Below are 72089 nucleotides of genomic sequence, written 5' to 3'. Positions count from 1 at the left end.
GAGAAATAAATGTCTTTGTTTAAGCCATCCTGTCTATAGTACTTTTTTATAGCACCCCCAGTTATGAGTTTTCAGAGAGTTTCCTCTGGGAACTTATCCGTTGCAGTAAGGAGGTACAATGGAGGGATGTGTGATGCCTTGAAATTTTAAGACGAAAGTCAAAACACTCAGGAAAATACATTTTTCATGCAAATTAGATTGACTTTATATTTTTCCTCCTAAGGTCTTAAAAGACTTAATGTGTTTTCCTGGGGTTCTGACTACAAACTGGTAGAAAAATCAAAGGCAAGTGGCTCATTGGCACTGTCTGGGAGCTATCAGAGCAAAGGTTGCTTAAGTGTTTATAGGGACCAGATGGGGGCTACACAAGAGTGAACCCATGTGGAAACTGTCTTTAAATTCTACTCAATTGGACCAGCTGGAAGGAGGGAGAGCCTCAGAAAAGAGAAGTGTTGCCTAATTTTTAAAAATTATCCGAAATCGTTTCCATCAGCATTTGATGTAGATAGGAATAAAAATATGTAACTATTGTTATTCTGTTTCATTTGTATTGTATGAACCTCACGTAAGCATAATTAGATATAATCTGTTATACTTAGTTCACAGCACATTTATCAATACTGATCCAGGCCCAGCTGCATCTTTGTTTCTCTTTATCTCCAAACAGAGCTTTTCTACCTGTCTGCCCTCCCATACACATCCAGTGTAGTATATCTATGTTTTCCCCTTAAAAATGTGGTTTTGAAATGTTGATACCTGGAAATTTAGCTGTATTTAGATCTAATTCATCCCTTTTAAATTGTGTAGTATCTCATAACACGAATAGACAGTTTATTCATCCATTTCCACTTCTAATAATTTCAGTTGTTTCTAACATCATTATTTCAAAAATGCTACAGTGAGCATTTATATGCATACCTCTTCATACATCTGTGAAAAAATTTATCTGCCAGTGTGCCTAGTAGTAGAATTTCTGGGTCTTTAAGATGTGAACCTACTCAATTTCATTAAATACTTTCTCAATTTCTCCATTTTTTTTTTAAATTTTGCTCACTCACTAGCTGTTTATATGAGTTCTTATCTCCCCATATTATTGCCTCTAATTGGTATTATTTGCTTTTAAATTTTTGTTGCTTTAGTGGGTATAAGTTTCCATCTTACCATCTTTTGCTGGAGATATACAAATGTATCTTAAAAGCATTTATTATCAAATTTCCCAAACTAAAAAAAATGGAAACAATAGTAGCTACTATATGCCAGGCACTCTACAATGAACTTTTCATTTACATTATCTTACTTAAACTGTGAAATTCATTTTTAAAAATAATTGATTTTTATCTCTATTTTTAAGTTGAAACCGAACCTCAAATTGTTAAAGATATAAATAACATGAAAACAGAAATAGTGAAGCAGGATTCAATCTCACTTTGATTCCAAACCTCTTGTTTGTTTACAAAAGCATATTTTCTTCCTAAATGCCTCTACACATAAATATACACAAAGTACCAAAGAGGATGCCATGTACTTGTCTTTTCGTTTTGTTTATTCTTAGAGAAATGAAAGATCATTTATCACAACAAAATTTAAGCATTCCTCATGACATTGCTTTAGGACTAAACTCATGATACTTTAGAACATTAAACACTATAATCCCGGGTTAAATCAGTTCACCAACACCAAAGGTAAAAGCCAAGCAATAAAAAGGAATGATAAATCACCATGAAGTGTTAGTAACAATCTCAGGAAATAATGGTCCATTTTACCAGCAGCATAAGCAATCCATCCTTCAGTTGTTATTAGTAAAAGGACGGGTGTGATTTGCATGTTACGCAAACACGGGGTCTCTCACATGTTGAAAGGAACTGTAATTCCTGGCTCAGCCAGTAGTTATTCTATGCTACTAGAGTCCCAGGGGTCACTCGGTACCTATGCCAAGCAGTCCGATGAGTTTGGAGTTCTTTCGAAGAAAACTGGGGAAAACGATTCCCAGATACGCTTTTCCTGTATAATAAATTCCAGTTTGGATGTGTATGTGTTTGATCGCCTGTGTTCACGATTGTGACAGGTAGGAATATTACACTGTTGGGGCCTGAGAAGTTGGTTTAGTGTCTACATCACTCTCAACTCAGAGCCCCAGGAAAACACATTAACTCTTTTAAGATCTTAGAAGGGAAAATATAAAGTCAATCTCTTTAATTTACACCAAAAATTTATTTTCCTGAATGTTTTGAATTCTCTTTAATTTCTAGAAATACTGAGGGGAATGATTCTGCTTCTGAGTATAGGCAATATAGCATATGAGTAATAAAAATGGGACCTGGCATCACAGCCCTGTGTGCCCCTTGCTAACTGGTACTTAACTTCTCCTTATTGGTGAATTGGAGATAATAATAACACCTATCCCATACATTTGCCATGAAGATTTAATAATAGTATATGTATCAGTTTGCTGGAGCTACCAAAACAAAGTACAATAAATTTGGTCACTTAAACAACAGAAACTAACTGTCTCACAGTTCTGGAGTCCAGAAGTCCAAAATCAAGGTGTCAGGAGGGTTGGTTCCAGAGGGCTACGAAGGAACCATCTATTTCCAGCCTCTCTGCTTGGCTTATAGAGGGCCAGCTTCCCTCTACATGAGTCTCTTTCTTTACATGTGGCATTCCTTTTATAAGGACACCAATCATAGTGAGTTAGATGTCTACCCTACTCCTGTATGACCGCATCTTAACTAATTACATCTGTAATTATCCTGTTTTGAAATAAGATCATATTTTGAGGTATTGAGGATTAGAACTTCAACATGAATTTTGAGAAGATAAAATGCAACTCATAATAAACCACATAAAATGCCTGATTCAAAATAGGCCTCATTAAACATTGGGTATTAATATTTTTAGTATCCATCGAAAGCCAATAATTAGGCTTCTGCAAACAATGTGTTTTAAAGGATATCACCATGGGTAGAACCAGTGGTTTTCTCGTTATTTTTTTTTATTGAGGTATAATTGACACATAACATTATTTTAGTTTCAGGTGTACAATGTAATGATTAGATATTTGTACATATTGGAATGATCGCCACAATAACTCTAGTTAATGTTCGTCATCGTACATAGTTATATTTTTTTTATTATGATGAGTACTTTCAAGATATATTCTCTTAGCAACTTTTAAATATGCACTAACAGTATTATTAACAATAGTAAACATGCTGTTCATTAGATCCCCATGATTTATTTTATAACTGGAAATTTGTACCTTTTGACTCCCTTTACTCATTTACTCTAATCCATTTCTTCCATTCAGTAGGTTGCCTTTTCATGTTGCTGATGGTTTCCTTTGCTGTGCAGAAGAGTTTTACTTTGATGTAGTCCCATTTCTTTATTTTTGCTTTTGTTGCCTTTGTTTTTGGAATCAGATCCAAAAGATCATTGCCAAGACTGATGTCAAGAAACTTATTGCCTATATAGTCTTCTTGGAGTTTTATGGTTTTAAGTCTTACATTCAAGTTTAATCCATTTTGAGTTAATTTTTGTGTATTGTATACGACAGCAGTCTAGTTTTATTCTGTTGCATGTAGTTGTCCAGTTTTCCCCAAACCATTCTTCACTAGTGAATCCCATAATGCACTGTGATGATCAATGGGTATTTTAAGAGGTACACACCTACAAGATTGGGTTCATTTTATTAGTGATTAATGTACTTGATTATTCTGTAAAAAGTAAGCCTTCTGGAACCCTGGTATTTTTAAACCTTCTTTAAAACATAATAAGCATAGTCAATATCTCCAAAATATCAACCACATTGATTCCAGGAATACATTACTGAAGCATTCAAGAGATGAGTGGCCGTGATTTAAAATATTTAGCAAAAGATCTTCATAATGGGTTTTATTTAGCCAATTCTAGGACACAGGAGGGGAAATTCTCTATTTGCCAAAAGCTTTTAATAAAATCAATTGCTTTACAAACTAATAATAAAAAACTGTAAGAACAAAGCAAATCTTCTTGGAATATTACTTGCAGTATAAATAAGCTGCAGAGTAGAAGAAATAAGATACTTAGCCACACAATTCACTTTTTTTTTTCTTCCAGCAGCATGCATTATCTGAAAATTGAACCAAGATCAAAGACAAGCATTTTAGGAAAAAATGAAAGAGGAGACAAAGAAGGAAAAACATCCAGAAAGAACAATAAAGCATTTCTGTTTTTCTTCTAAACTAGGAGGGGGTGAGGAAAGCTGAGAGGGTGGAAGTCTGGAAATCGGTAACGGGCAGACCAAAGTCACTAGGGCAGGGCTTCTTACCACACTATTCATGCAGTTCAGGTTAGATAGGTCAGGCCAATAGATGCCGTCAGTCTCACTGCAGCCCAGCTTCAATCCAGGAATCACCCAAACCTGGAATTTTTCTCATCCTTTGTTTTTACCTCACTTGATAAATCCATCAATCCCTTTATTTCACTGGTTTTTCTAGTGTTTCTGGGAAGTATCTGATTTTTTCCCCCGAAAACTATGAATATCTTTTAAATTGTATATTTGATTTCTGTGAATTTATTTTTCAATAAATGAGTTTGTCCATATTACTTCTTTCTAGAAAAAGAAAAGGCCTACTATTTTCTTTATATTATTTAATCTCTTAAATCTATGTAAATATCTTTGTCTAGATACCTAGCGTCCTGCTATTAATATCTCTGCAGACACTAACTTTGTACTTCATGAAATACATGGTAATAAAGAAGCTGTAGACACAATATGATACAAAATCATATTTCCAGAAGAATCCTAAAATCTTAACTCAGAAACTTCATGCCACTGAGGACTGTCTTATGTTTTAGCCAAGGCACTCTGCCCCTTGCAAATTTACAAGATCAATAGCATCAATGCAAAATTACTGCTGTAATTTCACTGAACTCTACTAACTAGACAGGCATCTAGTTTAAAAGACATGCATCATTGTTTAAAATACTGGTTAAGGCTGTGTTTTAAAAGTTTCTGTGGTGACACAATAAATTCCCCATTCCCTTGGAACTTCTCTTTCATTCTTGTACTGAGAGTAGCAGTGTGAGGTAAGCTGTGAAGTTTTTGGTAGATGCACCACAGCACCAAAGAGACTGCCATTGTAGTCAAGTCACAAGGAAACCTACTCTGATAGATAATTGAGATTTCCTATACGGTAGGGGAAACTCTTCATTTTCAACAGTCACTAGAAAAGTGACCCACTTCTGATTAGAAATTTTCAGTCCTATGGGTTTACGCAACATTGTGATGATGGCATTGTATTCATTCCTTCTTTCTCTTTCTGCTTTAGCCTCATGAAGAAGAGTTTTTAAAGAGCAGCATCCATTTCTGGAAAATAGTGTAGAACTTTGTTCTTTCAAAAACCTCAAGTTGGGCCGGCCCAGTGGCTCTGGCGGTTAGAGCTCCATGCTCCTAACTCCGAAGGCTGCCGGTTCGATTCCCACATGGGCCAGGGGGCTTTCAACCACAAGGTTGCCAGTTCAGTTCCTCGACTCCCACAAGGAGTCCCACAGGGTGGGCTCCGCCCCCTGTAACAAAGATTGAACACGGCACCTTGAGCTGAGCTGCTGCTGAGCTCCCGGATGGCTCAGTTTGTTGGAGCATGTCCTCTCAAACACAAGGTTGCGGGTTCGACTCCCGCAAGGGATGGTGGGCTGTGCCCCTTGCAACTAGCAACGGCAACTGGACCTGGAGCTGAGCTGTGCCCTCCACAACTAAGATTGAAAATCAACAACTTGACTTGGGGAAAAAAAAAAAAAGTCCTGGAAGTACACACTGTAAAAAAAGAACACAAAAAAAAACAAAAACCTCAAGTTGTGTAATAGGCTGAAATTGGCCATTCTCTTTCTCCAAGTAATTGTCAATAATAACAAGGCACCATAACTACAATATTACAATCAAGATGGAGATTTTATTTTGGCTCGCCTAGATTATTTTCACATATGTCTGACATCCTGTAAGATTTAATCTGCAATATTTCCAGGGATTCCTATCCTAAAAAAAAAAAAAAGAAAGAAAGGAAAAGTCCCACAGGCATGTAGAGAAATGAACTAGTTAGCCTGAGAGAAACATATTGTACCCAAATTATTACACTTTCTCCATTTTCTTTGTTCTATTTTTTATTTTATTGGTAAAAGACACATTTGATACACTGTACCTTTTCACTGGGTTACCCTTGGTTATTACTAATCCAGGGAACCTGATTTCATGGGCTAATCCTACATATTTTCACTATTAATCAATGTTTGGATTTACTTAATTTGTTGTAGGAAAAGAAATTGGAAGAATTGGGGATGACCATGGACAGTGCAAATTTAGTATTAGATAAAAGTTTTCTTCAGGCCAGAAGAAATTTCTTAAATCCGTGTCAGAGAATGGCAAAATTTTCCTTCTCAGCTAGTTCCATTTAGCAGTTTTCACTTAATCTCAGACATTCAAGAATAAAACCACATCAAGTACTTCTTTGGAGCGTGAGCACAAAAAATGTATTTTGCTTAGGAAAAATAAGTAAACACTGGAAAATAAAGCAACAATTTAAGCATTACTTAATCTAGTCCCCAAAGTGACTTTATTTGAGCCTTTCTGGTTATCCTACTTTTTGATGAATATGAATGTTCAGGAGAGAGTAAGCCATCTTGATTTATTCTCTCAAAGACCAGGGATACATAATAGTATTGATGACTCTTGGAGTTTTTATTATTTTATGGATTTCACTGCTAGATTTTCCTTATATAATTAGTATATAAGATATTAGTACTCAGAAAAAAGTCACAAATTAAAGCTAAGAACAGCATGAAGTTATGTTGTCCTTATCAAGAACTGTGCTTCCTAAAATGGTGTTACAGGATTTCAGTATGTCATGCAAAACGGTTTTGCACCAGCTAAGACATTTTTCTTTCTTTTTTCTTTTTCTTTTAATTAAAGTTTGTTGGGGTGACAATTGTTAGTAAAGTTATATTTTTCAATTCATTAAACAAATTAAATAGGTTTTATTCTATTGTAGATTTTGACATGCCCTGAAAAAAGTTTAGAATGAGTTTCTCAAATGTATTTGACTAAGAAAAACTTTGTTTAAACAACGTCAACTAACAGTTAGTCTTTCATACATTACAGTTTTGAAGATGCTAGCATATGAATACAGAAATCTTGAAGGCACAAAATGCCAGTCAAGAAGAAAACATGAATATTTCACCAGAGCCTTCCCTCATGCACAAGAAAGTTTCCATATGTCTGGAGCTAAGTTACTCCTATCACTAAATCTTTTGCTGCCTGCCCCTAAGTGCTGACCTAATCAATTATTTGCAATTTTTTTTAAAGATAACCTTCCTCATCTACACCACTGAACAAAAGTGGTACAGATAACTTTAAAAACTGGGAATTTGAAACCTCATGGGGGGGTGGGGATAAGGGATAAGGTGAGGGGATTAGAAAGCACAATTGGTAACCACAAGATTGCCACACGGATACCAAAGTCAATCTGTAAAGATTTTGTAGGGTATCCAATGGACAGTTGCCTTATTAAGGAGACCACTTCAGGCATGATGTAGATGCCTGATCCCTGCACCGTACAGTACACCTGAAGCTGAAGCTGAACAACAATGCATGTCAACTATAATAATATATGTATTTGTGTGTGTGAGTGTGTGTGTGTGTGTGTGTGTGTGTGTGTGTGTGTGTTTACAAGAAGTGGAGTACAGCATTAGGAATAGAGACAGTGGAAATGTAACAGCTGTATGCGATGTCAGAGGGGTAGTAGATTGGGGGAGGAGGGTTATCACTTTGTGAGGGATATAAATGATAAATGTCTAACTATTACATTGTTTTGTACACCTGAAATTAATTAAAAAAAAAGAAAAGAAAACCTCAAGCATCATATTTGTATACCACACTTTGGTGATTCACAGAGTAAACTTATTTAACATTACCATGACAAAAATTAAACATAGATCTCACTGGAGAGATTAACTATCTTAGAATTTATTTTGTCCTGCCAACCAACACTTTTTCAGTGCACTTCTCCTAACGGTTTTTTAGGGGGGTTTGGGGGATTGGGGTTGCTAACATAACCCTCTACAACATTAGCATTTAATAATGCAGTTACAATGTGATAAATGCACAAGGCCTTTTTTTTATTTCAATGTCATTGTAAAATAATGATAATATTACATGTCTCATGTGGTTTCTTGAGAATTAAGAAATGTGTGTCACCAGAAATAAACCCACACATATGGTTAATTAATCTATGACAAAGGAGGCAAGTATATACATTTGGAAAAGGACAGCCTCTTCACTAAATGATTTGGGAAAATTGGACAGCTACATATAAAATAATAAAACTAGACCACTGTCCTACACAATACACAAAAATTAACTCAAAATAGATTAAAGACTTGAATGTAAGACCTGAAACCATAAAACTCCAAGAAGAATATATAGGCAATAAGATTCTTGACATTAGTCTTGGCAATGATCTTTTGGATCTGATTCCAAAAGCAAAGGCAACAAAAGCAAAAAAAAAAAAAAAAAAAAAACAAATGAGACTACATCAAAGTAAAAATTTTCTGCACAGCAAAGGAAACCATCAACAACATGAAAAGACAACCTACTGAGTGGAAGAAAATATTTGAAAATTGTATATCCAATAAGTGGTTAATATCTAAAATATATAAGAAATTCATACAACTCATACAATAGCAAAAAAAAAAAAAAAAGAATCTGATTAAAAAATGAGCAGAGGACTAAATAGACATTTTTCTAAAGAAGACATAGATGACCAACAGGCATCTGAAAAGATGATCAATGTCACTAATTTAAGGAAAATGCAAATTAAAACCACAATGAGCTATCACCTCACACTTGTTAGCATGACCATCACCAAAAAGACAAGAAATAACAAGTGTTAGTGAGGATGTAGAGAAAAGGGACTCTGGTGTACTATTGGTGGGACTGTAAACTGGTGCAGCCACTATGGAAAACAGTATGGAGTTTCCTCAACAAATTAAGGAATAATTCAGCAATTCCATTTCTAGGCATTTATCTGAAGGAAATGAACATACTAATTCAAACAGATACATGCACCCCCATGTTCACTGCAGCATTATTTACAATAGCCAAGATATGGAAACAACCTAAGTCCCCATCAATGGATGAATGGTTAAAGATGTAGAATACAATGGAATATCACTCAGCCATTAAAAAAAAGAAAAGAAAATGGTATCTTGGCATTTGTGACAACACAGATGGACCTTGAGGACATTATGTTAAGTGAAATAAGTCAGACAGAGAAAGACAAGTACAGTATGATTTCACTTATATGTAAAATACAAAATAAACAAATAAAAACAAACCCACACTAGTAGATACAGAGAACAGATTGTTGGTTGCCAGAAGTAGGGGAGAGTGAAATCAGTGAAGTCAAAAGGTACAAACCTACAGTTATAAAAAAAATAATAATAAGTCATGGAGATATAATGCCCAGCATGGCAGTTATAGTTAATAATACAGTACTATTATTTGAAAAATGGCATTTGAAAGTTGCTAAGAGAGTAAATCTTGAAAATTCTTATTATAAGAAGAATGTTTTGGTAACTGTATGGTAACAAACAGTAAATATATGTATTGTGGTAATCATTTCAGTTTATACAAGTATTGAATCATTATGTTGTACACATAGAACTAATATGTTATATGTCAATTATACATCTAATTAATTAAACATTAAGAATTAAATTAATTACCAATTATATATAGTAAGAAAGGATGGAGAGGAAGGGTACACCTTTATAAAATTATTTTTTTCAACCTCCACATTGTCCCCAGTGGATGTGAGTTAAATTTGAGACCATTAGTAATATAAAACTAAGAATACTTACCTCCACCACCTGCCCAAAAAAGAAATGTGCATCAAGCAAAATCACTGGAATAGAGTGTACTCAAACATGTATATTTCACCTTTCTGTCCTATACACATACATATTCCCCCTTTCCCAGCTGGCCCCTTGCAATTGGTACAGAAGTATATAAGCATTGGTAACATCAAGTGATTTTATTACCCCAAAATTGCTTAAAGCCAATTATCAACTTGAAGTAAAGATTTCTTATTAAAAATGTACATTCATTCTGAGGGCAGACTCAAGTTGGTGAAGTAAATAAACATTGTGCTCCAGTCCTCCCATGAACACATTAAACTTACAACTAAATTCTAGAATAATCAACCTGGAGAACCATCTCAAGTCTAACAGAACAGAAGTTTTACAACTATGAATATAAAACTAAATACTGGTAGAAGGGGCGGAGACCTCAAATGAGCCCAAAACCTTCATGTGGTGGTGGAGAATGATGAGGGATATCTCAGCTGTGGAGGTTCCCGGTAGAGAAACGAGGGACCCCAGTCCCCCACGCCAGGATCCCCAGCCCAGAGTACCGGCGCCAGGAAGGGGAGCCCCCACAACATCTGGCTGTGAAAAGCATTGGGGATTCCGACCACTTGGGAGGCATGGAAGGCTGAGGGAAACCCAGGTGTCCTTTTAAACAGCCCGAGCATAGACTCACTTCGCTTGCAGGCACTCACCTTGGACTCCGGTGGAGGGATGGTAACTCAGAGGGCGTCGGAGACATACGGGAGCAGACTGAGAAGTGCACCTTCATAGTGAGGGCTAGAGGACAGCCACCATTTTCCCTGTGTGAGGTCCTCCTCTCATCAAGCCCATAGGCAGCTGCCATCTTTAATTTATTAAGCCCTCCCCTTAAGCTTACAGCCAAATCTGAATCTCATTAGTCTGGTGAGCTCCGGGGCTCTGTCCTGCTGACTCACTGAGACCCCACCCCACACAACTGCCCCAATGCCGGAGGCACTTTCTCCCAGAGCAGCCAGCCCCACCCAAATTGCATTCTTCCTTGGAAAACTATTGGAATCTTCAGGCCCCAGATGGGCGGCAACCAGCCTCCCTGTGCTCTGAGACTTTGGCTAAGTAGTTCCAGGCATAGCACTGACACCAAAACAGAATTTACATTGGCCTGGTGACCACAACTCTTCCCACTCTAGTGATGCCCTGAGACCGTGCCTCACCCAACTTGCATACTACATGAGGCTTTGTCAGTGGCTGAACCATAAGGGAACTGGCAGGTGGCAGCAGGCCTCTGGGTATCCTGGTTTTTTGTGGAGCTACCCCAAGCCAAGTACTGGTGGAAGCCATCCTTGGTTTGCAGCGTGGCCTCTCCCACATGCCTCCAGATTTAAAACAGGCAGCAAAACACTGTGGATTATTTTGTAGCTCCTATCAGGTAGTCCCTGGCTGGTCATAGGCAGTGGGTGACTTGGGCCTGCACCAGAACCCCTCCCAAGAGGCCCCAGAACCAACATACTTGGAAGTTGGCTTCAGACCACAGCAGAGCACCACCCAATTAGCCCAACAAGTAGCACATAAAAATGGTGGTCACAATAGACACGAGAGTCCACTGGGGCAAATCCCACTTGGTGGAGTAAGCCCACCCACATAGCAGCCCATAAGCTGTGGACGTGGTCAAACCCCACAGCCAATCAGCGTGAGGGTCAGTCCCATCCACTGATATGACAATAGCAATCAAAGCTCAACTATAACAGGAGGGAACACACAACACATACAAGGGACACTCCTGAAGCACCCAAAGCAGGTGACCAGGGAGATTGTGCCAGGTCCCCATAGAGCACCTACTAATAAGGTCACCCAGCTGAGACTGGGAGACATAGCAGATCTACCTAATACATGGAAACAAACAAACAGGCAGCCAAAATGAGGAAACAAAGAAATACATCCCTAATGAAAGAATAGGAGAAAAATCCAGAAAAAGAACTAAATGAACTGGAGACAAGCAACCTACCAAATACAGAGTTCAACAAAACAGTGGTTATAAGGATGTTCAAGGAACTTAGCAAAAACTTCAACAAAGAAATAGCAAGCATAAAAAATGACATAGAAACCATAAAAAAGAATCAGTCAGAAGTGAAGAATACAATAAATGTCAGGTATAGCATAAGGATTATAGTCAATAATATAATAATTACATGTGGTATCAAATGGATACTAGATTAATTGGGGTGATGAAAGGGGGTTTGGGGACAGGGTGGAAAATGTGAAGGGATTAAGAAGTAGGGGCCAGCCCAGTGGCTCAGGCGGTTGGAGCTCCATGCTCCTAATTCCGAAGGCTGCCGGTTTGATTCCCACATGGGCCAGTGGGCGCTCAAACACAAGGTTGCCAGTTCGATTCCTCGACTCCGGTAAGGGATGGTGGGTTCCACCTCCTGCAAGTAAGATTGAACATGGCACCTTGAGCTGAGCTGCCGCTGAGCTCCCGAATGGCTCAGTTGGTTGGAGCACGTCCTCTCTGCTACAAGGTTGCCGGTTTGACTCCCGCAAGAGATGGTGGGCTGCGCCCCCTGCAACTAATTACAGCAGCTTGACCTGGAGCTGAGCTGTGCCCTCCACAACTAAGATTGAAAGGACAACAACTTGACTTGGAAAAAAGTCCTGGAAGTACACACTGTTCTCCAATACAGTCCTGTTCCCCTTGCTCAATAAAATCTTAAAAAAAAAAAAAAAAGGAAATACAAACTAGTAATTACAAAATAATCATGGCGGTGTAAAATAAAGCACAGGAAAGATAGTCAATAACATGGTAATAACTATGTATAGTGCCAGGTGGATACTAGACCAGGCAGGGGGATCACTTATTAAATTATATAAATGTCTAACCACTCACCTGCAGACCTGAAATTAATATAAAATAATATTGAATGTCAATTGTAATTTTAAAAGTTTTTAAAGGGGGAAAAGGTGATGGGGAATAAGAGGTCCAGATTTCCAGGTATAAAACAAATAAGTCTTTGGGATATAATGTACAGCATAGGGACTATAGTCAATAATATTGTGATAGTGTGGTACAGTGTCAGATGGTTGCTGGACTTATCATGGTGGTCACTTCTTTAGGTCTATAAATGTTGAATAACTATAGTGTACGCCTGAAATTCATATAATATTATATGTTAGCTATATTTTAATAAAAATCTTTAAAAATAAAATAAAAATGTGCATTCATCCTGAATATTAATTTACTAAATATATTTACAATGCAAATATTTCTGAAAAAACAAAAATTTAATCAGTAGTATTTGGCATAGATATACTAAACATAGAATCCTTTAATCACTTTTAATTAACATTAGATAAATGGAATTCTTAATAATGATTCCAATGTCCACTACTGTAAATTAAGTAATTCATGTGGCTCCTTAATTATCCCACCACATTTAATTTTTTTTCATGGCAGCAATGTAGCCTGGAGCTTCAGACAGTGGGGTTTTAATCCTCTCTTTGTGCTTTTAAGCAAACAGTTTCTCCAAGCTATAGAGTTTGTCTATTTTAAATGACATATTAATATAATGGGATAATAACAGCAAGTAAAGATCAAATTAGATAAGTTTATGAATCTAAAATTCTAGGCCAGAGAATCTTATTTTCACAACTTGATAAAGAGTTCTACACATGGTCAAATCTAATTAGTGTTTGGGTACAAGTGTAGTTATTGGTACTCCTGGCAATGATAGAAGGAGACTCAGCAATTGCACAGAAGGGAGGATGGTTTATAAGCCTCTCAGACTCTCCAGGAAGGATCCACTACAGACAACAAAATAAAGAGCTTTGTTTGTCATGCTAAGTTGTCGAACCTGATTTTAAAGAGAGTGAAGAATGAAAATCATTTGAAAGCAGATAGGTAAAATAGTCACAACCATTTTTTCAGAAAGAAAACTTTACATTCAATGTGAATGGTCAAAGTGGTGACAAAGTAGTGAGCTTTGGAAACAAAAGGGTGAGAAAAAAAAGCAGTTAGGAAGCTAAACATCAGGTAAAATATCATGACACTTGACCAGCAGTGGAAATTGCAATGAAGAGCAAATTTAAGAAGCATACATGTTGGGACTCAACAGCTATCTACTGTTTAATCATCAGAGCAAAGAATGACTTGTATCCATAATCAATGTATCATTAGGCAAGCGGAGGTTGAATCACAGGCTTTTTCACAGATGGCATTAATAGTTACCAATTTAACAATGATACTCACAATTACTATTTAAATGTTGAACTTCAGGGAGTGGTGATGATCTTGTAAAGAATTATTGGTAATGTTTATGAGAGTTGAATTATTTCCAAGAGCAATGTTGTAATATAATGACAGATCATCTTCCATTCTTGAAATATGCAGAATTTTTTTCTTTTGAGGCTAGAGATATGAAAGTCATTATTTTCCTCGCATGCTTATTCCCCACAAACCAGGACTGTGGAAAGTTCCTAAACACACGTACAAGTGAATGACAACAATGGCAGCCCAAAGGCTAAGTGGTTGATATTGTTTATTTAGGTCAGAATAAATTGCTGTCTCGATTCTTAATCAAATCATAATCAATGATAAATTCTCCTGACATGTAAAAGCAAGCTGATCCAAAACATATTTATGTTTTAGTTGGACATAAGTCGTAATGGGCTTAAATCAATAGAGGACAAAACCCTATATTCACAGGCATGGAGGATGGGCTAACTTGTTTAGGAGACAAAAAACACATGATACCTCTTTATTATAGCACAAAACCATACAACCACCATATATATCCAAGCTCCTTTTCACTCAAGGTCTTGGCACATGGCATTCTTCTTGAAAAACTCTTCTTGATCATCACAAGATTCTGATTATTGCAATCAATACGGGCTGGGAAGCGTGTCCCACAAATCAGAAAGAGGGTAAGATGCATAGAAGCCATAGCTAGATCTTCTGGGAAATTGTATCTTATGGGAAATGCCATTATTTCTTAACGCATAACTAAAAGCCTCACTAAAGGACAATTTTTATATTTGCCTAATTACAATTTGGAAAGCAAATAACTATGTAGTACTTCTAATTTTAGATTCTTTAATTCTTAGTATGTTTTTGAGCTCTCTGTTTTTCATTTTCTTTTGAGTTTTCCCTGAGGAAATCTCTAATCTTATAAAACCCAAATCATAAAGTGATAACAAATTGTCATAATTTTCAGGAGGCTATATCCTATTGCTGTTTTCAACTCTTCTAATAGTTCAAGTTTTGCAAAGTAGTATATTTTACACAGAGATTTCAGAATTATGTATTTAAAGAAGTGACTACTTAAAACATTTTTATCTGTGTTTATGCTTGATAATCTTTGCAAGTCTCCCAGTAACCAATGATATATTACTCCTAAGAGGGAGAGGAACTTTCCTGGGTAGAATTGTATTTTGAAAAAGCACAGCTTGGGCTTTTGCTTTTGTAGCTTTCTTCCCCTTACCTTAGAAATACCTTTTATTTGGAATTGTATAAAAGAACTTGTATTTTTATTGTGTATAGAATGAAATTTTGTGTTCAAATATTTTTATTCAGTTTTGGTCCACTTCTACTCTACTATCATTCTATTAGGTTGGTGCAAAAGTAACTGCGGTTTAAAAGGTTAAAAATAATTGAAGAAAACACAATTACTTTTGCACCAACCTAATAATTGTTTCTAATTACATCCACTCTAATAGTTGACTTGTCCCCAAGGTATTAGTATTATACAAGATCAGACAACTAAATTCGTGAACTCATCCTAGATAAAGTACTATATATCTCATTGCTAAATATCACTATGGTCACCTTCCAAATATTCCCGTGGGAAACTATGCACCAACACAAGTGCCTAGTCCACCCTTCAAAGCAATTTGGGAACTCTTTGTCTGGAATGGCCATCTGAGCTGTCATCGTATTACCCTTGTTGTCCTGAATGTCATCAAAATGTCTTCCTTTCAGTATTTCCTTTGTCTTTTGGTAAAGAAAGAAGTCATTGGGGGCCAGATCAGGTGAGTAGGGAGGGTGTTCCAATACAGTTATTTGTTTACTGGCTAAAAACTCCCATGTGAGCTGGTGCATTGTCGTGATGAAAGAGCCATGAACTGTTGGCAAAAAGTTCAGGTCATCTAACTTTTTCACGCAGCCTTTTCAGCACTTCCAAATAATAGACTTGGTTAACTGTTTTGTCCAATTGGTACAAATTCATAATGAATAATCCCTCTGATATCAAAAAAAGGTTAGCAACATCGTTGGAGCAAGTTCGCAAACTTACTTGCCACAGCTCGTATTTTATTTCGAAACTGAAAATGTCAGTACCTCTTTGGAAAGACAACTGACTAAATATTTATTTTACTAGAATAGAGAATTATTTAAAAACCATCTGTACTCAAGGAATGGAAAATGCAAGGATCAAAGAAGATTATAAACATTTGAAGTGTAGGGAGGAAAATGCAAATTTTATCCAAATAGCCTTGTACTTTTTCTTTAAAAAAAAAAAAAAAGGGCGTTTGATTAGAAACATAAAATGTAAGAAATATTTTCAGGCTACTATGGGGATTTTGCCTGCCTACACTACAACAAAATTTCTTTTGACGCCAGTAAGAGATTTGCAATCATCTAACCCACGGCCTCACCTATGTCTGCTTTGGTTTTTTGTATGTGATTTTCACTGTCAATCTATATCATCTCATGTTATTTTAGCTCTTAGATTTTTCAGGTCAAATTTGTTTGGGCTTGGAGCAAAAAAGTATTTGGGAAAGGAATTAAATTTCCACTACTAGAATAATGGTACATTTTGCATTGTCAAAAAGCCTTATGAGGATTAGGCAAATGCTATGCATATGGCATCTCAGGACCACACAACATTATAAATAAATTATAGAATAATCAACCTCAATAATCATCTGAAGACTAGCTGAACAGAACCCCTATAACTGAGGATATAAAGAAGAGGCCATACTGAGACTAGTAGAGGTGGGGAGATGTGAAGCGGGCTGACCCCAAGCCCACAGATGGTGGTTGAACAACAGGAGGGACACCTTGGTGGCAGAGGTTCCCCTAAAGAAGGAGGGGTCCCAGCCCCAAGCCACACTCCCGAATCCAGTGGTCCTGTACCAGGAAAAGGAGTTCCCATGGCATCTGGCAGGGAAAGTCAGCAAGGACCCTCTCTGCTCCTCCCAGTGGGGCAGAGGGCACCTGGAAATCCAGATGTTCTCTTATAAAGCCTGCATACAGACCCACTCGCTGGCAAACACTCACCTGACCTCTGGTAGAGGGGCAGCAGCTTGGAAAACGCAGAGATGTGCAATGACGGACTGATTTGTGTGGCTTCAGGGCAGGAGCTGGAAGGATAGGAGCCATTGTTCTCCCTGTACGGAGCCTGATACATATGAGGCCTACAGCATGATGCCATCTTTTCAATATTAAGCCCACACCCAAAGGGCCAACTCTATGACCACATTGGTCTGGTGGAATCCGCACATATGCCCACCACCTTGGTGATGCCCTGGATCTCTGCCTCCCACCGCCTCCCCCACAGAGCTGGTGCTACATCACCTGGGACACTCTTGACTGCTGGCTGCTGGCCCCACCCCACAGGCTGTGGAAGCCTATTTGCCGTGGCTCCGGGACCTCAGAGGCCCAGAAAATGTTTACTGGTGGGCGTCACCCAAGACCTGTGCCACAGTGTCTCTTGGGCAACTCAGAACCTATAGGCCTGAGATGAGCAGTGACTAGCCATAGAGTTCTCAAGGTGGTCATGCACCCAGCACCAGGGCGGAAGCCAAGACTGCATTGACTTTGTAGAAAACATCAACCATACCCCTTAGATTCCTGGAACCCCACCCACTTAGAGCTGCATTGCTGGGGGAAGGGGCCTGCCCCTCACCCCTGACAAGCCCCAGAGGCTTTTTGTAGCAACTGAGGGACTCTGACAGCCCAGAGAGATTTTGGTGTTGGACAGTGACCCAAAACCTGCTCCACAGACACTCTTGGGGATTTGTGAGTCTGAGGCAAGTGGTGGCTGGCTGCAGTGTACTAAGCGCATTTCCCAAAATGGTCACAGGCCAGGCACTGCCCCAAGGAGAGCGGTGGCTGGCTGCAGGGTTCTCAGGGCTGTTCAAAGTGGTCACAGGCTGGGCACTGGCATAAGAACTGAATCTGCATTAATGTTGTAAAAACTACCAGCCATGTCTCGTGACTCCGTGGGACACCATCCCACCCAGCTAATGCTGTACCACTGAGGACACTTTCAACACGGGGTCAGCCAGCCCAAGGAGGTTTTTTCAATGGCTGGGTCTGATGAGCTGTCGGCAGATAGCAATAGGCTGAGGGGGGCCTGGGCTTTTTGCTACGCTGCCTCAGGCCCACTACAGGTGGCAGCCAACCTCGGTTCACAGTGAGGCCACCCCTACATGCCTTCAGGTCCAGCACAGGGAGCAGCCAACCAAATACAGCTTTGTGGTTCCTACCAGGTGCAGACTGGTAACAGGTAAGACCTGCATGAGAGCCCCTCCCAAGAGACACCAGAAACAACACACCCAGAGGCCAGATTCAGACCACACCAGAGTACTACCTGATTAGCCCCACAAGTGGCACACACAAAGGGAGGTCTCAACAGGCACAAGAGCCCATAGGGGCAAACCCTACTCTAAGGGGTCAGCCCATACACAGCAGCTCATACACTGTGAGCGAAGCCAGTCCTCACATTCAGTCAGCCTGGGAGTTAATCCCATTCAATGTTGTGCCAACAGCAATCAAGGCTCAACTACAACAGAAGAACACACACAACACACTTAAGCACCCTGCTCAGGAGATCAGGGAGACTGCGCCACTGGACCACTCAGGACACATACTACATAAGGCCACCCAGCAAATACTGAGAGACATAGGAGAGCTACCTAATACATAGAAGCAAACGCATAGAGGCAGACTGAATGAAGAAACAAAGAAAAATGTCCCAAATAAAAGAACAGGAGAAAACTCCAAAAAAAGAACTAAATGAAATGAAGGCAAATAACCTACCAGAGACAGTTTCAAATACTGATTATAAGAATGTTTAAGGAACTTAGAATTTCAACACAGATATAGGAAGCTTAAAGAAGGACATAGAAACCATGAAAAAGAATCAATCAGAAATAAAGAATAGAATAACTAAAATGAAGAATACACTAAAAGAAATCGACAGCAGATTAAATGAAACAGAGGATCGAACCAGCGGTTTAGAAGACAAGGTAGAATAAAACACCCAATTGGAACAACAAAAAGAATAAAAAATAATGAAAATAGTTTAAGAGACCTGTGGGACGACATCAAGCATAATAACATTCACATCATAGAAGTACCAGAAGGAGAAGAGAGAAAACAAGGGATTGAGAACCAATGTGAAGAAATAATGACTGACAATTTCCCTAACTTGGCAAAGGAAATAAATATGCAAGCCTATGAAATACAGTGTCCCAAACAAGATGAACCCAAACAGTCCCACAACAAGACCCATCGTAATTAAAATGGCAAAGGTTAAAGACAAAGAGAGAATCCTAAGAGAAGCAAGAGAAAGACAACTAGTTACTTATAACCGAGCTTCCATAAGACTGATTTCTCATCAGAAACTCTGCAGGCCAAAAGGCAGTGGCAGGAAATATTTAAAGTGATGAAAAGCAAGGGCCTATAACCAAGATTACTCTACCCAGCAAGGCTCTCATTTAAAATTGAAGGAGAGATAAAGAGCTTCCCATACAAGAAAAAGCTAAAGGAATTCATTACCACCAAGCCAGTATTACAAGAAATGTTAAAAGGACTTCTTTAAGTAGAAGAAAAAAGAAAACAAGCAAATTTTGTATGTTTAACATAAAGTATTAGTTAAGTATGATTTATTTTGGCCAGTCAGATTGGTGACAGTGAAAAGATTACTGAAATACATAGTGAGTGATGTCAGAAATAGGGTATTTTCTTTGAGAAGAGCACACATTGCACAATTTAGCAGTACATATCAACACTGAAAAATGAACACGCATTAACCCAGCAATTCCACAAAACACAAAAACAAAAGTATAAGGATGTGCATATTGAAACAGCATTATTTGAAAGAGGGAAATAACTGGAGACAAAAACAACTCTCCCTCAATAGGAAATTGTTCATTTAAATTATAGTACATCTGTATTATGTAATACTATGTGGCTGTTAGAAAATATTCGTACAGATTGACATAGACTATTGAAATAAAGAAATGCAGAACACAACAGCATGTCTAGTATGATCTCATTTTTTAACTTAAATTATATAGGTGTATACTAATGTAGGACTGGCTCATTAAACATGGGAAAGTTAGCACAACAACAGAATGCATTTTGTTAATCTGGGTTTTATCAATGAGAACTTGAAAATAATTCAAGTGAAATTAAATATGAAACTCTAAGACAGAATTTATATCTTTTTATAAGCAGAAATGTAAAACATTCTCCAAATTCAAAATATAGTTTCTTTAGATTTCAATAATTCTGCCTCCATTATACTACGAATAAGATGTTTGTAAAATGGTATTTTCATTATTCTTTCATAAAGTATTTATATTGTTAACTGAAATATATACTTTAGCAAATATGAGATTTTTGACAACCTAAAAACTTTCAAACTACTTTCTCATAATTGTACGTCATATATTTATCATATAATTTTCAGTTGATATTTTTGCAGGGCAGAAAGATGGCTCTACCAGAAATTCTTCACATAACTCCTTATGGAAGCTTTGAACAGAACACTTGGTATATAAACATACATCTCCAGAGTACTGAGATTTAATTTTAGCCAAGATTCTGATTTACTGTCATGTTTGGGTTCAAAATGAAGGGACTGTTTTCACTTGGAGAAAATGGAAAGAAATGTAGCTTAATTTTGTTCCAGTGCTATAATACTACTTCAGGTTTTCTGACAGTTTGATAGAATTAAATGGCATGGGTATATCAAGGTACACATATTCTAGCATTAGGATACTGAAAGTGCAAAGGCAAAAATATATTTCAAATATCCTCATTTATTAGAAGCAATAATTTCAGACAATACTGCAATTAGACAATGCCTGGGCATTATACAGAAATGTCTCACTCCCTGTATTCTAAGAACCAAGTTTTTCACTTTTTATTTTATAGTGGTTTTTTTATCATCTAAAATTTCTATTAATTGCAAAGAGCATGTAGCATGTATGTGGCATTCGTTCTTCCTTTTCTTTATAGATTGCAAGATACTTAGAGGAATGAGTCCTAAATATTTTCATTCCATGATGCTTTTGTTTTGCTTTGTTTTGCGTTGTTTTTTGTATTCAAAATAACATTATTTTATTAGTAACACTTTTTTTTTTTTTTTTTTTTTTTAGAGTCAGAATAGAGACCAGGCCCTGGAAGTGATCTCAGCCGTTGAAGGAATAGTTGTTTCCGAAAATTAAGTATTAAGGACTCTGGAGTACAACTTGGAAGAATGATTATAATTTTGTCTTATAAATCAACTTTTTATTTATAAGTTTAAAGAACAGTCCCCACATTTTCACAAATTGGCAGATATATTCATTGGAAAATTTAATGCTGAGCTAACCTAAATTAAAATTGGCTTTATTTGGAATCCGTGTAGCGAAGGAAACTTAAGTTAATTCAAATAAATTGAATATGAGTAGCTACCTTCATTCAGCTGGCCTTTCTCTCTGGTCTGGAGTAAGCAGTTGCCATTCTCCCTTCCAGAATTGGCTCTTTATATCCCAGACTTTAGATCCCAGTCTTTCCATTCTCTTAAAAAAATTATCAATTTTGTCGGCATCTTTCATTTTCTGGCTCTACTGTATCCTTTCATTTATGTCTGTAAGTGGTATCTCTGTCCTGCAATGAATTATGTCCATTAACCTATATCCCTCTCTAGCCCTGACATCCCTCTAGGATCTATCTAGTCCTTTCTCTTGTTCCTTTCACCGAACCTTTCTTGATTGGCTGTCTCCACCCATTCCTTCCATGTTGACTCCACCCAAGCTCGCCTTTACCCCTGTGGTGAAGCTCCTACTCCATGATTCTACCCACAGCAATAGTTTCCTGCTCATCAAATCAATGGATTTTTCTCAAACAACATTCCTCTTGAACTGTATACCATCTGGCCCTATTGGTCAGCCCTTCCTCAGTAACAACCTTCCATTCATTGGTTCGTGTAAAATTAGATCATTTGAGTTTTTGCAATGATTAACATAGACTTTGTTGTCAAGCAGATCTGGCATTACTATTTAGTAGCTGTTTCACCTTAAGGGGAAATTTTTAAGCTCTCAGTCTCAGTGTGCTTAGTGTGCTCAAATTGGATAAGTCTTCTTCCTGGGGAAGGTTATGAGGATAAGAGAATACATGTAAAATTTTCAGTACATTGTAAGTGCTCAATAAAAATTACCTGTACATTCCTGAATGCTCCCCAGTCTCCTTTGCTGACTCCTCTTTATTCTTCTGTCCCCAAATGTAGATTTTATTTTCCATGATGTTTTTAATAATAAATTAAAACAAATGTGATTCCAGTTTCAATTATATTAGGAAGGCAAGAATGATTTTTTTTTTTTTTTTTTTACCTAATGTGGAAATCATTAGTGTTGTCCACAATTATTTTTAGTTCTCTTCCTGGTCATATCATAGTATTGTACTTACCTGTCCCCCTTGAAATTAGTAGGGCCATATCACTTGCTTTGGCTGGAGATGTATGAGTAAAAATAATATGAGATCTGACAATTAAGTTCCAGAACTTGTTGCAAAGATGTTGCTAACCTTTTTTGATATGAGAGGGGCTATTCATTATGAATTTGTACCAACTGCACAAACAGTTCACCAAGTTTACTATTTGGAAGTACTGAAAAGGTTGCATGAAAAAGTTAGATGACCTGAACTTTTTGCCAACAATTCATGGCTCTTGCATCATGACAATGCACAAATTCACATGACACTGTCTGTGAGGGAGTTTTTAGCCAGTAAACAAATAACTGTATTGGAACACCCTCCCTACTTACCTGATCTGGCCCCCAATGACTTCTTTCTTTACCCAAAGATAAAGGAAATATAGAAAGGAAGACATTTTGATGACATTCAGGACATCAAGGGTAAGATGACAACAGTTCTGATGGCCATTCCAGACAGTTCCAAAATTTCTTTGAAGGGTAGACTAGGCATTGGTGTTGGTGCATACCTTCCCAAAGGGAGTCCTTGAAAGGTGACCATAGTGATATTAAGCAATGAGGCATGTAGCATTTTTTCTAGGATGAGTTTGCCAACCTAATTGTCAGACCTTGTATGTGTTACCTCTAGGTGGAAGCTCTAAGAGCCAGTGCATGAGCCACCATGCTGTTTTTTCCCTGTAGCGTGGCAAAGAGCAACATCTAATGTGGTGGCTACTTTGTCACCTGAGGTCACTGAGTGATTACAATAATAAGAGTTCCCTTTATGAGTGAACCAGAGCCATAGATGAGATACAAATCTTTGTGGGTTTATGGCACTGAGATTTTGGGGTTTGTTGTCACAAACATACTTTGGCTATCCTGACTGAGACAGACAACTGTATTTTGAAAGTAATCAGATTTCCATCAGAATTATGACCTACCTAGGTAAGGTGAGGCAAAGGAAAAAGATGTCACAGAAGAATAGGCAAGAAAGGGACAGCAAAAGGTAATAATGAAAAATAAATTGAAATGCCTGCCATCTAATAGATAAAAATGGGAGTTTAGGTTCAAGAGTTCTAAGTCTTATATGACCTTCCTGAAAATAATCACTCTTGATAAATGCTAGTGCAAGTTTATTATAACATCATTTGTTTGAAGTTTTAAACGAGTCAAAGCACTAAAATTACATGAGTTGCATACTGATGCAAGCAACAAAATACATATATCACTATTTAATCTCTGATACAATCCAACAAGTTTGAAGAACACAAAATACATTTATTCACGTAAGACATTCATCTACTGTTAAAATGTGTCAGTTAACAAGTTGAAGTCCAACATTACTTATTAGGTGGTAATGTATTTTGATACTCGGATGAAGAAGTAAGAAAATGTGTATTTCCATCCTATAAATTCTGACCTTAGACAGTTTATTAATTTGGAGCAATGATGGTGATACAGGTGAAGCTAGCAACAAGTTTCACAAAAAATTCACTCTATGTACGTATTTAACAAGTTCTCTTGTTTGGGTTGTAAGATTAGGCACAACACCAAAGCAGGTTTTACTTTTTAAGTCTGAAAATGAGCCAACAAGACTGTTTGTTACATAAGACAGATATCTGTGTGTGTGTGTGTGTGTGTGTGTGTGTGTGTGTGTGTGTATGAGTGAACTTTTAGGTATCTTCCACTTCAGCAATACAGATAAGCAGAAGCAAGTTTCTGCCTTTAGAAAAAAGAAATGCAAAAAGCATATTTCTATCATCTAGTTAAATCCATAGTAAAAAGTCTGATATTTGGGGACACACCCACAGCTAATTTTGAGTAAGCATTATTTGTATTTGTATTCATAATCATAAAAACCCATGTGCTGTTGGATTTCTTTCTCTTTTTTGGTCTCAATTTTAAAAAGTTCACTAACATCAGAAAAAGCTTGTTATTTTCAAGTCATTTGCCCAGAATAATGTCCAGAAATAAGATAATCAACTAGTCGGAGGAGTTGCTTAGGTACTATTTTACCCAGTGGCAAGAGAAAGTCAGTTACTGTGTTGGTTTAACTACGAATTTTAAAATAGAGCTTAAAACTTCAAAATTGGTAAACTTGTTGAACGTTGTTCGTACTATTTATTTCCAGTAATCTGAATAAATATACTTCTACTTTGAACATTTGTGTGAAAGTTATTGGGGGATGCTTCGTTCTATTATTCATTATGCAATAAATTGCCAAACTATACTATATATGTATAATACCAGGAATAAAATTCCAAAGTCATATATACATATTATTTCATTTTCCTTGGATGAAAAGTCTAAAATATGTAAATGCATTTTCTTTTACTAATGTTTTTTCAATTTTTTGTGTCTACTTCTTGGATTTAACATCATCATAAAACCAATTTAGTTGCCCTAAACCTGTGCTCAAATAATACAATCCTTCCAGGGTATGCACAGAGTGAGTCCCCTGTCACTCCTCAAACCCTTGCATGCTCATGCATTCCCATACATGGTCATTTCACAATATCTCCTCAATATAGATACACATGGCCAGGGTGACATCATGGCAATAGAGCAATAATTCTCTCATTCGATGACAAGAAGCTGCAAAAAGAAGAGGCCTGGAACTCTCAATAAGAGTTTCTCCCCCCACATCTGTCCTAGGTCCCAATGCATGGAAGTGTTCACTGCAATATCCTACAAAATATAAGGAAAAAGGATGGAGCTTTGGTTCCTTGTGCCTCAGTTCACAGGATACTAACTTCTAAGTAGCTGTAAGAAATACATACCTCCTTTAAATCAACTAAAAGTTCTGGGCTTTATGTCCTCTTGAAACTGAAGAGAACATGTATGTAATAAAATAGCAGTCATAAATTGCAATGGCTTTTTAAAGCATATACATTGGAGATATATCTATATATCTGCATACACAAATATATATGCATATATATACATATATACCACAATAACCAATAGGTAATTGTCAGTTTAAATTAAAAATGTACAAAAGTTTGCAATTTCATGCTCATTTTGCACCAAGAATTTTTGAGATTTGGCGAGTATTTATTGAGCACCTACTATGTGCTCTATAAATGAGAGTAAACTAAATTTGTGGGATTAATCATCTACTGGTCTTAAATTAATTATATCATGTACCAGTGTATATGAGTTTCTCTTCTTTAAACTTAGTGGGGGGAAAATTGTTGTCTTTAAATCTTCAATAAAGCTATTTGCTTAATGTCTTTTAATTTATTCATGAGAATTTTCCAAAATAATGACTTCCAATGTAAATTACCAGTCAAAAACAAAAATCTGTGAACATAATAACTTACGTGTAACTGAACTACACAAATTTCCCAGAGAATATGAAATCAGTCTCACAGGGAAGATTAATTTTAACATGGACCTCAGTTAATGAAGGCAATGAACTCTTTTCCAAAAATGCATTTCACTATTATAAAGCAGAACTACTTCCCCTAGGCTCTGATGGACCCAGGACATTTTGAAAGATTACTAAAATTCTTTGGGTTGAATTATACAAATAAGCAAAGAAAAGGTCTAAAGTATTACTTGGAAATTTGAGGAGAGATTATTATCCCTTGATCTCTTCGTTCACCATTAGAATGATTTCCAAATGCCTGGCTAATTGCCAATCTTCCCCTTGACACTGTAGCACAAGCTTTAGAAGATGCCATCTTACAAATTTCATGAAGCCACTTTCAACAGAAATTTCTGATGTCCCTGTGTGTGTGTGTGTGTGTGTGTGTGTGTGTGCGTGTGTGTGTGTGTAAAAATGGAAAGCAGAAACACATTACCTGCAGATAGTCTCTGTATATTACATATCGATTGTATCTTTTGTCTCTGACACAGAAATGACAACTCAAGGTAAAGTGCCTTTGCCAGTGTTCTTGCACCTATCACTGGGTGTAGGTTCCGATTGTTTGCATTATCCATGGCAGAACTTCAAGGAACTGCTATAATGCAAATTGCTTATACATGTGCTAAGATAAGAGACTTTGTTTCTCTAAAAATTGTTACTGTACACTAGAATTTTCAGAGGAAAGGGGGATTATTTGAAAACGGTGCAAATCTATGACTTACCAAGAAAACCTTCAAACAACAACTGACCTTCATAATATTAAATGCAAGCAGTCATATTTATCAAATATGACAAGGATAGGCTCACTCGAAACAGGTTGCAAGATCAGGCAACCTGACAGTCACACCTGGTGTTTACGGAGGTCATTATAAGCCACAGTGAATCTCATGTGACTCGACCACACTTATATTGACTGAGGATACATAATGAGGGGTAAGACAGACCAGATCAAAAAATGAGGGCGCTCCATCTCATTGGGCCTAGTCTATACAGAACCTCTGTAGAGCAATGACCCCCAAATAGCCATTTCACTGTGCAGGTAGTTTTACAATGTTCTTTGGCAAATGGGCCTAGTAAATGCTTTAGGATTCAATAGTCACTCATTCAAGAAGCACAAATAACACGGATAAGCCCAAAATTGTTTTCAATTTGACTCCCATGGCATTATTTCATCATGTTTATCTCCAGTTGACAAAACAAATGTGCAATTATACAGTTAATTTAACAAATTTCAAAAGCCAAATCTGACAAAAGTGCCCCCAAACTACCCACCAAGGTCTGAATTTTCCAGTTAGGCTTTATATAGCTATACAATTCTTTGGGTTGAATTATACAATTAAGTAAAACGTTGCCAAAACTTTTCTTAATTCTGTCTTCTACCTACACTGACTTACTGTCCAATTAAACTAGGTACTTGCTGATTTATTTTCTCTGCAACTGGTGACTCAGAGATAGCAGCAACCTTTAAGGAATTTTTAATGGAACTGAGCTCCCAAACATGTAAGCTGATGACATCCACTCCACAACAGCGTCTGGCAAGCTTGAAGAGATTCTTAAGGACAGCCTTCCGTAGAAGAATATATACCCAGGGATCTAAGATTTGATTCCACGTTGCCATTCGGAGAGCAAAAAGTGTTGTTTCACAGGTCTCCATAGAATGATTTCCATTTATTCCAATGTTAGCCATAGTCACCTGCAAAACAAACAATATAGGGAAATCAGTTGATAGACATTTTCTCAGTCCTATAGCTTTTATTTTAACTTAACTAGCTATGCTACATAGTATTCACTTCACCTTCCACAAAAGTGATGTTATTTTACAAAATACTGACAAAAAGAAATGAACAATAGCAGACACATTGATGCATACATCTGAATCCTTTGAATTCAAATTGACATCAAACCTACAAAATTTATAACTTATATGGTAAGTCAAATGTACACAAATAGAATAACTCAAGAGAGGACAACCACTGATACTAGTAACTGACCTTTTTCTACTTCTGTAAATGGTAAGTTCAAAGCCAACACACATTTGTACATCTCAATGAAGAGAACTAAAGTGTATTTATATAAAGTATAGGTAAGCTAAAATATACATAAAACTATAGATAAGAGTTTTTAAAAATGAATTTACACCATCTGATATTAATGGCACATGGCATATGATATTTTTCTGAAATGTCACTTTTAGAATACCAATGTCTTCTATTTCATTTTCCCTATCTCTCACCCTAGTCTTAATTTCACTTGGCCAAAACTTCCCCAAAATGCAGTGGAATTTTGTAAGGGCTCTGAGGAAATGAGTTCCCCTCTGTACTACCATTGAGATCTAATGTAGATTTTTGTCTTATATGTCCATTTCCTGACCACCCGTGATGCAAAAGAGATCATTTTGTGGATTAAGTGCCATGAATGGTCCCAGTTACATGTTAGAACTGGTTTAATCACTGAGCCCAGTTTTAACTTCCAAATAAATAGTTGCAGAACACACAAACAAGGCAGAAGAGGAGGGGGGCTGAAAACAATTTGGATAAATAAATAAATAAATAAATAAATAAATAAATAAAAGGTGAAACTGAAAAATTAAGGGAGGCCTGGACCATTATGCCACCAGGATTAAGAGAATATATAACAAAGCCAAATAAGAAGAAAACCAAGTCTTCTTGGTCTTCTTAGTGGACGATTATCAGAAGAAAATGTCTTAACTTGGTCTGATGATACTCATGGTGGAAGGATAAATGTTCCGTATCAAAACCTTCATTATCTACACAACAAAGTATAAACTCCTTAGCCAGCCCCTTGACAATGCATGTGAAGTGCATCTCTACAATCCGACCTCCTCTGCAGATAACCTAAGCTCCAACTGCTGTGAAGACCTTACTTGCCCCAGATGCGCCCCGCCCTTCTGAGCTTTGGCTTCTGTGATTCTCTGTTTTGAACTCTCATTCCCCCTTCCTCTGCCTGATGAACTCCCATCCATCCTTTGAACCTCACCTCCACGAAACTTTCCCCACGTTCACTGAGGTGAGTTAGCTCCTTCCTTTGTGCTCCCACAGCATCCTGTCCGTACCCAGTTATATCACTTACCACACTGCAAGGTAAGTATGCTTTTATTTTGTATATCTATGAGCATCTCTTATTTTTGTTTACAAGATCAAGAAAAAAGCTGACACCTAAGATGTACACAGTAAGTATTGGAATGAATAAAATTGTATTATTTTTACTCATTGAGGTTATGTTTAGAAATCATTAGAGAAACATCTGATCATTCATCACCATAGTCTAATATGCGGAAGCTTAAAATGTTTCTAAAAGTTTTAATATGATAATATCCACCAGTGAAGGATTCCAACCGACATGGCTTGTTGTCACTAAAAGGAGCAGGACTTACAGTCCATGCAGATCCTTTGGGAAAAGGTTCTTTCCCTTGGGGTTCATTTCCTAGGGGAATAATGTATAAACTGCAGGCCTAAAGAGTCTACAGCTAAATAAGGCCAAGAAAGTTTCAACACAGAAAAAAATTACAGTTCCCACACAATAGTACCTGGGTCAAGTACAGACCCTTATAACACTGTTCCCCAAGTTAGTCAACAGGATTCAAGAAATATACCTATATGGGCCCAGTTTCTTTTAGAAAAAAGCAAGGCCATGACCCAATTGGCAGTTAATTTGAAATATTTTCATTTTATATTTTTTCTTTACTCATGAAATATTTGTTGATTATCAGCAGATAATGTGCCAGGAAATGTGCTTGGCACTGAGGACACAATGGCAGACCAAGCAGGCGTGAGCCTGCCCTCGTAAAACTTACAATCTATTTGCTAGGTTTGGGGAGGAGATTTGGTTTAAGAATGAATGAATAAATATTTCTCTTGTCTCATGAGTATTAAATGAATGCGTTTCCTATATGACTAGGTGTGTTCGTGGGGATCTCAGAGCTCCACAGTGTTGTTCTGCATAGTTGGGAACAGATGGTGAGTGTAATTGCATGGAACAGCTGGGCCTAGTTTAGAGCTGTGCAAATCAAAAATGCCTGAGTTACATGGCATGCACTTCTCTGACTCTCCTCTCACCTCTGCAATCAGCAATGTGTCACCAGCCATGAGAGGACATTGAGGTCCTCTGCTGGGGGAAACCAGTACCCAGGCAGTACCCAAACATTAACTCACTCACTCCCTCCTTCCACCCCCAGCTGAGCCTGGGAGAGAGGGTATTCTAGGGTCTAGGTTGTGAGAAGTACCAATCGCTTAGCCACTAACAGAGATGTGGGTGGAATATTTATGTAAAACAATTATCATTAGTACATTATTGATGATGGTATATTATTAAAAATTTGGGACAATCTACATATGCAATAAAAGATAAAGTATGGTAATTTTACATCATGGAAAAAATATGTAAGCATTAATATTTGTAATTCAGGATTAACTTTTTGAAGAGCAAGTTGTATGCTCTCAATTTTGAAAAAAAACAAATATGCAATTTTGTGCATGCATAGAAAAAAGACGGGTGTATTTCAGTGTTTTCACTGGTAAACTCTAGATAGTAGAATGACAAAGGATTTTGATTTTCCTTTGGTTTATCTTGAATTCACTAATTTTTTAGATAGATCATGCATTGCTTTTATAATTTGTACTTTTTTTCTTAAGTCATTTATTGAAATATATAATTGCACTAAAGAATCAGAACGAACATGGATTATTTCTGCATATCTATGTGCATGTGAGTGAGGTGCCACAGAACTGCCTGAAAAATTCAAGCCCTAATAACACTGGCACAAGTGTGGGAGCTGGGTTAAGAATGAGGAAAGTCTGCCATTTTCCATGGACTCTGTCAAGAGTCACTGCACAAGCCTTGAAAGCATTCTTCTCTGGCCAGGTGACACGACCTTCGATTCCAGAGTCATGTATAGATTCTCATCATACACACAGCCTTTCATTTAGTTTATAAGAGCTATCTGGAATTATTATGCGTCATTTTCTAAAATCCCTTTCTTTGGACCTTGGCATGTTAGCGTTGTTCATCTTTGTTAATGATTATTAGAACTCTAACTGAAAAGTAGACAGGGCCAAGTATTCAGATATTCCTTGGAAAAATCAATTAACTAACCTGATACCTCTAAGACACTCAACACTAAGATAAGAGAGAAATACTGAGGTCAAAGACGTGTGTGGGGAGAAGTGTATGTTCATTGTCAGCTGCAAAGAGCAAAATAGGTAACAGTCGCAATAAAATCTCCACTCATGTAGGCCACATAAGACAATTACATCCATTGTTAAAGTCACCAAAATTAATGAATCTGTCAGGCTGCTCTACTCATAGGTAGCAGAGCTCATGTTCACTAAAGTTTTATTCTGGAAGTTATTCCATCATCCCACACATACCCTAAGTCTATATATCTGTTGGTCAGTACCAGGACTCCAGTGCCTGTACATAATTAAAAGCAATGGTAAATTCAAGAATTATGCTTCTGTGCCTTTGAGTAACAATAAAAGTAAACCAATCCAGCAGTGAGTAGTTTTTGAGTGTCTGTTATTTCCAGGCATTGTGCTAGATGCTACTAGTGATGCAGAGATAAATCCTATCTAACATATGGTATAATTTGCTTGTTTATCTTTTTCTTATTACTTTCTCTCACATTAAAATAGACTCTTCTTGAAAGCATATGTTTTTGTCTGATTGATTCTCTGCTGTATGCCCAGCACCTGGTATACTGTAGGGCATTCAATATTCGTTGAATGAATGAGGTCCCTCTGAGGAGAGACTGACAAAAGCAAAGTTATGATGTTATAAGTAACAAAGACATGTAAAATGTGTCACAGACAAGGCTATTTAAGGCTGTTTACTGCTAGCCAGATGCAGTCATTTAAAAGTGTAACTTTTTGCAATTTTTCTAGGATATCAAAATCAGTTATTCAGACTTGACTAATTGTGAACTTATGGTGATTCTACTGCAGTTTGTCTGAATTTCTCCTTGGCACGATTTTTTAAGAAAATTTAAATGAACATATAACCAAAACCATTTCCGGTGGAATGTCCAATTTCTTTAGGCACAAAACCATATTTTAGAATATTATCAACACCTATTTTCATATGAACATTGTCTATGACAATGATACATGGTTCTCATCTAGTCACTGACGCATGTATTTTCACATGTAGTTACCTTATTCCAGGAAGCAGACCATTCCTTTCCTCTTTTCTGTCATTACAGGAGACTAGTTCAGGGACAGTTTTTTGGGGGGAATGAAAGAGTACACAGAAGTACAATTCATTGATTGACAAGTTATTGTCCTTTATAACATTATCATCCAAAGACTGATCTTAAGGTTTGGCACCTGAATTACCACAGAGATAGGGGGCTAATTGTGATTATGCGATTATAATCCAGCTTTAACAGGTGATGAAAAAGGTCCATGGGGAAGCTCTGCCAAGGGATTACTCCATTCCATCTCCATGAGAGAAGTTTAATCTATCTGTTAATTTGGATAACTAGCAACTTAAGCACTATGTGTAAATGGTTGATTTTTAAATGTTACAGTACCTAGGAGTTTTTGCAAATGAGAAATTTCATTTCAATTTAACTTCAATGGCAATTTTGGAAAAGGCACATTATATAAATCACTGAATCCATTTCAATTCAACAGGTGACTTTTAGAGTTAAATATATATGTGGTGACTTAACTAGTGTTTAGTCTTAAAATACGAGATTGTTTCATCTCTGCAACAATGACTACAGGAAACTTCAGAAAAAAAACTTACTCTTGTGACACTACAGAATAATAGGCTTTAAAAGAAAACTTTAACAAATTGAAATGTAGAGGCTCTAACAGGACATATTTTTCAACAATGAACTTTTTTCATACCTAAATTATATAAATTTCTACATTGTTGAATATAGAAGGTAACGATATTTCAATCATTTCCAATTTATTGAATAGTCATTAAAATTAAGGCAGCAGCACTTTGCACATGGTGAATGCTTCAGAGCTAAGACATAAGTATTACAATAGGGAAGAATAAAAGAACAAAAGTGTATGGTAATTCTTATAGCCCCACTCTAGAAGAGCTGTGAAATGTTGCTCACCCCCGCAAAGTATACATCAGTGCTGCAAAATACAAACACTTGTGCAGATTAACTTTTTTCTGCTTGACTTGTTGGCAGAGAACTAACCAATGGCAAAATTGACAGCACATTCCTGTCTCTGCCTAACGACTTTGAAAGTTGCAAAGAAATAAGAAAACAGGACAAGCTGTGTACATACTGTTCTCCCAGCAAAATGGGACAATCCCAAATCATAATACTTTATATGCATCTTCACTCCTTCATGCCACCTGAGGAAATGATGTGTAAAATATAAAATTTTAAATGGAATAGTACATAGAGAAGAAGAAAATGTATGACACTTGAAAAACAAAAAGTTAGTCTTTCTAGAGAAGGTTCTCATTTGCAGAATCCAAGTATTGTCATTTGCTATTTCAGTCTCTTCTCCCAGGCCTGCATTGTTTGGTGGGAAGCTTTATGCCAGAATTTCTAGGAATAACTGACATGGTCCCTTGCTGCTAGTCCTTACAAAATGATGTTGTAATTTATTTTTATGGCACTTTTTGAGGGAATAAAATATAGTTATTTATCCCAATATGCCAAATATAACAAAAAGTAAAATTAAATAACATTGGTATAGATGTCATATCATGTGGTAATTTCTTTAAGGAAGTATAAAATGAATACAATCAAAAGACATGTTCTACAAACCAAACAGAGATTGTACTGAGTTACATACAATGAAAGTAAATTAGGCATGACTGAATGAGAACAAACTACACAGTTAAGAGAATGTTCTTATTACCAACTGCAGACTCTATCATAGAACTTGACCACAATCAAAACACAAGCTGGCACCAATCCACAAGAACTGGCCATTCTGGCAGTTATGGGATCCTGAATCAAGGGAAAGGCAGGAAGTTTCCTGTAAAGCAGAGCACCATGCTATGCGACCCAGGAGTGAGAGATTCAGACATGAATAATAACAAAAGCTAGAACTGAGTATGTCCTTATGCTAGGAAGGCTCTTTTTCTAGTAGAGCAAAGAATCCTCCTAACAACTCTATGACATATTTATTGTTATCTGTATTTTACAGATAAGGAAACTATGTTTCAGCAAGATAAGGGAACCTGCCACTGGTGTCACTGACTGAAGAAAAACATGCCCGGCCCTGTCCTCCTAATTACTACGTTAGCTTGCCCAGGGGCCCTGCAGTTTACCTGCTCAATCTACCAAACTTCACCCAGGAGAATAGAAAAAGCTTCCTAAATTGTGGGAGACCCTTAGAGAGGCACGTTCTGAAGGAACAGAGACCTCACAACAACAAGACCTCCAGAAGGAGGCCCGTGGAATCTTGTTTCAGAAGAGCTGCTGCTCCTGTCAACATGTCCATCCACTCCAAAGAAGCAGCGGGATGGAAGAAGAAAGCAGATTATGGTGTTTCTCTCCCAGAATGGCTGGGAAGGACAAATTTCAGCCTTCCACTTTCTCTGAAGAATTTCTCTCAAATAATTATCTTTCCTGTAACCAGGAAAAAAAGGGAATAGGACACAGATTAACAAGGCAATATCACTTACTTAAAAGACTTCAGGGAGCAAAAAATAGAGATGACATAGAAGGGAGAAGAGCATGTCTATGGAGCCGGAGAACGGGAAAATCAGAAAGGGGAACTATCACGTGGCCTGCACCTGACCAGCAGGCTAACCATCCTGTCCTGCTTGAGAGGACAGAGTAAAAATGTGTAATTGTGTAGGTCAGATTGCATCTGCCTGCATGAGCTCAGTTGTTCCAAGAATGTGAATGCTGGGGAGCTTGACATTACCTGCCTTCAAATTAGGAAATGATAAGGTTAAAACTCCCTCATGGAGCTTGATTTTCAGACCCCGGTAGTAATCAAAAGATAGTAATTAAAGCACACTGACATACTTCGTAAGTACTTTTACAAAATCTACCAGTGTGTTACGTAAATTTAGCATAAAAAGCAGCTAAAGATTAAGATCAAATTGTTTTCACTTTATTTTCACTTTATAAACACGTTCAAGATAGGGTATGGAGATACCCTCTATATACTTTAACCATAATTGATCCCAAGCTGAAGGCAAATCATCACCAAATTACACTGATGATTCACTCATCTCACTAACAGTGAATCTAAGTAATCCAAGCTGAAAATGACCACCGAAAGAATCAAGATGGTTCTCCTTCCCTTAGGAGACTGTCAGCAAAATCTCAGGAAATTTCTTCCTTGTACTATTATAAAACTGTGGCTCCAATTCCACTCCCTTCTTTCCATTGTATAAATTCTCCGTAATTTTTTCCATCAAGCCACCAATGTTTGTGGTATTATTTGCAATACCAGAAAGCCAAGCCCTTCTTCTGTGGTTATAGAGAAGACACTGTATTCTTGAGAGGTTTTGCAAGTAATACCACAAAAATGGCCTCATTTAAAAGAACATGACTTTTCCCAGAATAAACAAGAGGAAATAAACATGTGTAATACACAAGAAATAGGGCTTTGCATTCAGGTAAGTGATTTGATAAAGAAGATGGGTTGAACTACATATCAGATTTCCCTTGTGGGATTAGCCAGTGAAAGATACAAGATCCCAAACCCCTCTAACCTTGAATTTCAAAGGCCCCAAATGCCAAAAGGTAAAATGGTCTCTGGTTGGCATCTTACAGATGAATTGACCTTATTAAACACATTCATATTAAGAAGCACATTATGAAAAGAAAAAAGGTGGTGCTAACCTAAAACGGCAGTTGCTACAAGTTTATGGAAAAGACATCATTGTGAGGAAAAGATGAAGTAATTTAATCCAAGGAAGAAAAGAAAACAGTTTATAAATCAATGATAAAATTAAAAGAGAAGAATTGCATTTCTAGAAGAGAACTCAGTCTGTGACTGGTAATTAAGAACCTATTTCACTAAACCCAAAGACCACCAGAGACCACAATGAACCTGAACTCAAGGAGGCTTTGGTCAAGAACTCTCTACCCTTCGTCGTTTGGCATAGACTAAACACAGACAAAGTCTCTCAGCAAAACTGTTCTTTGGAAGGCCATGGGCATTTGCTCACATGGTTCTTTTGTAACAGAGCCAGTTCTGCTCATGTCTCCTCAAATAAACTACAAATTCCTTTGAAGTTGGGATCCCATTTTAGTCATGTTTATATACCCATATAGCACATGTGCAAAGCCCATGGAAGGCACTCAATGGATGTTTTTCAAATTACCACTGTGTTTCCTAAAACTCAGTACCAAATGGAATAATGGTCACAATAGTAATAACAACAATCACGCAGCACTTTCACTGGACGCTTACCAGGTATCATGTGAAAACTCACATGTCACATGATTAAATGAGTGATATAATCAGTATTTTTATCAATATTGTACAGAAGTTAAAAACTGAAGCTCACTACAGCCTTAATAATTTGCTGAAGGACATGTGGCTAGTACGTCCAAACTCAGGTACGGAGAAATTTTTGCACCCTCCAATAGCTATAGCTACTTACCTAATTAGAAGTAGAGATTCAAGTATAGGCTTAGGAGAGTTAGTATAGTCATATGTTGTGGAGTCATTGGTATAGACAACATAAATAAACATATCTTTGCATACAGTAACTGCCTACTAAATATTGGTAAATGAATGCAGAACTGAAGTGGGAAACTCAATTACTTTTCTAAATCAGGACCTTTTTCAGTCCTAACTGTGGAATGAATACTGATCCTTTCTTCCCAATAACAGAAGCTGGAGAATAGTAAAGTACCCTGACTCAGAAAGCACAGTCACTTCTTGAGTCAGAATTTGGTATGGCGTGTTAGGTGGGGCCATCTCTCTTTCTCTGCCCAGAAAGATTTGTTTCTACAGGGTATTCAAATTTTAAAATATTTTTAGACCCTACAGAAAAGTTCTGCAAAATAAAATGATATGCCTCATTCATGTTTTACACCATTTAAACAATGGGAGCTGTGGTATTAAAATCAATAGTAAAAAATATATATTTTTTTATTCCAGACTCAAAGCCTAAATAAATCCCAAACAAGGGATATGCAAACTCCGGGCCAATGGCCCATGACATGTAATACTTGTTCGCCTATAAGTATATGTATATGTGTGCCCTTCATGCTATAACCACAAATGTAACAAGGGATGAAAATTTCTCTTTTGTAGTAAAATAATTATTAGGGCATTTCAAAGATGATTTCTCTAAGATCAAGAAACAGAAAACTATTTGTAACTAAAACATAGAATCTAATTTGTGTGTGTGTGTGTGTGTGTGTGTGTGTGTGTGCACACGTGAGTGTGAAGCTGTACAAAACCAAAAAATTAACAATAACTAAGAGAATTAAAAGAGAGCCAAATAACTTCATCTCAAAAGCAAAATGCAAATGGATAATTGCATATTGTCAACTACATGAATGCTCATCAAAATGCCTTTTGCTAAACAAGCAGAGAAGATATATTGAGATTATTAACCAGGTAGAATAGATAACATATTACTAAATTTTTCCTTAAAATTTTTGCCACAAATATAATTGTATTTTAAGCCTAAAGGAGAATCATTTTGAAAGTGTTTCCTCTGTTACTCACAAGCTAATCTCTATTAATGATTTATTAATAAATCATTGATAATGATTAATAATGATTTATTATTTGCCTTACCTCCCAATATAAGTTCTAGAAAATTTATTCATTACTTTTGTGTCAAGTGAAATTTCAAGCAAACAACCTTCTACTACAGTCCATGCTCAATTGTAATCCAGCAGCCAAAGTGCTCTTTTTACACCATGCATCAGATCCTATCTTTCCCTTGTTAAGAAACCCTGCCATGGTTTCCAACCAAATTTTAATCCAAACTCACCAATGGACTACAAGGTACTAGACAATCTGACCTTTGCCTTCCTCTCCATCCTCAAATCCTACCACCTTCATCTGTGCTACCCTTGCTCCAGGTAATGGCCTTGGTTTTGTCCCTCGCTACAAGAAGCTCATGTCTACCACTGGGCTTTCTGCTGGCTATTCCCTCTGCCTGACCATCCTGCCCACATATCTACCCAGAGCTGGCTCCTTCTGTCATCTAGGGCTAACCTCATCATAAGGCCTTCCTTGACCATCCAGCCTAAAAGAGCCCCAAAGCCACCTTCAGTCACAGCATTTAACCACTATTCCAGAACATCCTGTTATTTATTTGCTTATTATCTCTCTCTCTCCAAAGAGCCCCTAGCTCCTGGCAACCACCACACCCAGAAGAATTTAACCTCCATGGGAGAGGGCATATTGCCTGCCTTGTCAAGTGCCACAGCCTTAGCACCTTAGAACAATGTCTGACACGTGGAAGGCACTGAGAGAAATATTTACTGAATAAATGAATGAACATGTTATGTGTATGAATAAGCTTTAATCATTTTATAGTGCCATGTCTTAAGTACATGTCTTGGGCTCTCTTTAAAAATCAAGAACTGTGGCATCGTTCAGCTGCAGATATGTCTTGGGATGACAGCAAACAGTAGTGTCTTGATAACAAAACTATCAGATTTTGCAAGATGTTTGGAATAAACAGGCTGTTCAGTGAGAGATGAACATATTTTCAAGATAAAAGTTTGTTCTGTTGTAACCAAAATTCTGAAACTGGCTCCTCATGGCACCCTCTGGTTTTATAATCAAAGCCTCCCTTGTCCCTCAAAACGTTCAGCAAGGCCTTTTCTCCCCTGGATGGGGTTTAATCTTTCAATGACAGGAGAGAAAAAAACATGTCTCGAAGGGTAAAAAAATTCTGCCCAAAAATCTAGGTTATTTTTAATATGCAATACCAATTAACAGATCTGCCATGTTATTTTAATTTGGAAGCTTTTTATTTACCCAGATAAATTAGGACCCATTTAGGTTGGGAACAAAGGAAGGTAGGAGACTAAGGGCATTGTCAATGCACTAGAAGAGAGAAAAGCAAATTTTTTTTTTTTTTAATTTATTAAAGACAGCCTTTTAAGCAAACTTGTTTAAAGATTTTTTTGCAAACTTGTTCAAAGTCAGGCCTATGTCAGTACAACAATAAAGTATAAAACTAATCCTTTTAATCATGTTTATCTTTCTTCACAAATCACAACCAATTCAATGTCTTGAGCTGCCTTCACGTCAGACCTCTTCCCCATAAATCTTGGCTTAAATCTGAAGTCATTTTAATTTTCACTGAAGATTCAGTTATAACATAGAGCCAATAATGTTGTGCAACAATAACATCTGCTCATGCAGCTACATGCAAATAATTCAAGCCTCATATGATTGCATCCTTTTTGTAAACCCTCTGAACATAGTCATAAATATTTTCCAGGTCTGAGGAAATATACAACTGAAAATGTAATATGGATTCAATGGATTAACATTTATAAAGTGTTGAGAGCATTTTCTGGCATATAGTAGTAGTAGATACAAATGAAGGTTTTTAATTAATTGATTCTTACACCACAAAACAAAAATTTCTAAGCAAGAGCTTTACATTTAAAATTATCTTCACAGTTAAGGTTTTATAGCTATACTTCAAGAACTTGACTCTTTTTTTCAAAAGATAAAATTTGTTTTAAGAAAATCCTTATGTGACATCATATGTATTTAATAATCATAGTTATAAGAATGTTGTTTCACTCACTGATTTATTTGCAATTGAAGAATTCTAACAAATGAGCTGCATTTTCCTTGGACCTCTCTAAGTAGTGTACCAGGCAACGCAGGAAGTAGAGTAGGAAAATGTGACATTGACTCTGTCACTAAGGAGCTCCCTATCCATTTAAGAGGTTAAACAGTCACAAAACAAACAGTGCAAATTTTATGATTATGTAGAATTAGATGCTAAATTTTTATCCATAGAAAGAGAGATAAAAATGTGCACTAGAATAATCAAAGCAGGTTTCATGAAGAAAATTATTACAAATTAAATAAAAACAAATCAAGACTATCAGACTTTAATTCTCTCTAATAAGAAAGTCAGATTTGAATCAGTTTAATGTGCTATAGTACCATTCTTCTTAGAGATAATTTTTAGCCACATGGGCATTTGACTACACTTCATGGTAAACCATGCAATTTTGCATTATATTTATGAAAGATTGGACTTTATTCAAGCAATTTTGAAAATAAAAATACCTAGTTACTTAACCAGCATTCATATAGGGGTGTTCTGTTTTACAACTTTTAATTATAAAAGCATTATTAGTTAATGAACATATTTACCTGTACTTAAAGTCATGACAGCAAATTCATCCCTCCCCTCTTCAGTCTGGGCAGATTGAATAGGGAGGACTAAGGCCAAGTTTCTCTCGCCACCCACCACAAAGAAGGCTCCTGACTGTTTGCCACAGATCCAAGTGGCCTTTGGTGACAGATAGAAGAAGGTTAATTCCCAAATACAGAACTTCATCCTCAAAGCTGAAACATTTTTGAGTGGTTGGCCTGATTGTGATGTGGTGTGGAGATGGAGGGTGGGGGGTAACAGACAAATACAGCAGGACTCATTTGGGTTCTATTACTTTGTTCAGTTCCTGAATATACTGGGGCATCACTCAGAAATCACTGTGATGCATGATTTTTTATTGATTGCTTGCTTGTTTCTATATACTGTTGAGTAGATAAATAATCTCTGGGTGAGTTGAATTGTTTGAACTTGAGTTTTAGGCAACCATGTAAAACAAACCAAGAAGTCCAAGAGAAAGGTGGCACCAATGCTGTGGTCACATATTAATGTCAATTCATACTCAAGGGAGGTATTAGAGACCAGGGCACTGATATAGAGAAAACAGGTTATTCATTCATCTTTACAACCAAATATGAAATGGCTTGCTAAACAGACGACATGGAAATCCACATCAATCTAAAACTATGTAAATAAGTAAACTGGTTTTTATATTCCTACCATTTGCTCTAAACCAGGGGTGTCCAAACTATTTTCAACGTTTTTTACCAAGGGCCATATGCGGTAAAATACACAAACAGCCGGGCCACTCACTCAAGGTGAAGTATGTATTGCCTCACCTGGTTTATTTAAGTAAAGTAAATATATTTTTGGAATTTGCTGCGGGCCAATTAACAATGGATTGCGGACTGCAGTTGGCCCAGGGGCCGCAGTTTTGACACCCCTGCCCTAAACAGACAAACCTAAAGTGGGCAATTAGGAGAAGGTAAACAGCACACAATGGAAATTACTCCTGGACAAACTGCTATCTTCTCTACCATCCAGGAAAGCTTTTAGCAAGCTGGCTTCAGCATCTGTATCCATAGATGAGCCTGATATGAGCCTGGAGATGAATTAAAAAGGCAAAGATCTCTAAATGCAGTGCATTTGGAACTGCTTGATATATTTTTGTTGATGGAAAACAGCAATTCTTTATACTCCCTTCCAATACCATGCGATGTGTCTACCTTATCTGTGCTTGCACTTTCAGGGGAGAAAAGAGTCACCACACATCCTATAAGAGCTTTAAAACCACCTCATGCTATCAAAATTTATAATGACTACAGAGTTTTTCAAAAATTCTTCGGTATGTCAGGTAGTTTTTTTGGTTCAAAAATTGCATATGGAGAAATACTGAAATTGTCAGTGACAAAATGTCATTATAGAATTGTGTAAAGATTAAACTGTATCAGAAATTAATTCTCTGTTCACTGCAATGAACACAGGAATATTGATAGAGATATCTATTGCTACTTTTGTGTTGCAAGTTGGGGGGCGGGGAAAGCTTTTATATTAGGAAATGAAGAGTAAGAAGGCATTCACAGAGTTCTTTCTTGCTATATGCAGCTCTAGTCTATCTTTTCCCCCAAAGAGCACATCTCTAATTTAAGCAGATCCAAAGGATATGCTCGGTTGGAGGAATATTCTCTGAAGTTTCTCCTATTGCTCAGGTCTTGAACAATTCCAAACTAAAATCTCAAGCAGAACTGGATGAGGGACAGGCCAGTTACAGGTGCTGAAGTCCGCTGTTGTCTGAGGCAAATTCCTAGGTCTTGGCAGAACTGACCTGCATTCTAAACAGGAAATTTACCCATGTTCTTCCATTCATTGACTCCCTTCTGATTTAACGTCACACTTCCTAAATTAGCAGGATTGAAGCAGCTATCAGAATACAAGCAGCAGACTATAAGAAGAAAATTTACTCCCTGCATTGTATTTTTTTTTTCAATATTGTAATTCTAGAGCCTAACCAAGAGGTATTGGGGCATGAAAGAGACAGGGAAAAGCTCTAATTGTTCTGTTTGAATGTTATGATGATACTGTATTCCATTAATAAGAATGGTATTAAAAGTTTCTTAGACTATACCCAAAATAGTAAATGCACAACTAAATCCAAAATACTCAAAAAGACTATTGCTATTATTACAATAATAATACCTTCATATGAGATAAAGAATTCAAGGCAAAATGTATTGAAGTGGAAAGAGAAGTTTACTTTATATTTATAAGAGTAATTCACAACAAAGATAGAATATTCTGACATGAATTTTTCACCCCTGATGACATTACACTGAAATCTACATAATTGAAACCCACTGAAAACTATTAGAAACACAAATATAAACCAACAAAACATGAATGTAATGAAATTCTAAGTTCTCATACACATTATTTGACAGGACAGTTAGAAAAAATAAGGAAATAGGGTTCTATAAATAATAATCTTGATTTAATAGCTATGTATTGAACTTTGTGATTTTAAAAAGAATGTAGATTATTTTCAAATGCCCATAAAAGATTTACAAAATCTGATAATAAGAAGTTAACTAATTTGAAAACAGTACGATTAATCAGTCTATATAAGAAAATTTTAAACTCTTGAACTAGACAAGTGTCTGGAAAAGCTAATTTTAAAAAATATATAAGTGTTATATGAAATGTACAGGAAGTGGGGAATGACTGTTTAATGGGATTTCCTTTTGGAGGATAAAAATGTTTTGGATGAGATAGTAGTGATGGTTGCACAACACTGTGAATGCACTAAATGTCACTGAATTATACCCTTTCAAGTGGTTAAATATAATAAATTTTTTATGTGAATTTTGTCACAAAAATAAATAAAAAATAAATGTGCCAAGATCAGTGCTTTCTTAAATACTGTTATGAAGAAACTACAAAATTATTATTTAAAACATGATTTCAATAATAGAGCAGCTAGATCATGATCATGAAAGGAAATACTCTATATTGTAATTGACAAATCGAATACAAGTCTCAATAAAATGTGAAGATGACAGTTGTAGAGAATGTTAGAGTTAGATCAATAGGATGAAATAAAGGGTCCAGAAAGATCCAAACATATTTAAGAATTTCTGAAATGATACAGGTAGAAATTTAAAACAGTTGCAGAAAAATCATTCAATAAATGATTTGGGGACAACTAGCTAACCATTCAAAAGAAAATTCATATTATTAACTTGCAAACTAAACCAAAATAAACTACAAATGTATTAAAAACATAAATACAAAAAATGAAAGGGCAGAAGTGCCATAAGATAAAAGAGATGACTACTGGTATTACTTTAGCCTAAGAAAAGGATTTCTTAACATGAAACAGAAAGCAGTAACCACAAAAGAAATTATTGATTCATTCACTACTTTTATAAATTAAAGTACTAAATTAAAAGGCTAACAATGAACCTGAAAAAACAATTGCTTTTATAACAATTGATCATATATATATATATATAGACACACACACACACACACACACACACACACACACACACACATATGGAGCACTTCATGAATTTGCATGTCATTCTTGCCCAGGGGTCACGCTAATCCTCTCTGCATTGTTCCAATTTTAGTATACTCATATGTGCTGCCAAAGCGAGCACGATATTTATGTTTATATATTAGCATTACCTGTTCTTTGTTAACCAAAGAGTTCTTAAAAGTCATTTACACATAAAGAAAGAAGATAATACTCAATAATATAAGAAGAGAAAGCTTAGCTACTCTATTAACCAAAGAAATTAAACTAATATATTTTCCCTATTGAATGAGTAAAAAGGATGTACCCAGAATGCTAATAGTAAGAACTACTGTGATTTGAAAGATTCTTTCTATTTTAAGTTACAGTTTACTGTATTTTATTTTTACAACAAGATTTTATAGTTCATGAAAACACTGCATTTTTTAAAGTAGCTTACGGGAACATAGTACACAAAACGTAATATTCTTCAATAAAGAGAACATGTCCACGGAAATAAAGGGAGGTCTTTTCTCTCTAATGGAGTTCCTAAAACCTGAGAGTGCCTCTCTCCACCCTTCCACTTTGTACACCTTGTACCTTGTACACCACCAGTTTGTCCCTGCTCCTCTCCCCTCTCCTGCATTCTGTCTTTCTGTCATTCATGCAGTTTTTATTTTCCTTGTTTTCTGGTCCTCTGCTGTAAACATAAATGCAAGAAGCAAAATAAAGGACTAGGTAATCAAAGGAATATCAATAATGACTGTTGCTGCTGCTGCCGCTGCTGCTGCTGCTACAACAACGTTATTATTTAATACTTATTAATGTACCTTTGGGACCAGAGGTGCCTCCCTTTTAATAAAACAATTAACCCTCTGCATTGCTCTCAGGCAAGGCCAGAAAATTAGTTATATTTTTCCGGTATTAAAAGTGGAGAGAGACGGAAAAGGAGGATACACCTAAGAATTAGAGGTTGGAGAAGGGAGTCCAAAGATCGTGGATTAAAATAAAGTGGCTACAAAGTATGATTCCTACAATTTGCCTCAGGATTATTTCCCCAGGTTAGGTGTCTGTCTCTATGCTTTACTCTCCACTTGGAGAGACAACCAGGCTTTTATTTAGCAAAAGCCTGCCAAAAACTAAATGAATGGGTAAACTAAAGGATTAATGAATATTTTAAATTTTATTCACTTATACAGAGGGTGCCAAAAAATGTACACACATTTTAAGACAGGAAAACTATTAAAATTGTAATACTCAATATATACCGATAACAAAAGATGAATACAAGTCACGTTTGACTTCTGCAGTTATAAGAGGTGCTCAAAGTGGTTACCATCACCGTCCAGACACTTCTGATTACAGCAAACTACTGCCTGAGCAACATTGACTAAAGTGTCCACTTGTATACATTTTTTTTGGCATCCCCAGTATTAATGTTCACGGCAATTTGTTGTTTCTTCTTTTTAGTCCTTTTTAACACTTGCGTAACTAAAATTCTTAGAAAGAGTTGTTAGTTTTTGTAATACTTCATCACATATTTATCTTCTAATTCTGAGTCATTTTCCTTATCAAAAGATTGTGTAAAATACTAATTTGAATTATCAATTTTTTATCTGATTTAATTTTTCTACTAATGTTTCATTACTTGAAAATTCTTCTAGTTTTTATTAATTTATTACAACCTACTGTATTCTAATCTTGTCAAGCCTGAAAAAGCTTCTTATTCATAGATTTTTATGTCTCTACAAATTGTATGTATTATTATCTCTTCTCTCCTTAGTTTTTCCAATTTACATTACTTGACAGGATCACATTAATTTCCATTAATTTTTCCTTCTAAATGACATACTATGAAAGTTTTTCCCTTTTATAAATAATCAAAAATAATCTCATCCGTATGCATTCACAACAGAATACTTATTGTAACAAAAGATATAATTAAATATGTTCAGATTTGAATTTACTACACATGTCCTTTCTTTTCATTTTTTATAAGTTCTGTTGCTTAAAGCCATAGATATCATGAACAGTGAAACCACAGAGATTGTTATTCTACTATCTGGAACACTGCCTGGCACATGGTACGTGTTCAATAAATATCTGTCAAATAAAGAAACATATAATTACTTGTGGATCACCAATTTGGAAGTGACAGCTCCTTACTGTAGTACCCACTATTCATTTAATAACTAATTTAAAAGTACCTTTGCTCATCTTGTTGACAAAATTATTTTCTGGCAGCATTAATATTTAATAGTAACTATCAATAATGATAATAGCATAATAACTGAAGCATATGGTACTTACAATGTCAGGCTCTAGTTTAACTTACATATATTAACACATTTAGTCCTCACAACAACCCAAAGAATCAGGTAGTATTATTAAATTTATTTTGCATATGAGGAAATTGAGGCAGAGTGGTTATAGTCCTATAGCCAGAAGTGGAAAAAATAGGACTTGAATCCAGAAACTAAACACTATATTACTTCTCCAAGAGCTATCTTAACTCTTAGATAGGCTACGTCTTTTACTCCAACTAAATTATAAGCTCTTTGAGGAAAGAGCTTTATCTTTTACTCCCTGCAAACATGACTACAACCGTAGCACTTTATACAAAACTGCCTCAATAACTTTTTGCTCACTTTAACTTGATTCCAATAATTTAAAAATTAATACCTTATAAATTATTATAACTATAATTTATTAGCATATTTATATTTGAATAAGATGTGAAAGATTAGTAGGCAACATCTTCATGTCTAGTGAGACAATGAAATAATTTCAAGTTGAAAATGTCCAAGAAAGTTTTCTGAAGCTATGAGCTCCCTCTGTTCTTTTCCACTGCAATCAAACCTTCCTAACAGAGGAGAAAATGGAAAACATCTAAACTAAACACAGATGACTATTTCTAATTGAGATGGTGGGTGCCAATAATAGCATTAGACTTTTTGAGGGCTTTTGGATTTTGGTTGAGCATTTCCTATGTGCCAATCGCTGTGTTCTGAGATTATAGGGAGGTCAAATCATTTTTTCTGTTAGTACTTTTAATCACAGAGATTCTGTTAGTACTTATTTAATATTATAATAAGTTCACAGATGCACAAAATTGGCTTAAAGTGACTCCAGGTCACACCAAGATGTAGTGGGGCTGGGACCCTGTCCCCTGCCTATACTTGAGTAACTAAAGTATTCTAAACCGAAGGCTTGATGGGGGACTGTGCACAAAAAGCTAAAACAAATCCTTTTTCATAATCCAATTGTCTCTGTCTCCTTCACTGTCACGCCACAGCCACACTCTATTTGGGCATTCCACAGTCTGAATTTTATTTAGGGATTCACTAGGTTAGGAAGAGTGAGAAAAACCACCTGCCTGTCTGTATGAAGCCACAATATATCCATTCCTCTGTGACAATACCTTCTTTACACCCATGACAAAGGATGAACAGAATGACAAATTTACACAAGCTTTGAAAGGCGATATTTGCAAATAACAAAAGACAAATTTCTATTAGATAAAGTCCTCTCTAAATACAGACAAATGGCACTCACAAAACAGGTAAAATTTGGTGTAGCTATAAATGCCTACCAAAGCAAATATAAATGGAATCCATTTTATGCACCTCCTGTAAGGATAAGACTAAGCAAATGAAGTTAAAATTGGTAACCCAGAGAGATTTGAGGCACATCGACATCTGGAATCGTTCTTCAAATGTTTGGGGGCTTGATAAAAACCCCAAAACACATTAAGCCAGAGGATTTTTATATCCATGAAGATATAAATTTAATCCACATGTTTCTGATTTGTTTATACTTGAATCATTCAAGGACTGTTTGGTAAGTGCTGTCTCAATGTCTATGATATCTTTGGGCATGTTTATAGATCTTTCTCCATAAAAACAGAAAATTATGTTTTGCCAAGAGTAAATGAACGTAAAATACCAAAGTATTCCAGACTACCATGCATATCTAAATCAACAGATTTCTGTGTAAATTCTCAACCCAGCACTGTCTTTTTTTAATTGACTGGCCTTTGAGAGGCCAGTTTTTACACCATACACTTCCATGAAGGGAGATAATGTACTTAAATGAGTTCAATTCTAAAGGTCTATATATAGCTCAACACATTTATCAAGTCATACTGTAAACCTATGTGTAATAAAGTCTATACTTTATATTTAGATAACGTATGAATAAATGGATTTCTTGAAGATTGTCCTAAGGAAATAGGCTTTGAGACAGAAATCTCATGCAGAAAGTTTGCTGAGGAGTGTGAAGCAGTGAGGGACGCAGGATTTGGCAGAGGGAGAAGCAAAACTGCAATTCAGGTGCAAGAAAGGCCTCAGCAACTTCTGCAGCTTAGATGACCTTTCAGAAATGTCCCCCAAACGAGGCAAAGAGGTAAGTTCTCTATATGCCCATATCCACCCATCACTGCACACAGAAAGACCAAAGAGAGGAGAGCACAGCCATGGGCTCGGCAGCTCCCTTCGGCGGAGGATAATTTCGCCAAAAGCAAGACTTACCAAAAAGGGTATCTGGATGGGGAATCACAGTGTCCACTAAACAGGCTGTTGGAGTTTTCTGAGAATTAATCCTCTGTAAGTGTAAAACTTACCTAGTCTTTTAGTCTGATTAGCAACGCAAACTAAGTCATACTCATATATACACTCAATCAGCTGGTAGAGACATTAGGTAAGCAAGCCCATTTCACAGAAAATTGTCAACTCTTACTAGAGAGATTTTTATTTACAACAATGAATAACCAATATCTGTAGGTCTTTACTCAAATAAAGTTTCTCCACTTGTCTCCTGGCGTGACCCCCTCAAAAAGAAAACATCAATAAAAATAAATACATTTGGGGTGGGAGAAAGTGTATGGGTACAGAGAAAGGCAGTGCTGAAGATAATGGGGCAAAAATAAGTTGCAATAAGTTCTATCACGTAATTATTGTCCTTTGCTTTCAATACTTCCCATTCAATACTTGGTTCCTTAGTTTATTCATTCAACAAACATTGGTTTATGGCCTGCCATTTGTAGAAACTAAAATACAAACTACTAATATAGAACCTAGCCACCAAGGACCACTGAGACTAACAGAGGGAATTTGCATAAAAACAAATTATTGTAATACCATCATAGTAAAATAACACAATCATAGTTTATCCGTAAAATTTCTCTGGGTGCTGACAAAATTCCTAAATTCTAGCAGCAGATTCAAACTGTAGAATGTAAGGATGCTCCAAGACTCCACTTCCAACTAATACTCCTGGGGAACCTCTGAACACATTTCCCCTGCTCAGACCTCTCCCAGAATAAATTCCAATTTGAAGTATGAGAAGCATCCCGGAGGCTGACTAGCTGAGTCCAAACCTCATCGGCAGAGTGGCTCCCAGGTGGTAATGAGTACGTCACTGACTGAGTCCTCCTTTACATGAAATTCATTGAGCGAATTCCTATCGACCACAACCATGGGCCAAGCATTGGTCTAGCAATAAACAAGGTCCCTTTCTTGAAGGATATTACATGCTAGAGGCAGAAGTCAAACAACAACTAAATAAACAAAAAAATGCATGTATTCCGTGTTATCAGCTATGGCTAAGTGCTATGAGAGAAATCGCAGAGGAAGGGAAGAGGTAAAAGAAAGGGTGCTTTTTAAGACAGCCTAGACAGAGGAAGTGATATTTAAGAGAAGAGTTAGGGCGAGAACACCAGGGCTCAGAGACAAGAATGTGCTCTCAAATATCCTAGACCCGGTCCCCTGCCAGCTATTGTCATTGACCTCAGGCCACTTATTCCATGTCCACCCAAACACAAAAGCAGCCTGAATTCTCATACTATAAACTACATTAATATAGCTCTAAAATATACTGTTTCTTCTTAACATGAATTTTGAGTTCTAAGTGCCTGAGTTGTTAAAGAATTTTGTAGAAGTAGAACCCAAGTGTCATCATCAGTCCTTTATCATGGCTGCTTCCACATTGCAAACATGGGAGCATTCCCCACTTCATAAAGAAAACCAGCTAAAACAATTTAAGACAATATTGCCTCTAAAATCAGCAGCACTCCAGAACAAACCAAAAAGGCCTACTTCCCAAGATCAAACCTAAAACTATAAGAGTCCATTTTCTTTCTAGTTTTTAATTTCTAATCCATTAGAAGCTCTTTAATTTAGTGCAGTTAGATCCAAAGATAGATTAGCCAATTAATTTATTTTTTTTTAACTTTGGAAAGAATTTACACATGTACACATTATGTATATACATGTTTATACAGTTTCCACATTTTTCTTTTTACTTAAAAACATCTTTTTGGTGTACTGGCAAGTGCGTAAGACACATACACAGATTGCCATTACAGTTCTTAAATATGAAAACGAGGGCCCTCCTTTCAAAGAAAACAATTTTCACTCAGAGTCGAGATGTTCTATGATGTTGTTTTGTTCCATCATTTGCCATTAGCTCTCTAAGACCTGGTCATTATGATACCAATACCTCTAGTCATTCAGTCAAAATCCAATTAACTGACTAAGTCTTTCATTTATATCTGACAAACGTCTTAGTGACCAAATGTTTAACTACATTGACTAGAAATACTAGCGTTAAGAGTAACAACCTTACAAAAATCAAATTCAAACTCTACGTATGCAGGAGAACATGTTTCTTAGGAAAACTCACCTCCATTAGAAATCATTTTGTTCTTCATATACTTTATACTTCTTTTCCCAATTCAAAATGATCCTCTAACCCCAAAGAGAAGTTAATCAAATGTGTGGCCTTCTAATGAAAGATCCCTGAAGTTTAATAGTGTCAGAAGTCTATAGTTGCTAACTTAGAGAACAGATTAAAAATTACCATTTGGTTTCAGTATTTGCTTAATTAACTCTTACCTACAAAACTCAGCATCCCCATTCTGGTCAATCATTTGCAATCTCTTGACATTCATACCACTTAAGTTACAGTCAACCAGTCAACAAGTATTTATTGCTCTACCAAACTGGTGAAATAAGCATAGCAATAATAATAAATTCCTGTTAGGGTTACATATTCTAGAAATGAAACATCACAAAGAATCTTACCTGTATAAAGACAGAAACAAAAATATTAAGAAAATGTTACTTGAAAGTGCTGGCAAATGTCTTTTTCCCCCCTCACTTGAGAAACATCAAAAGGATATCTTCAAGATTTATTTATTAGGGAAAATGATTTACCTACTATGTACACAAGACAATTTTATAATTGCCATTTGACTCTCAAAAATTTTGTGTTAAAATATTGATAAATGGAATTATCAGCTAAAAAAATGCCTATTGCAGTTTCCTGTATTTTTCAGTTGTGATTGTAATTAAGTTAATTTATATGTGTTAACCATATAAATTGGTTAACTATAAAATCCAGATTTTGAAAATCTGAAAAGTCACTGACAAGTTATATTTTAAGCTAATATTATGATTTTACTACATTTCTAAATCTCAATTCCTAAAGATACACACATATTTCCTCTTAGGAAAAAATGACATATTAAATTTAAAAAAAAACTACAGGGGATTTTTAGGGCAGTGAAATTATTCTGTATGAGACTGTAAAGGTAGAAACGTGTCAACAGACATTGGTCAAAACCCACAAGATGTAAAACACTCAGAGAAAACCCTAATGTAAACTGGAGACTTTAATCCATAACAATACATCGATAATGGCTCATGAATTATAACAAATGTGCCACGCCAATGCAAGATGTTAATAATAAAGAGGACAAGGGGTATAGTGGGAGATGTGAGGGGGCAAATGCGAACTCTGTGCTTTCCACTCATTTTTCTGCAAATCTAAAACCACTCAAGAAAAACAGTCCATTAAAAACAGATAGAGAGGATTCAAATAAACATCCTGATCATCTTGCCTTCATACGGGTTAAACTCAATCGTCAAAATTAATAATGTACCCCCTTTGTCATCAGCTACAAATTTAAATCATTTTAGAAATTATGCCACTGTCGATAAGTGTCAATGCAATAAATCATGTCAAGCACAAACTCCATCTGCATTTCCTCCTCTTAGTGTATGCACATGTACCTTTATTCTAGTTTCAGTCCTGAAAATAACAGTGAACACAGGTGGAAGAGTGTGTACAGATGTTCATTAAAATTACAAAACCAACAATTCATACTTATCAATCCAGATAGAAGGCACATGGTATAAAGGAAGGCATTGATCTAGAAACTGTCACTATCATAGTACATCTATGGGAATCTAGAATCTTGGGTGCAGAGGTATTTTTAAAACTAAGAAGCTTTTAAAATATAGGGTGGAGAACAACGGCTTGGTCATCAACCTCTATGCAATTCCTCCTAGGCATTTAAGGAAAAAGGGAGAAATGTTTCAACTGAGATACTCATGTTCGGTGTTATTTTGGCATTCCCAAGCCTGAGTTTTTGATGAGGCCTCCATTTAGAGCTGTCTGAATGGTCTTAAGCTAATGTCCAACGCACTTGTGTCCAGACCACAAAAGTATAAATCCGTTAGTCTGAACTTGCCGTGAAGACCCAAGTGTCCACAAGAGAAACCAGGAATTCAAAGAATGCTTGAAACAAAATATCAATCCATCAAGGAGTATCTGTGGTAGATACCTACAAGGCATCTAACACAGAAATCATTTTCACACTAAAAAGCATTTTAGAAAGATTGCTACATTGGTGTCATGGGTATATCAATAATTTATAGTTAGGTGAAATGTTGACCCCAGAAAATGTTTCATGACAATAAAATTATGTTTCCATTAGGAGATATGTTCAAAATATGAATAAAATTGTAATATCCATTTTAATAGTGAAGGAAAACAAAAATTCAGGAAAAGACATTAGAGAAAAACATAAATTCAAACTAGCCATGGCAAAAGTGAAATTTGCTGCCTTCCACAATGTTACAGTAGTTAGCCTATCACTCCAATTTCTCAAAGTCAAAAGCCAGAACTAAGCAGTTTTAAAGGTGACTTAGAACAAACAAAAAGCAAAGCATTAGTAATTACCTCAGTTGCCCACATTATCTGTCTCCCACTGAATTCACTATTTCATGGTTTTCAGGTTTTTTCCAGAGCTACAATCTTCATTTAAAAAATGTCTTTAAATACCAGGGGTGCCAAAAAGATGTATACACATGACTTGTATTTATCTTTTGTTAGTGGTATATATTGAGTATAACAATTTTAATAGTTTTTTTTTTCCTTTCTTAAAATGTGCATACATTTTTTTGGCACCGTCTGTATTCTCAGCTACCTCTTTTCTCATCTTCTTCATATTCCCTTTCCAACCCCCAAATTAATTTCAGTTTTAGTCAGACACACTTTTTATTTTGGAAAGCTACTCTATTCAAAGTGTAAGAAGAAAAAGGAGCATTATTTTAAGGACATTACCTTTGTGATGTGGCATAAATTAAACTCTTCAAAAATGAACATTAAAGTGATTCCAAGTATTGACAGAACTGGTCTCTGCTATTCAGATTCAAATAACTATATTATGAGCACAGGTCAGACCTGTTTGAGTTCACCTAAAGCCTCCTAAATTAACCACAAACGGGCCTCAAAATGTTGACTTGCCACTAACAGACCCAGCCTCACCTCCCCTTGGTTGGGTTCCTAGGAAGATCACGAAAAAATATTTAAATGCCTTAACAATTCAAGATACTAAATTCAAATGGTGAGAAAATAATATGAATAAAAATACCTATTCAAACATTAAAAGTCATTTTGTAAAATAAATTGGTTATCATAGGTTCTGCCTGCAGCAGCAGCTCTTACAAACTTTTCAGTGCATCAGGGTCATCAGAATTGTATATCAAAACTTCACTGGCAACAATCCTTGGACAATAAGCCTGTTGGATGCTTAGGAAAAACTATATGAGTAACAAGCACCCTCATACTACCATGTAGGGTATAAGCATAACCTTTGTGTTGTATTTACCTTTGTCTCACATCTACCTGTATATCAGCTGTATCACGATCTCTGAATACCAGCCTGTTTCTCCACTGGTACAGAAAAAGTAATGAAAACAATCAGTAGCTCCATACGGAAGGATTTTTTGTACAGAAGGATTTTTTTTCTCTTTGCTTGTTGTCACTCTTTCCATCACAAAGTAAAATGCTTAAGGGAATTAAGGTATACTTATCAATCGTAAGTATTTTTCTTCTACCTGGAAAGTAATAGAAATGACTTGTATTTGTTGATAATTCCTTAACCTTAGCCTTCATTTCCAATAAAAATAGCAAGCTGTCAAATTAGCTTTCAGCCAATTTTTTTAAAGGAATGAAATGATAAGGATGGGCAGAGCAAAGGATTCCTGACTCTCCTGTCACTCACACCACTCCCTGCACTACGGGAATTGTTCCTGGGGTTCTGAACTGGTGATTTCTCCACCTATGCATATAGTTCACTGAAACTATCCAACCATCTCAGCTTATCACCTCCCTTTGCAAGGCGAGGCCTGGTCATTGTGTGTTTAGAACAATCCTGTAGCTAATACACATTTTTTTATAAATCAAAAGTCTGTGTGATTTTCTACCAAGACTAACTGGAGTCCATTCCAATATTGTATTTGAGTTTATCATTTATTTTCACATTTTAGAAACGAATCATAATAAGTATATTAAGACTATGTTACTTCTGTTAATATTACTTTATATTGCACTACAAGCCAGTAATAATACAGTTAGAACTGGTTAGCAAGACATTACTTTCAACTCAAAGCCTCTGAGAAAATAACCATGTGTCATAAATAACATAATTCGGAGCCAGAGGTGAGTGCTGAAATAAGTTTAGAGTAGGAGTAAACTCTAGTATTTAAAAGATTGAACAGTGTTGCCCATCAAGACTAACAATTTTGGAAAAAAAAGACAACAAATCTTGTATTGAACCTGAAAAAAAAAAATGAAAGAAAGCAGAAATTGTCAAAATGTTAGGCTCTTACCAGAAACGGACTCCAGCAAATGCAGGAGACACACATTATAGCCAGGAGCTGGATCACCATTTCGAAATGATGAGACCTGCCTTGTCTGTGCTGCTGACCCTTAAATTTAACTCTTAAAAGTGTAATTCCTGTGATGGCATTGCACAAGAACGAAACACCAAGGGATAAGAGCCCCAGAAAAGAAAAAAGGAGAAGATAAAACCTATCTTCCCAGTCTTTGACGTGTTCTGTTTTGTAGAAACACCAGGTCCTTGAAGCTTGAATTTTATAGTCTCGATGTCCAAGGATGGGCAGCAAAGCTATGAAAACAGCAAACAAGCACACACCACTCAACATCACTTTCACATGTTTGGATGTAATTTTCGTAGAATGAAATATTGGTTTGGTGACTCCAATACATCTCTCAATGGCCATCACACTGCCCAGAAAAAGTGGGCACAGACCAGAGAAGACCATGCTGATACCAAAAATACTGCAAAGGACATTTGATTGGTCAAAGCGGATCCAGTCTTTATCAGAAGCATATACAAATACTGCTATAGCTCCATTGATGAGGTGGCCAAAGAAGTCTGTGATTACCAGGCCACTAGCCAAAAGCAGAAACGAAGCCTTGGACTTCTGTCTAAATCTCTGATATGCCTTCATGAGTATAGCAATGGCAAGACTGTTTGACAAGATTCCCACCGTCATGAAGATTATTGAAAAAAATACTGAAAGCCGGTTTTCCGTCTGGCAAGTTGTATTTGAAAGGAGCCCAGCTGCAGGAGACACTGGCTGCTTGGAATTGTTCATGGACATTGTTGTGGAGATAAAAGCTGGTCGCTCAAGTCATCTCCCTCTCAGACCTTACAGGCTTGTAGTTCAGGTGTCTGGAGCATAAAGAAACAAGAATTATGAGCACTGCCTCACTGCTCATCTGCCATTTAAGAATGGAGGGCACCAGCACCCTGCGGTAGGAGTCAGATTCATCTGACCTATCATAAGCAAGGTTGCATCGTACTGAAAGCAGCACCCATCTGCCTATGGTTCCACATTTCATATTCAACGTAAAGAAGCTACGAAAAGTGAGCCTCCTTGATTAACCTCCATGGCCCCTCTGCAAATGAGCACCTCATAAATCTCTTGACATGGCACAGATTCACAAAATCACTAGCAAGGTGAGATTAAAACCCAACTACGTTTTTAAAAGCATAATAGTCTATTTAAATAACTAGATGAACTTTTAAAGTTTCTGTTTTTTTCTCTGATGGGCTTTTTCCCCAAACTGCAGATTATTCCTTAGATGAACTACCTGTTTGTCAAGTAGACAAAACAATTTTTTCCAAAACTTGGGAGGAGGCCAGAGTGGACCAGCAAGGTCACTTTCGCGAATGTCAAATGGGGCTTCTCTGAGTAAGCTCTAAAACTACGTGACTGACATCAAATAACAGCAAACCACTCGTGTCAGTGACCCACAGGAGGCAGTGGTGGTAGGAAGGTTTTCTGGCCCAGCTACCACCTGTGCAGAATTCCTGGGTCTCCATAGGAAAGGAGGCGAGTCCTGCTCACTGTGGGTACATCTACCCAGATGCTGTTGATTAAGCTACAGGGGATCTTCAGGGGCGCAATATCCAAAACGAAATATTTATCGTGGCTCTTTCCCTAGGGAGTTGAGGCCTGAGTCACAGACCCTGGATAACCAGGACCACAGCCACCCCGCCCCAAACTAATCCGATTGGCGTTTCCCGAGCAGCTTTCCGGGAGGCTGGGAATTCTGGAGCCAGCCTTTCCTAGTACCCCCCGTGGTGGGTCTGGACGAGCCGCCCTGAGGACAGTCGCCTCCTCCAGATCTTACTCACCGCTCGACTTTCGCTGGTTAGTACCCCGCCTCCCTCAAGGGACTGCTTGCAACATCCTTCCCAAACCTCCTAACTTGCTGAAACTTTCTGCGATTGCTCAAACGCCAGAGGGCAGGTTTTCCTCCCACCCCGGGTGGCGCCAAAGGCCTGCGCTGGCCCCGGTGCGGGACTCGTGTTGCGGGCAGGGAACCACGGGGCGCGAAGGGGGTCTCTTCCTTTGTCCACTTCCCTCCTCTGAGACCTTTTCTACCTGGCTGCTCCCCACTCCGCAACTCAGGAGCGGAACAGGTCAGCCAGAGTATCCTTCTCACTCGGGTCACCCCAACTTGGGGCATCTGATCCCAACTTGTCACGCGCAAACTAAGGTGCCCTCCAGGGCAGCCGGCTGCAGCTGCCGGGGATGGGATGGCTAAACCTCAGTCGCGTTGAGCGTTGGGCGGCAGGCGCATGAGAATCCAGCGGTTGGAGGAGTGGTTACCTTTTCATCCTTGGCCGCCCCGAAGGACTCACGGTGGAGCAGAAGAGCGCGCAGCTCCGTGAGCCATCGTGCGCCCGCAGCCGCTCAGCTTCGCTCCTTCGCCGCTGCAGGTTGCCCGGCGCAGCGCCGCCCTCCCGTCTGGCTCCCGCTCCAGGTCCAGTTGAGTGTCCACACGCGTCCCTCCCCGCTCTCCTTCAGCGCGGAACCCGCGCCTCCTTCGATCCCTGAGCACCTAGCAGCGCTCGTAGCCTGGGCGAGACAGAGGGCGAGAGTGACTTCCACCCCCTTCCTCTTCTCCCTCCTCCCCGCCCCCTTTTCAAAGAGCCCAGAGCCGGATCAGGAGAGACCAGGGCACAGCGCCCAGTGCTACGCCCCCCGCTCCCATCAGCATCTGAGCTGCCCTCTCAGCAACCCGACCACGTAGGGAAAAGTTTTGTTTTAAACTCATTTTCAAGCTAAAGGCGCCATCTCCAAGGTTGCACAATAGGAATGTGGAAAGCTGAGGAAAGTCTAGACAGCTGTCGTGACAGCGTGTTGGACTGTCAGATTGTAGTCTGCAAACTGAACTCATTCCAAAATCCAGCTCGAAGAGGATAAAGAAAGCAGGTAGAAAGAAAGATGGTATATTTGAGGAAGGGCTTAGTGGCCAATATCCAGGGGATTAAAAACAGGGATTCAAGCAAACCACGTGTTGTAAATGGAAACGGTCACCGCTTAGGATTCACTGTCACTTAGTGGACTGGACTATGTTTCCAATTTTCTAAATAATGTGAGAAGGGAAAGGGATGTGAAGAATTCTTGAAGGACACCTGCAGGTAAGGGATTAGTAATGTTTTAAAGATTTCAAAAACCTAATGGTGAGAGAATTTCTACTATGTTTACCCAAAGAGATGTGAACCTAACAAGTTTTGTGGAGATCATTTTACGATCAAGAAATATCCACTACTTCATTAGGAATTATGATTTGAGCCATTTTAATAATGTAACTTTTTTTTGCTAATATCGTTTTGATCCATACCTATTAACTGGGTCTCATTTTTCCAGCTAAACATTTATGGGAATCTATTACTGACCTTTGCTCTTTTTATTTTAGTAAAATACTGCCACCACCTATGCGAAAAATCAGTACATAGAAATAAACACTCTTTTCTCCGTTCTAAAAGCAGAAGGGGCCTCTAAATTCCTGGGAATTGAAAAGGATCATAAAATGCTTAAGCAAGATAAAATAAATTAGCCATTAACTATAGAAAAGAACAATTGTACAGTTTTCCCCTGTGGTAGGTATTGGGGTGGTTTTTGTTTTTAATGATAATGATTACAACTTGTAAAATAAAGTCTTACTCAGGTATGGTCAGGGAATTGAAAAATTTGGTTAATTAAATATTCTGGTTAGTAGAGAAATATTATATCTGGATGGCCAGTATCCAAAAAAAAACAACAACAAAAAAAACTATGTAATAAACCACAGTAAAAATATGAATGACATGGAGCACTATTCGTTCTTTTAATGATTAATAGCTCTTAACCACATTACATTGCAATTATCTGTTTACTTATGTTTCTCCCACTGAACTGAATTCCTGCAGAGATCTTGTTCATTTCGTCATCCACACCTAGTACCATGTCTGGTTACTTATCAAATGCTGTTTGAATTCAATGTTACAATCAGCATTTCCAGTATTACAGTTCGAGATCTTGAAAACTCTCCATCTCTCACTAGTGCACCTCACTAACATCAGCAGCTCTATCTACCGGATAAAAAAATAAAAATTTTCATTATTGCAATGTCAAATTATAATATTCATTATGTAGCATATTCAAAAATATTAACTTAGTTTTCAAAGTACTAGATAAACCACATTTTTCAAATAAATTATCTAATTTGCATATATTCTTGGAGTTCGTTTTTTAGAATCCATTCCTTAATCAAGGTATATTTAACCTGAGTAGCAATAAAAGATTCTAAAGCACCAACACCTCTTTCCTCAAGCTAAAAAGAATATATTACAATTCGTAGTAATTCGGGAAATTAAAGAACTACCTACTCTTAAAAGAAACACACACACACACACACACACACACACACACACACACGAGTGCTCAGATAAGGAAGAAGAGCTGCGGAATCAGCAAATGAGGGAAATAAACAGATAAAAAATTAGTGGGTGCTAGGGAATAGCTGATAATTTCTTCTGAACAGTGGTAGTTGGTATTGTTACTTCTGAGAAATGGACACTCACATAAAACTATTCATTTGCACCTTCATTCAACAAATTTCTTGAGCACCTTCTTTGCGTCAGGCACTGTGAGAATAAAGCATACCCTGCTCGAATGGGCTTCTAGGCTAGGGGAAGGCACTTACTTTTGTGGCATCCATACTCAAAGCCTTGATGTGATTTTACATGTCCAGAATTTCCTTTGTGTTAAGTGTCAGCCTGTCTGCAAAAAGATAACATACCATGACAGGTGGGTGCTTGGCAATCACCTTCATTCAGAATTAGATGCTGGACACTTTGCTCAGAAGACGTGCACACTGTAATGAAAGTCACAGAAACAGACACTCACTGACACTGAGGTTGAAATAAAAACTCGATAAAAATCAAAGGGATTGTTGGAAGTTGATTTTTATAGTTTTAATAAAACTGTCTAAAAAGCTTTCCTGGAATTCCCCATAAAGATTAATAGTAGAAACATGCCCCAATTTACTAGCAATGAAAATAATAGTAATTTCTTTCCGTCTTTTTATTTTTATGATATAACAACTTGATACATAAAAAGTAACATACGTAACACATTTGTAAGTTGTAAATGATAATGTAAAATAAACACCCATTCACCTACTACCTAGTTTAAGACTGCAGTAATTTCTTAGGGCTGCTGTACCAAAGTACCATAAACTGGGTGGATTAAACAACAGAACTTATTTTTTTTTTTAGAGTCTGGAGGTTAGAAGTCCAAAATCAAGGTGTTGATAGGGTTGGTTCCTTCTGAGGGCTGTAAGGGAGAATCTGCTTCATATCCCTCATCTAGCTTATGGTGACTTCCTGACAATCTTTAGCATTCCTTAGCTTGTACATGCATCACTCCAATCTCTCCCTTCATTTTCACATACAATTCTACCTGTGTCTGTCCTCACATGACCATCTTCTTATAAAGACCCCATTCATATTGAAGTAGGGAGCCCACCCTACTGCAGTATGACTGGGTCTTAATCAATTACATCTGCAATGACCCTATTTCCAAATAAGGTCAAATTCTGAGATTCTGGGGGTTAGGGCTTCAACATACCTTTTGAGGGTGGTGGGAGCAATTCACTCCATCACAAGGACTACACTAGAACATTAGTAATATTATTACATCTATCTGTATGTTTCTGCCTCCATTCCACTCCTCTGTACCCTCCCCAAGACACAGCAGAGATAACCACTATCCTAAATTGTTCGTCATCATTCTCTTGTATTGTATTGTTTTGTCACATAAACATGCAGATGAACCAATATATTATTTAATTTTTCTTCTTCTGTAACTTAACCTTCTGAAACTCACTTTTTTCATGCAAGATTTATAACATACATGAATATTGTTATATGCAGTAGTTTATTCATTTACAACGTTCTTTCTATAATACCTCAATGTTTGGATATCCAAATATTTTAATATTATTCTGTCAATAATAATAGGGGTTATTTCCAGTTTTTGTCCTTAGGAAATATTCTACTATGAATGATCTCATACTCATCACCTTGTGTAGGAGCTTCTCTAGGATATATAACTAGAATGAAATTACTGTGCCATAGGGTATACGACTGTTCAACTTTGCCAGAGAATGCTAAATCTTGTATCAATTCACACCCCTTCCAATTGTGCATAAGAGTTCCCCCTGAGTCACATTCGTGGTAAGACTGGGAATTGTCTAGCTTTTTAATTATTACCAACCAGATGGTTGTAAAATGATATCTCATTGTGGACCTAAATTATATTTCCCTTTGCATTCATTTTTCCTCTCCTATGGAATAATCTGTTCATCTTTTTTGTCCAATGCTTTACTAGGTTGTCTTTTTCTTAATTCATTATGTGTTCTAGATACTAGAACATGTCAGTTATATGTTTTACAAAAATCTTTTTCCAAATCACAGCTTACCTTTTCATTTTCTTTATGCTATCATTTTTTATAAACAATTCTTAATTTTAATGTAATCAAATTTAAATATTTTAAATCTCATCTTCTGTGTTGTGTCTTGGCACTTTTATGTCAAATTTTAAAAGTCCTTCCAGAACCTGGATTATAAAGGTATTCTACTGTATATTTTCTAAAAATTTTAACATTTTTGCCTTCCACATTTAAGTCTTCAATCTTTCTGATAATGATTTTTGAGTATTATGTGTGGTAGGATCTAGGGCTTTTCTCCATATGGATAACCAATGTTTTTGGTGTCATTATTAAATAATTCCTCTATTATGGGTTGAATTATGTTCCCCAAAAATTTATATGTTGAATTTCTAACCCTCAGTACCTCAGAATGTAACCTTATTTGGAGAGGTCTTTACAGAGGTAATCAAGCTAAAATGAGGTCATCAACGTGGGCCCTAATCCAGGATGACTGGTGTCCTTATAAAAAGGGGAAATTTGGAGATGGACACACATACAAGGAGAACACAATGTGAACATGAAAATGGCCAACTATAAGCCAAGGAAAGCAGTCTGGAACAGAATCTTCCCTCACAGCCCTCAGAAGGAATCAACCCTGCCAACACCTTGATTTTGGACTTCTAGCATCCAAAACTGAGACAATAAATTTCTGTTGTTTAATCCACCCAGTTTGTGGTACTTTCTTATGGCATCCCTAGCAAATTTATACACCCTCCCTTCCCCCACTAATCTGGAATATACCTCTCTGATATATCAAGTTTCCATATATGCATGACAAAACTTATTTGTTGACTGCCTACCATATAGTAAAAACTATACTAGGTACTTTGATCATGTTATATTTAATCCTCTACACAAATGTATGAAGTCCAAGTGGCCATTATTTCTCACCTGAATTATAGCAACAACTTCCTCCTAATTGTCTCCCATTTTGTTCCATGACCCAATGCAGTCAGATTGATCTGTTGAGCATAGGCTCCAAGGGCAGACTGGCCAAGTTCATATTCAAGGCCCTCCATTTATAACTAGTTTCATAACCTTAGGAAATTATCAAATTCTTTTATGCCTTAGTTTCCTCATTTCAACAATGTAAAAAATAGTAATACCTACCTCATGAGCTTGTTATAAAAATTAAATTAGTTGAGTGCTTTGAAGAGTACCTGGTATTTCATATGTGGTAGCTATTACTATATCCTTATAAAATGCAAATATGGTTATACTGAGCTCCAAGTTACAACCATAAAATGGCTTCCAGTTTCTCATCATTTACCCCAAGCAGATTTTCTGGGTCCTCAGTTCAGAATAGATTAATTTTTTTAAATATTAATTAGGTTTGGGAAAACTATTAAACAATTGTTAAACAGAATTCTTTACCAAAGAATGTTAATAGAGACTATCGTGCACTGTGAATCTTCTGGAAGGGAGAAAATGCTCAGTGGGTCCCAGTGGACTTGGTCCCTCCCACTGGGAAGTATACTGTTTAGGAAGCGCTACTGCCACCCTTAAGATACACTCAGAATTCTTTAACATGGTTTTCAAGGCCCTTCCTACTCTATCCAGCTACTTCTCCCCTGAGGCTTAACTCTCATTCCTCACCCCTAGAACTCTATGCCTCAGCAACACTGACATTCTTACTACTGAAACCTGTCTCTCTGCCTTCATTCACCCACTATTTTGAACTACCTACCTTCACACCTTCACACATTGCCTGACCCCTATTCAAGCTTCAGGGCTGAACACCCCACAAGTTAGTGTGCTTTCTGCACATCGTGCTAACTGCACATCTGTCATCACCATTGTGTTTCCAGCATCTTGCACATGCTGCGGAGCTGCTTAGGGAGGGAGGGAGGGAGGGAGGGAGGGAGGGAGGGAGGGAGGGAGGGAGGGAGGGAGGGAGGGAGGGAGGGAAAGGAGCACAGATTTAGAAACCCAAACACAAAGAAGTGAAATAAATTGCCTGGTTAGGATGGCAAGCTCATGTGACAAAAATCAAGTCTGTTTCCCCACAAAACCCATACTCACGCCAACTCTTTGTATTGCCTCTGGGTTTAATAAATCATAAAGTGCTGTCCTTTACACACACGGTTTGTTGCTGCTAATCCTACCACCAGGAGAACGGATGCCTGTATTGTTTTCCCTCCAGTGCAAAAAGTTTTGCAATAATCCATCTACATTCTTTCACAAGATTCAAGACCAATGGTGGCACTTTTTTAGCACTAATGTTTTTGTTAACTGTTCGTGACAAGGGTAGAAAAGAAAGTCTGGGAGGTAGAAAGAAGGGAAAGGTTGGAAAGAGGCAGAATAGCAAGATAATATTTATTGATTTCCTGTCCTGTGCCCAGCACTGTGACAGGCTCTGCTAGTGCCCACATTAACACCAGCAGGTAGTTATTTGATCTTCATGATACAGAGGAGAGATGAGGAAACCAAGCCCAGAGAGCATACACTATTTGCCCCAGATCACAAAGTTATGCTGATAATGAGATACAACCCAAACCATGAAGTACTCAGCTCTTTCTGCTTCATTTTGAGGGACAGGCAGCAGTTCAGACCCTCTTAAAAACCTCCTGTTTATTCCCCAGCTCCCTTCAGTCCAGACCCTACAGATGGCCACTCCCTCTACAACCTGGGTGTCTATCACTATTTGTTATTTATTCTACAAATTTCTTGGGCTCTTAACATGAGCAAGGTATTATGCTAAGGACATTTAAATGTAGAGGTCATGTAGCCCCAGTGTCTGCCCTCAAAGAACTTAAAATCTAGAGTGGCATGCTAGTTCTTATTAACATTAACCTCTTATTTTTTTACTTTATTTTTTAACTTTCCAGTTCACCTTCATCCTTTTCCAGGCTCTCATTTGCTCTTTTGGAACTTTTCTTCCTGACTTATCTGATTTCAATATTTGCTATAGATATATAGGATTCAATTAAGAAACAACTTTAATCCACCCAGTAAACTATCTTTTTAAATGGCCTTGAGCAGATGGGACACAAGACATACAACATCTGACCATTAAGTTCGTGAACTTGTTGCAACGGTGTTGCTAACCTTTTTTGATATCAGAGGGATTATTCATTATGAATTTGTACCAACTGGACAGTTAACCAAATTTACTATTTGGAAGTGTTGAAACTGCTGTGTGAAAAAGTTAGACGACCTGAACTTTTCGCCAACAATTCATGGCTCTTGCATCACCACAATGCACCAGCTCACACAACACTGAGAGGGGGTTTTTAGCCAATAAACAAATAGCTGTATTGGAACACCCTCCCTACTCACCTGATCTGGCCCCCAATGACTTCTTTCTTTACCTGAAGATAAAATAAATATGGAAAGGAAGACATTTTGATGACATTCAGGACATCAAGGGGAATATGACAACAGCTCTGATAGCCATTCCAGAAAAAGAGTTCCAAAAATTGCTTTGAAGGGTGGACGAGGTGCTGACATCAGTGCATAGCTTCCCAAGGGGAGTACTATGAAGGTGACTGTAGTGATATTCAGCAATGATGTAGCACTTTTTGTAGGATGAGTTCACGAGCTTAATTATCCAACCTTGTATAGTGCTTGACAAGAGTGAAAGTTAGCAAGCAAGAGTTTGTTGCATGGAAGGGAAAGGGTGAGGTGCAGTATCACAGAAATGCCTGAAGGCACTAGGGCCTTCAGCACAGGGTGCCAAAAAGAAGGACAGTGTTGTGCAAAGAAACTTTGCCTCCTTCACTTCTTTTGTTCTTACTTGCATATGACAGATATAGAATTTGCATCTTTCGAGAACTGTGTCTTGAATACCATGCTAAACACTTTACGTGATAAACATCCATTAATTTTTATAACGACTCTATAAAAAATGCAAAACCATGATCCTCATTTTGCACATGAAGCAACTGAGGCACAGGAAGATTAAGGGATTGAGTCATACAACAGTACAGTATGAACTCAGTCCCAGGTCTGGTCGACTCCTGAGTCCCTTGGCCTTAAGCCCTGGCCCACACTGCCTCACTGAAAATGATAAGCAGCCAAGACTCCTCTGTGCACTGTGGTTGGACACACAGGGTTGTCCACATATTGGCAGCTGTCATGGAATATCCTGTCGTGGCTAAGTGGTTATCAGGAGTCATCTTGATTCCTTGACTGCATTCAATACTTGTCTACAATTTTCACATGAACTTCACTTTAGTAATGCTTCAAAACCCAAATCCAAACCAACAGCAACCAAATCCAAAGTAAATCTGAAACCACCATGAAGAATAATGAGATCATCCTTGGAAAAGTAAAGAAAATCAACCCTTAAAAAAAACATTAAAAATTAATCTTAAACTGCAATCCAAGTAAAGAGAGACTGCACGGGACAATATTGATAGGCTCACTGTTCCCCTAACTCAGCATGAAGAGGAAACTGCTTTCCCTGAAAGATGGAGCCATCAGAGCTGTGGAAACAATATCAAAAAGCCGAACTCCAAAATAGGACTGGCTTCTTAGGCATGCAGCCAGTGTGATCTTGAAATTTGGAATCATTTTACTTTTGAATTTGTGTTTTGTAAGTACAGTCCAATGGGACAATGGGGCATGGACCAGGGCTTAGAACCTCTGGTTCCTTCCTGCACAATGGCACCTTATTCGGATGTGCCTCCCTGAAACGGGTTCTTGGCCACCCATTCCCCTGTTCCAGACCCCAGCCAGACTCCCCTCCCTCACCCCCCTCCTCATCGCTACTGCCACTCTTTAGCTAGGAAGGGGCCTAGCCATGAGCTTGGGTAAGGTTGGGGTCAGGCACACACCCTGTGGCATCTGAGGGCCAGGCATACTTGCTGCCATTGCCACTCCAGGTGAGATTTATCTGGGCCAGGGCAGGGGCAAGCCTTTCACCCACTGTCATCCAGGTACTGAAAATATCCTGGCACAGAGGCTTAAGATCTATAGTGGTTGCCCAGTCTACTGTGGGCTGGAGCAGTAGGCCCATGGAAATAGGGAATACTTGGTTCGATTCCCCTGGCCTCAATCCCCTGCTGAGGCATTGCACATAGATAGTCCCTTCTCTGGTGGGAGGAGAAACCCAGAAGCCATCAGATCCAAGTGAATATGCACCCCAAATCACACAGGGGGACCCCTGGGTGCCTGTGAGGGTCTGCATTGGAGCTATGAGTACCCCTATTCCTAAGGAAGCCATCAGCTGGCTCCATGCCTGGGGGATCTGCTCTTTTTCCAACCTTTCTCATTCTGTCTTCAGTTTGTCTCTGACCAGCTAGAGGCACCCTTGAAGGACAAGCCACAAAATACAAATTTTGTGAGTTTGGTGACTCTACACACAAGTGAACTATTCTGATATTTGCATTTGAATTGGCATTGCACAATACAGAGATGATTGATAAAAAGTCATGCTAATAATTTACCATTTTAATTTTTGTTTACCTAGAACATCAAATAGCAAATAAATAATATGATGACAAAATGAGAGACTACAAAAAAAAAGAAAAAAGTTTTCTATTTTATACCTTTAACTGCACTTCCTTCCTGCTTTTTGCATTTCTCCCAGCTTCTACACATTGAATAATGGATCTTAGCCATCCATGCATCCCCTAGCCTAGTGCCTAGGCTATAACATACAATCAATAAATATTTGGTAAGTGACCAATTTTTCCCTCTGGCACTAAAACCTTTCTATCTGCTAACTGGCAAAGAGGCTGTGTCTTCCTTTTTTTAATCTTCGATGAAACTTAGCACAATTCCTTTGTTGATGCTCGTTAATATGTATTGAATAACTATAAACAGTTGTGTTTTCCCTTGTCTCAACAACTGTATTTCTGTAGACAATATGAAGTGGAGACAAAATTACAGACTGAATAAATTAAAACAAAAAATACTCTCAAATTATTCAACATACAAGGCAGGGGGGAAAAAAACTGAGAAGAAAAGTGATTCTTAGCCTGAACTGTGCAACTATTTACCCACATTCTCCGCAACATGTTCACATCTAGGCACAGTTGAAGCACCACATCTCATTTTCTAAAAGCTAGTTATAACTTACCCTAATGTGGTGACACGGTTTTTTCAACTGAAAAAAATTTTTAAATCAAATTGAAAGCACTGTATTGTCATATTTTTTTAAAGTTCTAAAAAATCTTGGCTTTCAGAGTGTGACTTCTTTGACAGTAAGAGGATCTCATCTTGTGAAAATGTCACAGCCAGTTATCACTAACCGGAGAGTAAAGCTGCTGTCAGATTGCTGTGTCCTTAACAAATGGAAAGTGATTTTTTCACACATGTTGGAAGTTTGTTCTTTCACATAATCAAATCTTTATTCTCAATAGGATAATCATCAGACAGAAATGTCTCCCTTTCCAGAATGCCTCTCCTGCACATTGAGTGCCTTCTGCATCTCTGCCAAAGTTGATGCTTTAAACACAACTGAATGAGGGTAAAACTTTGTCTCAAAATATGTACCTTCTGACATCTCTATTCCTTCAAACAATCCCAGATATCTAGTTGGTCAATATATTAGTCATTGTTGATGCCTCCTCTCTCCCCATCCGTCAATAGGTCAACATGCCAAGTCAGTCACGAATTAGCTATTTATCTTGGACAAGTCACTTGACCTCTCTGAGCTTCAGATGTCTTATCTACACAGTGGAGAGCAACAGGCAAAGGAAAGAAAAAGAGGACAAATGGCTAGGCCAGACTTTAGGATTCTGTATTAGTCAAGGTTCTCCAGAAAAGCAGAAATAATAAGGTTGTGCGTGTGTGTGTGTGTGTGTGTACATAAACATTATGTACATATATTAATATAACATCACATCACAGTACAACACAACATAACATAATATGAGGTCTGACAATTAAGTTCGTGAATTTGTTGCAATGATGTTGCTAACCTTTTTTGATATCAGCAGGATTGTTCATTATGAATTTGTACCAACTAGACAGTTAACCAAGTGTACTCTTTGGAAGTGCTGAAAAGGCTGCGTGAAAAAGTTAGACGATCTGAACAAATTATTTCAGCAAAATTAAGAAAGTTTGACCTCAAAATAATCAATCAGAAATTTATGAAATAAAAGGAAGCAGTGATATCAGCTGAAATTCAGTGGGCTTCAAGCAGAATCCTTACATATTTACACTCACAGGCAATGGAAACCTTTTGTCTCACCCACATATACAGTTGACTGATATCATTCTTCTAAACTGCTTCGTGTTCTGAAACTGATCTAGAAGATATCTCTGTGTCTATGGCTACCCTCTAGTTTACACTATTGATAATTTATTTCAATTGAAAACTGTTTAATTGAATTGACCAGATATGTATTATGTTCTAGAAAATAACTGCTAATAAATCTATAAAATGGTTTCCTTTTCCCAATATAGGCTTGTTGTAAGGAGAAAAATTAATCTCACATTTATTACAGTAAATGCTCAATAAATGTTTATTTTCACTCTTATCAAAAATGTTAGGGAATATTCAGTGACAACCACATGCACCACTTAGATACAATACCCCTAAATATTTCCTTAGTTATCACATGCCATCAATTCTTAAGTCTCTTTGAAGGACAAAGTAATTACTTCTCAGACTAGTGAAAGTCAAGCAGCAAAAAGAATTCCTCTGAAAAAAGCTCATTCGTAAATGTGTGCTTATTATTATTACTAATAATACTAAGCAAATAGCTTTTCTTAGAACTAACAAATTTAAAGGGGTTAAGAATACTCTCAATAACAAAGGATGTTGCTATGTGTGGATATAGTTGTAATACTTCTCCCAGTGTCGAACATGAGCTTTTCTAATATAATAAACACTTTCTTAAAATGTCTGCTCTCTAGAGTCCAATAAAAACTTATTTAAATGTTAAGAGCTCTTTAACAGCATTAAAAAACAAAGCAAATTTTCAAAATAATCGTCCAGAGAGGTTTTGTAGTGTTTTTTTTTAGAATTAGATTGATAATTGTCTGAGCAAAAATGTTGATTTGTATAGATCAATCGTTAAAAACATTTGATTTTAAAATCTCAGGAAAAACTGTATGTATAAGCTGATACTTTTTCTTTCTCCTGGTGGTTCCAAGGTATCTAAGTTCAAAAACAGACTTTGCATGTATGTGTGTGCAGTGAGGGGTGCAGTAGGCTGAAACTTGTGCTGGCTAAATTAACCACCTATGAATTATTAGAAGTAACAACAAGCGGCTCAAATGAATTCATTTTTTTAAAACAACAAATAACAATTAAGAAAAAGATTTTTAATCACTGAAACGTTAACAATCTTAACTGTTATTTCTTTGTCCACCGGCATATTCTCTTTATAAGCACTGAAGACAGGTTTTATGATTCATAGCACTCAAAAATTATCTTTGGTATTTTTATGAGGTTCAAGATAATTTTATTAAAACTGAAACCTAGATTCTGGACATCTTCCAGAAAAGGGAGATATGGGGTAATATGAAAAATAATGTTAGCCAGCATCACTGTAAAACCCAAGAAAGTAGACCAAGTAATAAAGCAGAGGTCCAAAAACTCTGGAAAGACCTTTTAATTCAGGCTGTTCCCAGCAGCTGCAGGCAGCAGGTCCAGCCAGGCAGGAGTCTGAAACTGAAGGATCCTGTTCTCCCCAAAATCAGTGCCTTTGGGGAAGAAATAAGTATTAAAATACTGGGAATTGGCTGGGCAGGAGTTCCAAAAAAACGCTTGAGGCTTACTATTCCTCATTAAAAAGGGGAAAACATAAAAAGCTTCCATGGAAAAATGTCATTTTCAATTGTTTATCAAAGGAAAACCTGAAATATATACATTCCAATTGTTTTCTTTTTGCAGTTTGAAAACCACTGTTGATCAACGACTAATGGATACTGGAGATGATACTGAAAGCAATGTATTTTTTAATTATTTTTAAGTAGAAGTTCAAAACTGCAAAATAAAACTATACATTACGATTAGCTTGAAAACATTTCCTCCCTAACAACAAGATAAATATTCAGGAAGAAAAATTGTGTTCATGGAGGTAAATTTTTGTAATTTTTCCTATTATGTTTTAATCAATATTACAAATCTTTTTTTTTTTTTTTTAATTTACTGGGGTGACAATTGTTAGTGAAATTACATAGACTTCAGGTGTACAATTCTGTATTACATCATCCATAAATCCCATTGTGTGTTCACCATCCAGAGTCAGTTCTCCTTCCATCACCATATATTTGATCCCCCTTACCCTCATCTCCCACCCCCCATCCCCCTTACCCTCTGGTAACCATTAAACTATTCTCTGTGTCTATGAGTTTTTGATTCTCACTTGTTTGTCTTATTCTTTTGTTGTTTTTGGTTTATATACCACATATCAGTGAAATCATATGGTTCTCTGCTTTTTCTGTCTGACTTATTTCGCTTAGCATTATACTCTCAAGAGCCATCGATGTTGTCACAAACGTTCCTATATCATCTTTTCTTACCACCGAATAGTATTCCATTGTGTATATATACCACAACTTCTTTATCCATTCATCTATCGAAGGGCATTTTGGTTGTTTCCATGTCTTGGCCACCGTAAACAAAGCTGCAATGAACATTGGAGCACACGTGTCTTTATGTATAAACGTTTTCATATTTTTGGGGTAGATACCCAGGAGAGGGATTGCTGGGTCATATGGTAATTCTATTCGTAATTTATTTAGGAACCTCCACACAGCCTTCCATAACGGCTGCACCAGTCTGCATTCCCTCCAACAGTGTATGAGGATTCCTTTTTCTCCACAGCCTCTCCAACACTTGTTACTATTTGTCTTGTTGATGATAGCCATTATGACTGGGGTGAGGTGATATCTCATTGGATTTTTATTTGCATTTCTCTGATGATTAGTGATGTTGAGCATTTTTTCATATGTCTATTTGCCATTTGTATGTCCTCTTTGGAGAAATGTCTCTTCAGGTCTTCTGCCCATTTTTCAATTGGGTTGTTTGTTTTTCTGTTGTTGAGTTGCATGAGTTCCTTGCATATTTTGGATATTAGCCCTTTATCGGAGGCACTGTTTGCAGAAATCTTCTCCCATTCAGTTGGTTGCCTCTTTATTTTATCCATGGTTCCTTTTGCTGTGCAGAAGCTTTTAAGTTTGATATAGTCCCATTCATTTATTTTAGCTTTTACTTCCATTGCCTTTGGAGTCAAATTCAAAAAATGCTCTTTGAACCCAAGGTCCATAAGTTTAGTACCTATTTTTTTTCTATGCAATTTATGGTGTCAAGTCTTATGCTTAAGTCTTTGATCCATTTTGAATTAATTTTGGTACATGGTGACAGATAGCAGTCCAGTTTCATTCTTTTGCACGTGGCTTTCCAATTCTCCCAGCACCATTTATTGAAGAGGCTGTCTTTTCTCCATTGCATGTTTTTTGCTTCTTTGTCAAAAATTATCTGTCCATATTTATGTGGTTTTATTTCTGGGTTCTCAATTCTATTCCATTGGTCTATGTGTCTATTTTTATGCCAATACCATGCTGTTTTGATTTTTGTAGCCCTGTAGTACAAGCTCAAGTCAGGGAGTGTGATACCTCCAGTATTGCTCTTTTTTCTTAAGATTGCTTTGGCTATTCAGGGTCTTTTGTGGTTCCAAACAAATCTGATGATTTTTTGTCCTATTTCTTTAAAAAATGCCATTGGGATTTTCATGGGGATTGCATTAAATCTGTATATCGCTTTGGGTAATATGGCCATTTTAACTATGTTGATTGTTCCAATCCATGAGCATAGAATGTCTTTCAATTATTTGTGTCTTCTTCAATTTCTTTCAAAAATGTCTTATAGTTTTCAGCATATAGCTCCTTCACATCCTTGGTTAAGTTTATTCCTAGGTATTTTATTCTTTTGCTGCAATTGCAAAAGGAGTTGTTTTTTGTATTTCTTTTTCTGAGATATCATTGTTACTATATAGGAATGCAATGGACTTTTGTACATTGATTTTGTAGCCGGCAACTTTACTGTATTCGTTGATTGTTTCTAATAGCTTTTTGGTGGAGCCTTTAGGGTTT

The 72089-nt window shown here is 37.1% G+C and overlaps 1 protein-coding gene and 1 pseudogene across 1 annotated transcript; both read right to left on the bottom strand.

Annotated features, from left to right (window-relative positions):
- Positions 1-23656: 23656 nt before the first annotated feature.
- On the bottom strand, positions 23657-57401 carry PTGFR (prostaglandin F receptor). The gene is made up of 3 exons (XM_019743318.3): positions 56945-57401; positions 54629-55497; positions 23657-27611 (listed from the first exon to the last, which is right to left on the bottom strand). The coding sequence occupies exons 2-3, from the start codon at positions 55424-55426 to the stop codon at positions 27309-27311; spliced, it is 1101 nt and encodes a 366-aa protein (XP_019598877.1). The 5' UTR covers positions 55427-55497; positions 56945-57401; the 3' UTR covers positions 23657-27308.
- LOC141572514 (U6 spliceosomal RNA) lies at positions 43703-43815 on the bottom strand (annotated as a pseudogene).
- Positions 57402-72089: the final 14688 nt, after the last annotated feature.

The sequence above is a fragment of the Rhinolophus sinicus genome, chromosome 14 (genome assembly GCF_057876585.1).
Source record: "Rhinolophus sinicus isolate RSI-liver-muscle chromosome 14, RSI-T2T, whole genome shotgun sequence".
NCBI lineage: Eukaryota > Metazoa > Chordata > Mammalia > Chiroptera > Rhinolophidae > Rhinolophus > Rhinolophus sinicus.
Note: the sequence above shows the minus strand (reverse complement) of the source record. Positions and strands in the feature narration are given on the sequence as shown.

Bases quoted from the DNA above. Each gene is read 5' to 3' on its own strand.
- PTGFR (XM_019743318.3), bottom strand. From the start codon at position 55,426: ATGTCCATGAACAATTCCAAGCAGCCAGTGTCTCCTGCAGCTGGGCTC. The intron at 27,612-54,628 runs GTAAGAGCCTAA...TTTGTTTTGCAG, and splicing joins TTTGCTGGAGTCCGTTTCTG to GTGACTATGGCTAACATTGG.